The sequence below is a fragment of the Quercus lobata genome, chromosome 4 (genome assembly GCF_001633185.2).
Source record: "Quercus lobata isolate SW786 chromosome 4, ValleyOak3.0 Primary Assembly, whole genome shotgun sequence".
In the NCBI taxonomy this organism is placed as follows: domain Eukaryota; kingdom Viridiplantae; phylum Streptophyta; class Magnoliopsida; order Fagales; family Fagaceae; genus Quercus; species Quercus lobata.
In genome coordinates this window covers 90332249-90404337 of record NC_044907.1, presented here as the reverse complement: position 1 = coordinate 90404337, position 72089 = coordinate 90332249, and the positions used below count along the sequence as shown (strand labels likewise).

At 34.2% G+C, this 72089-nt stretch overlaps 1 protein-coding gene across 1 annotated transcript; it reads left to right on the top strand.

Moving 5' to 3' along the window:
- The first annotated feature begins 38404 nt into the window (after nucleotides 1-38404).
- On the top strand, nucleotides 38405-56285 carry LOC115984227 (disease resistance protein RPM1-like). The gene is made up of 2 exons (XM_031107198.1): nucleotides 38405-40433; nucleotides 56077-56285. Exon 1 carries the CDS (start codon nucleotides 39188-39190, stop codon nucleotides 40403-40405), a length of 1218 nt encoding a protein of 405 aa, XP_030963058.1. The 5' UTR covers nucleotides 38405-39187; the 3' UTR covers nucleotides 40406-40433; nucleotides 56077-56285.
- Nucleotides 56286-72089: the final 15804 nt, after the last annotated feature.

Genomic DNA, 72089 nt, shown 5'->3' with positions numbered 1-72089 from the left:
CAGGAGAACTTTGGAAGTTGTGGTTTGGAGGACCAAGAAGTATGTTCAGTAAATCTCAAACGATTTAAACTCTATCGGGTTAGTATACAATAGGTAATATCTGGTAAGCCTCTCATATCACATAACACTTAAAATGATAAAACTCCTCATTGCTCTTTACCTAAAACTTAATATTCATCATATAATCTAATTATATTATTTCATATAAATTATATTTTTATTTTTATCAATTCCAAACGCATGCCTAAACCTTATTGGCTCTCTCTAAACATAAGAAATCTATTTAATATCTCATCTAACATTAAATGCCCTCCTTGCTCTCTAAGATTTGGTCATAATATAAAGAGACCATAAACTAAACCTCTAAAGCTTCATCAACTATCAACCAATGAGTTTATTACTTACCAAAATTACATTGTAATAAAACCATGGACTAAACATATATTTTTCCAAAAGAGGAAACTTAGCCAAAAAGCACCAATAGCGGCTCTAGCAGAAGCTGCAATAGTTCCAGCAAATTACACATGTCCGAAATGATATCATTAGCCCATTAATGCTCAATCGCAGCAGCTTACTGCCATATCCAAAGTAGCAAACATCCCAAAAAAGAAATCTTACCATTTTAACCCAAATCCTTAGCCTCTAACTACATTACCAAAAATAGAAAGATCACATAAAAGATATCATACCATTTTCAGCCAAACCATGAATTTAATGCTAAATATTTCCTCCAGTAGAAGATACCATTTAGCTAACATCATCTAGTAGTGTCAACTGCTACAGCAGCTACTACTATGCAGTTGTTAGCTACAAGCCTACAACAACTACTATTGTACATCTATGTTAGTTGTGACAGACAACTGTACAACTTTTCCAGCAATCTTAGCATTCCAAACTTTCTTCTTTGGCTAAAAACCAAAAACCCTCTAAATAAATAAATTACTTCGCCAAAGACTTATCTTTATTTGCTAATTTTCCCTTCAACTAATTTAAACCTAGTTACATATTTGGCTCTATATAAAGAGGACCAAGCCACAACTCTTCCAAGACAGCACAACAGACCCATTACCCATTATATACTTACTCTCTCACTCTCTTATTCAGAAACTTCATCATTTTGCTGCTCATAAACACATCTCCATCTCTTTCTCCAATTCTCTTACAAAATCTCTCTTGTTAAAAAGCAACATAACCCATGACAGAACACCCAAAAAATAAAAAATAAAAAAACTCCATCAACATCTATAAGCTCATGTATTTACTACATTTAATCTCCATATCCCTCATACTTCCATATATTCTACAAACACATTCTTCAAAAAAAAAAAATATACATACTTCTCTTATATCTCACAAAACATATATATTTCTTACCACCTCCATACATCTTAAAAGATATCAAACACTCTTCCAAAAACATGTTACAAATGCCCTTCTCATGGAAGTCATATATTCATAACGCTAAAAGCCCTTCTTATGAAAGACACAAACTTATAATACTAAAAGCCCTTATAGTGGAAGACAATATCACTCATATTTGACTAAAAACTAAAAGGGCATTACATGGGGAAAATCATTTAAGTGCATGATAAAGGGAATAAACTTAACCAACCTATGCACATGGCTAGACATATTCTCTCTCCCTCCAGTTGCACCCATTTTTCTCCTTCAATCATGAAGTCATCATGAAAGGAATCATAATATCATACTGTGCCGCTGGAATGTTATTAGTCCACTGACGTTATACGCCTGGAGCCACAAACCACATAAAGATAAGTCAATGTGTCTTTATCTCCAAATTTACATTATTAAGCATTGTTATTAATACCGTTTCGGACCCCGTTTCAGTTTGTCCAATGGAATGGAATATTTCGATACCGGCCGATTTCGGCATACCGTTTCAGGGTGTTTCAGAGTTCTTAAAAAATAATTTATATATATTCTTGTAGAACATAAAATTGTCAATTCTAATAAATAAATAACTAAATATCAAATAATACAAACCATTTAGTCTTAACTCTTAAGTCTTAAACATCAATAACTTGAAATATAACATCAATTTAACATCACACAATAAGAAGATTACAAGACAATAACGAAATATCAAATAATACAAGATTTACTCCTCCTCATCATCATCATCCATGAGAGAAGGATCAAATTCATCATCAAAAGAACTCCCAAATAAAACCTTTTTTTTTTTTTTTAAAAAGAAAAAGTTAATAATAGAAATCCGGTACCGGCCGAAATTTGCATCTCGGCCGGAATTGGCCGGAATGACCAGAATAGACTGAAACGGCCCGAAATTTGACCCGAGGTGGAACGTGGGGTATTCCGGTACCAGTTTGCATACCGGTACGAAAAATTTCGACCGTTCCGGCCGGAACGAAATGAAATCAATAACAATGTTATTAAGTATGCTTTAATTCATTATCATTGCACCACTAAACTAATGTTACTATGCCACTGGAATGTTATTAGCTCATTGATGCTATACGGCTGGAGCCACAAACCATATAAAGTGATGTGATCATACGGTTGAAACCACAAACCATATCAAGACAAGCCATTATGTCTCAATCTTTTTTTTTTCTTTTTTTTTTTAGAGAGAGAGAGAGAGAGAGAGAGTTTCAACTTATGACGTTCGCTCCTGATATGCGGCCCAATGTCGAGTTTAGAATTGAACTCCTCAAAACAAATTCGGGTCTAGCAAAGTCAACCCTCCTGCGAAAGACACGTGGCTACGCGCAAAAAACAGCCTCCAACAAGTTTTATTTAAGAAGAGGGAAAAAAATAAATAAATAATTATATAATATATTTTTAAAAACTTTAAAAATATATTAAATATAGGTGGGTCAGGTCAAGTTAGGCAGATTTGTAAATCTCAGTACCTGAACCCAATCTAATCCACTGTGAAACAAATTTCATGACCCAACTCAACCCATCAACCATTAAAAATCAACCAAATTAAGTGGGTTGGGTTAAGTCAGGTCAGTTTTGATGGGTTTGCTGAACACCCCTAATTGCTAGAATAGAGATTGCTAAACCTCAAAACATCGGGAGAGGTGGAGACTATGAGGTACCAATCCCATATCGACAAAATGAACAATCACGTATACATTTATAAGCTATCAAACAGTGCATGAATACCGCTGAGCTTGGTCACGTGAGCTTGTAAACCAAGTGGGGGCTTTAAAGTGATGGAACATTGGCCCAACTTAGCTGGTCGAACCCAAATATGGCTCACATGCTGTCTCCCCATTCCAAGCATCGAGTTGAATCGATGGACTTGGGCAAAAGAATCTGAAACAAAATTAGTTTCAGTGAGAGAAAACATTGCAATTTAATAATTGACAATATTTTTTGTAGGTAATTCAAATAATGGCTTATAAGAAATGCTTGAAGTGATAATGGCTTGAATGAGAGAATTGTCAACAAATTAAAAATAAGCCCATAACATCATCACCAGTAATTTAAGCCCAGAACACATATGGCCCATGCAATTGACAAAATTTGCCAACTTGAACCCAATAAAACGGACAGTTGGGTCAAGATTTAGTTTACTTACATTGTTTTTCAATATGTGGGGTGGACCATACCCACTTGTGCAAGAGAAACGGACAAATTAAGAAATGTAGATTAGAGGGCAAAAGAGTCATTTCACATAGAGTTTTAGCACACTAGAAAGTAAAAAGTCTCTCAAATGAGGTTAGAAGTTAGAACACATATGAGAGTAATCACCAAAAGAAAACGTCATAAGTTAAAAACTATTTTAAGTCTCAACACATATGAGACTCATGAGCTCTTACTAATGCAATGTGTAAACCACTTAGGCTCAAAAAGAAATATCATGTCTGTTGAATAAACATTCTTCCACAACACATAGCTCTTTTTCATTAAATTGGAATCAATCATTATTTAATACTAATTATCTTGATCCCTTAAATTTAGCAATTTAGGACATGGCACTTGGATTGCCATTTCTAGAGAAAAATTAGAATCTGTTCATCCTTTTCGAGATGGACACTGCTCAAATCTAATGAGTGTTAATATCTAGAAAATATAATTGATCTTCCTCTCATTTAGAAGGATTTTGTGTGACTTTAGCTTCATTATAAGAGAGAGGGGGATTCCAACGTGAGGAAAATTTGTGAAATTTTTTGTGTTATCCATAAATGTGAAATTAACACCTAAAATGTGAAGCATTGTAGTACCCTTTGATTGGGTGGCATCTCTTGAGTCTTTACTGCTGACACTACAGAGTGATTGAATTCACACAATTGAGCAGAGCTAGCTTCCATTACCACTGCCAGAGCTAGAAAATTAGAACTCTGCCATTGCCACTGCATAATAATAATAACATCTATCTGTCAAGCACAACGTGTTCCCATCTTCTTGCATTTTATGAGATGAGATCAAGATCTCATCAAATTTGTCAGGTGAAAGAGATATGTCCATCACTTTAAGGTGTCGGCTCTTTCAAGCTTGGTGCTACATTATTTCAGGGTCGAAGAACACTCAACTCAAGTGTGATAGCAACTAGCAGGAGTCCTTTACTCCTGTAAATTAACGCATTTTTCTCAATCGAAAAAAGAAAAAAGTAACTTAACGCATTAACAACTAGTCAGTAGTCACCATATTTCCTCACGAGGATCAACCTTGCAAAAATGATACAACAGTTTTGATTTGTTAAGTATTTTTTTTTATGGAGGTAAGAAAAACAACTCTTTTGGAGGTGGGGGAGAAATAATTCTTATGGTTTCTAATGATAAAATAAAAAGCCATTAAGAGTGAAAATAAAAAAGATAAGCAACATAAATGGTGTTTTTCATTTTGAGAGAAAGAGAGTGGACCCTTTCCAAGCATTCCCCTCCAACTAAGTTATCTGCCATTTAACCTCTCACAAACCCATCAAGCAAATTAAAAAAATAAATAAATAAATAAATAATTAGCATGCTTTTCCTCTGCTATGTGCCCTTAAAAAAAAGGCTTACAGTAGTTTTCTAGCTGAGGCACCTATTACAAGCAGTGGTAGAACTCAGAATTTATTTAAAGGAGTCCAATTAAGTTTTTTTTTTTTTTTTTTTTTTTTTTTTTTTTTTTAAATTAGATAAAAAAAAATTCATACCCAAAACAATATTTATTTTACAGATTAGGTTTTAACTTAATAAAGTTACATCTTATGTTGTTTTATTATATTAAAATTATTTATAATTGATTCTAAACTAAATTATTTAACCACCTCACTTTCACATTTTTGAGCCTTTTTAGAGGGTTCAACATAGAAGATTGTGCAATAGTTAATATTGTTTTTATAAATTAGTTACATAGCAAATTTATTAGAGAGAAAAATATGTGAAAGTGGAAAATACACAGTTTAGGATTAAACAACTGTTTGTTAATATCTCAAAAGACTCTTACATTTATCGCTCCCTCTCTCTCTCTCTCTCTCTCTCTCTCTCACACACACACACACACACATATATATATATAATATGCAAGATAATAATTCTACAACTCAAACCATTACTACCCAGTATGCAATATCTATATTTACTAAATACCAGTTTGAATTGCCTCATTCCTCGTCACTAGAGAATCCTTTGAAGAATGTTGATTAGATAATAGATGAGGACTCATACCATACTATAACCATGAATTGAAAATCTGGATATACATTCTGGTAATTCACTGATTTGATTACATTAATATTTATTATTAGCTTAATAAGTATTTATTTCTTGTTCTTCTTTTCCTCCTCATCTTCCTCTACTAACTGTAATTGTGTTTCTCATCTAAAAAACCATTAAAGGCATAACCATACAGTTTAAAGGCTTGGTAGTTGAAGCCTCTTCAAGTGCACATGATGAAAAGAAACTTGAAGATGAGAATAGCGATTTCATGCTTAGTTTGTAATAGCATGCAAACACATATTGAGAAGCAAGCTGTAGGTAAAATCACATGTTCAACCTGAAGTTGAAGATTCCACTCACATGTTCCCCTTAAGCAGGAATCCACCAAGAGAGCATCCAATTTTACACCAATGATGGCCTGTTTAGAACACCGTGATTTTTTGTGGTGTGAAGAGTTCTAAGAAATCAAAACTAAGTTTTTCCAATGTGTACGAACTGCTTTTTTCTTACCCAAGATTTTCCTTACAGTGAATAAGAATTGAAAATACATGTTACAACAATACAACGAAATTTTGAACTTAGGAAGCAGAAATATATCCCCATCTTTGGACAGCACTGCTATCTTTGAGCACATTTTCTTCTGCGAACGACTTTATGATCTAGAAAATGGAGCTATCAAAAAGGTGGATAAGTTTCCTCTTGTTTATTCGAACCTGTTTATTAATTCCACAGGTTAATGTCTAGAAAGAGTTATAGCTACTAACAATTTTACAACATGTTTACAAACTATGAAAATGAATTGATTAGAGTCACATCAATAACAAGATAAATAAATTAAAAGAAGAAATTACATTTTATCAGTTTAAATTATGCACTAAGCTACACTTTGGACCTTAAATTATTCAAAAGAACACTTTTACCCTAAACTATCATTCTTTGCACCCGGGGTAACTTTTGTTGTTATGTTTAACAGAATGTTACTGCACATGCATCTTGCTTAGGTGGAAAAAATTTAGAATACTAAAACATCCCACTTCAAAATCAATTAAAACAAAATCCAATTTTTTTCAAATCTTTTTTTGATTTTCTAAATATTTGGGCGAAAAAGTGCTTGTTTCCACTCATTAGACAAACAACTCTAACAAGTAATTCATCCAGAGTAGAGTCAGGGTTACCTCTAGAAGATCTTGACAACCTTTTATAGACTTCTACACAAGCATGGGCCTTTTCAAAGAAACGATCATAAAATTTCTTGTAGCTACTGGTAGGTCTAAGGCAATGATAATCAGAAATATCTGTAGAAAGCCATATCACTGGAGAACCATCTTCATAGCCAGAGATGTCCCATGATTCTAACCGTCCAAAGCCCTCACATCTGATTACCTTTTCCTTTTCTTTGTCTGAACTTTCCTCAAGAGGCAATATAAGACCAGAGATAAACATGTCATCAAATTCCAACATCTCAAGGGGCTGCAGGACACCATTTTCATCATGCAAAACAAAATCAATTAGAAACTCTTCATCAACTAATTTATCCTTCTTTATTTCAACAAGACAAGACTTCTCAGATATACGAATAGATTGCCGCTTGAAATCTGTTGGAAGCAGAAGCAATTTTCGATTAGGGGATTTAGGGTTTATAAAAATCTAGATTTGGGGAAGAGGCTACATGCATAAGAGAGGGGGAGAGAGATGTGAAAAAAATTGGGTTTTGTTTTAATTGATTTTGAAGTAAGGTGTTTTAGTCTTTTAAGTTTGTTACACTTAAGCAAGATATATGCTTGTCATGTGCAGTAGCATTATGTTAAACATAACAACAAAAGTAACACCGGGATGCAAAGTGTTATAAGTGTGATAGTTTAGGGTGCAAAGTCTGCAGTCGAATAATTTACGATGCAAAGTGTAACCCGATGCATAGTTTAAGGGGTTGTCGGGGGTGTTTTTTTGCGCTTGGCCACATGCCTTTGGAGGTGTGGCTTTGCTAGGCCCGGATTTGTTTTGGGGAGGTCAACCTGAAACTCAACATTGGGCCGCATAGACCAATGGCTACTAGTGTATTTTTAAGCCTACAAAATAGATAAAACCCAAAGTCTTAGAATCATGATAATAGTTGAAATAAATAAATAATATGCTTAGCATGATAGCTTTGATTAAATGGTGAGTTAATACGTTATTATTATGTATATTGAGTGATATCCAATATTAGAAAATAATTAATTAAGTGTCAAATGTCCAACAATGGGATGAGTCCAATAGTCCATGTCTAGTTGCGGTTCATGGTTCATCATAATAAGGTATGTCTAGCAATGGTCCATGTCCAAATAATATAAGTCCATTGGTGGTATATGTCCAAATGATACAAGTCCAACAATGGTTTATGTCCAAGTAATATATGTCCATTGGTGGTATATTAATTTATTAATATTTATGTTTATTATTAGTGAGACCATGTTTATTAAATGGTGAGATAATGGTAAAATGATAATGAGTTAACATATACTCAATAATGTAATTTCAAAGATGGAGAAAACATTGACTTATCTTTTATGTTTCTAACTCCAGCCGTGTAGCATCACTTTGTTCTTCATGTGATTTGTGGCTCCAACCTTATAATGTTGGTGAGCTTCATAGTTTGTAGCTCTAGCCTTATAGTGTTAATGAGCTAATAAGATTCCAACAATATAATGACATTAGTTGAGTGGTATAATAATAATGAACAAAATATACTTGATAATATAAGTTTGAAGGTAAAATATAATGACTTATCTTTATAGTTTGGAGCTCCAGCCATAGGACAACAGTGGACTTAGACATTTCAGCAGCGTGATAGAATGAGTCCAGCGGTACAATATGATATTATAAGTCCTTCCATGGTGACTTCATGATTGAAGAGGAAAAATGGGTGCAACTGGAGGGAGAGAGAGTAGTCCAACCATGTGCATAAGTTGGTTAAGTTTATCCCCTTTCATCATACACTTAAATGACTTTCCCCATGTAATACCTTTTTAGTTTTTAGTCAAATATGAGTGATATTGCCTTCCATAAGAAGGGCTTTTGATTTTATAAGTTTTTGCCTTTCATAAGAAAGGGCTTTTAGTAATAAGTTCTTAGAAGAGTGTTTGATATATTTTAAGATGTGTGGAGATGGTAAGGAATATGTATATATTGTGAGATATGGTGTTTGTAATATGTATGGGAATTATATGTAGATACTTTGTTGGACATGGATCTTGTATATGTATAATTTGTGAGACATGGAGTTTAGAGATATATGAGAAGTATGTATGGGTATTTTGTGAGGAATGTGTTTTGTAAAATAAATGGAAGTATGAGATAGATAAATGAAGGTTAAATGTAGTAAAGGCTGCTGCTGGGATTGTTTTTTGTATTATGACATTGGTTATGTTGCTTTCTAAGAAGGAAAATTTTGTATAAGAAATAAAGAATGAGATGGAGATGTGTTTTGGGCAGCAAAATGAGTGAAGTTTCTGCATAAGAGCGTGAGATGGATCAGAGAGGGCAAAGATTAGAGAGGAAGATCAGACCGGACTCCCTTGGTGTGTGGCTTGATCCTCTTTTTATAGAGTCAAGCTATGTAACTAGATCAGAACTAGTTGAAGGGAAACTTAGCAAATCAGGAAAAAACTTTGACAAAGTAAGTGGTCTTTTGTTTTTTGGCCAAAAGAAGAAAGTTTGAGACTTAATGGCTGAAATTATAGCTGTAACAGCTGTCAATCATAGATATTACAATTGGATGATATCATTCGAATGACATCATTTGCTTGGAGGAAAGTATATGGCATTAAATTCATGATTTGACTAAAGATGGTGAGATAAGCTTTATGAGATTTTTCTGGTACGACAACTAGAGCTACTGTAGAATGTGCTGGAACTGTTTCAACTTCTGTAGAAGCTGTTTGCAGCTTCTGCAAAAGCTGTTGCAGATTCCACTGAGCCGTTTTTGGTGTTTTCGGCTAAGTTTTTTCTTTTGGAAAAATATATTTGATGAAGTTTTAGAGATGTAATCATGGTTTTTTTGTATCTTAACCAAATCTTGAAGATTAAGGAAAGCATTTTAATGCTAGATATGAGATATTAATATATATTTAGCCCTGTATTTGGAATTGATTTAGATGATAATAATATAACTGATATGAAATACTATAATTACATCTTTAAACTTATATTATATGATGAAGATTAATTTTTATATAAAGAGTATGAGGAGTTTTATCATTTTAAGTGTTATATGATATGAGAGGCTTACCCAAATGTCACCTATTGCACACTGACCTGTTAGAGTTCAGGGAATTAGGGAAGACACGCTAAGCAACATGCTTTCTTTTATCAACTTTGAACTACTGAAGCTTTACTAAACATACTTCTTGGCCCTCCAAACCACGACTCCCAAAATTTCCCCGATCCATGAGCCTAGACCATGGGCCAAAAATGAGATGATGTGCCATGAGCCTAGACCATGGGCTTTGATGCCTTTTTGTGTAAATATGGGCTCTTTTGGGCTTTAAAAGAGGTTTTCCCAAAATCCATGATAATGTTGACGTGGTGTGGGTCGCCAATGAAATGAAGCCATGTGGTGTGAAAAATTTGTCCTCAACAGGGGTGAAGTGTAATTTTTCCAAATTAAAATAAATTTTTACTTTTTTTTACTTTTTTTTTTTTTTTTTCAATTTTAACATGGAATGATGTTTTGCCAGTTTCTCCTCTTCTTCATCCTACACAACAAACTCAACAATCCGAACACTTGAATCTAGAGAGACTACTTAACTTTCAACTAACGATATTCATACTAATTAAAAAAGATAGGATTGACGTTTGTATCAATGATAGAAAGTTATAAATTTGTCCAACTAAAGCCAACTAATCAATTATGTTATGTATACTAATTTTGGAATAAAATTGAAGTTTGAAAAGATAATCCAAAAGGAGAAAAAAAGAAGTCCAAGAAAAAGTTTTAGAATAATAATTACATGGATGTGTAAATATACAAGCCTATGTACAAGTAAATACTAAATAGTGTTGCAAGGCTACTATATATGGTCCAATTGTATGGCATGAGATGCTTTCACGTTTCACCCACTCCATCTTTCTTTTTATTTTGCATCGTTCAAAAAGTTTGTTAAAGAAGATGGAAGAATGGAGATGAGGATTCACCCACTCCATCTTTCTTTTTATTTTGCATCGTTCAAAAAGTTTATTAAAGAAGATGGAAGAATGGAGATGAGGATAGATAAACAAGGAGAAAGACACAAACTTGAGAGAAGAAAAAAAAAAGTGGGTTAAGAACAGTAGTTTCTGTAAAGTGAATTAGAAGGTATGCTTGTTCAATTATACTTCAACCAAAACACAATCATTTAGAAATAATGAAAAGATAGCATAACCACATGTTAGATCATTAACCATTTTAGGGATTTAAGGTTCAACTTCCTCTTTTGCATATTTATATAAATTAATGACTTGAAAAGGCCAAGGAGCTTTGGCTCAAATGGCACTTCCTCTCACGAGTTTGGGTAGATGGTGAGGCCATCAGTTCAAAAACACCGGGGTGTGTGTGTTAGCAATAAAGAAAAAAAATAGATGACTTGAAATGTTTATTGTTTAAATATACCTCAACTTCAAAAGATTCTGGTAATTCATTGATCCGATCACATCAACACACATCAACTTCATAGGTATTTTCTTCTTCTTGTCTTCTTTGCCTCCTGAATATTTTGCTCCTTCTTCTAGCCCTCCTCTTACTCCTCCTCTGCCTCTACTGACTATAATTGTGTTTCTCATCTCAAAAATCACTAAGGCTATCATAATACAATTCCAAGGTTTGCTAGTTGTAGCCTCTTCCAATGCATATTATCAAATGAAACTTTTATAGGATATTTATTGGAAGATATATTTTCAAAAAAAAAAAAAATTCATAAAAGCACCAAAAATCTAAATCCCGGAAAATCCGGCACAAATCTGAAATTTTTTGGAAGTAAAGATAATGGTAGTGTTTACTAGCCTAGTCACGCGCACCATGCGCATGTATTGATAGCCTTTTCTTTTCTATTTTTAATAAAACATGATGTTTTAATGTCGTAACTACAAATAGTTATTGCTAAAAATTAAATGTTTGTCCTAAATTATAGATTTAAATTTTTTATTTTTTATTTTCAATTTTCAATTTACCTTAATGTCTTAATAGGTAACAACTTATTTTATGAACATTATTGAATAGTATAATATATCATTTTTATATCATATACAATTACATTATTATTTTATAGTGAGTCCACTTTTGAAATTCATACAAAGTTACTAGGATATGGTTTTCTCAAACTTGCTTCGTTGTACGTGCGAATAAACATAAGTACATAGCATTCAATGCTTCCCATAATATTTTTACATTTTCTCATTGTCTGAAGCTATACATTTAGCCATATACATTCATAGTGCTTTTATAAGTCTCAACTTCATTTTGTGTAGGACATCATATGAGTTCAATAAACTTCGAATTTATATATAAAAGATGTAAATAATACAGCCATACCATCTATATTTTGAATTCACTTAGACATTACCAATTGATGCATTTGTAGCTCTCTGTGATCTCAAAAAAAATTGATGTTGGTGGTTTGTAACATACCAAATAGTATTATGGAAATATTGGATCTCTAAGGCTTGTTTTTTCAAAAGCAAAAGGAATGCTTGTTTGATGTTTATGCCAGAGAAATTAGTTTTGAGCTTCAAATGAAGTGGACGTTTTTAATGCAATTTATATAGATAGTCTACAAATGTTCTTTTCAAATAAGAATCTGCATAAATACATAAATCCATATATCATACACTTCGTATTTATAATTAATTAGAGCATCCACAGAAGATGTGCCAAATGCCAAATATTTGGCACATTTGGCACACCAAACACAAAAAACCCCCTTTATGAGATGTTCCGAATCTCATAATTTTTGCCACATGTGAACAGTACCGTTCCATTTCGGAACAGTACGGACAAGAATGCTAAAAAAAAAAATAGTTTTTTATTCATTTCTCTCTCATCCTTTTTGACTTTCTCTCTTCTCTCTCTTTCTTTTTCTTTTTTCTTTCTCCGCCACTCCATCTCTGTCACTCTCTTTTCCTCTTTTCTTCTTCCTCTTTTCTTCTTCTTTCTCCAAAAGCTTCACTTCTATTTTTTTCTTTTTCTTTTTTTCTCTCTTTTTTTTTCTTTTTTCTTTTTTCTATCACTTTCTCTGTGCCTCTTTGTCTCTTTTTTTTTTTTTTCCTGGTCATTCTCTCTCTCTCTCTTTCTTCTTTTTTCTCCGCCTAAACCGTTGCCATTGAGATCGACCATTGCTGTGGGGTTTGGCCTCACTGATGAGGTCGACTAGTGGAGATCGTATGTAAGTTTGGGCTTATATATATATATATATATATATATATATTTTAAGATGGTGTTGGTGGATGTGGGTTTGTGTTGGTGGTGGCTATCAGTGTTGTTGCGGTTGTGGTGGTTGTAGGTTTGTTTGATTCAGGATGGGTTTTGAGGTTTGTGAATGTGGCAGGTTGTGGTGGATTTTTTTTTTTTTTTTTTTCAGTTGTGTTTTTTTTTAGTTGGCGTTGGTGGATGTGGGTTTGTGTTGGTGGTGGTTGTTGGTGTTGTTGCGGTAGTGGTTGTTGGTGGCCGTTGTTGCGGCAGTGGTGGTTGTGCATTGTTGTCGCTATTGTTGTTGTGTTTGATGATGATGATGGTGGGAGGAGATAATATATTATTTTAATGTGTTGTAAATATTATTTTAATGTATAGAATTGAAGAATAAAACATCTAATAAATGAGATGTTGTAAAATGATGTGGTAAAATAATAAAGTAGGCTTTTGGTGTGTCAAAATGGCATTTTTTTTGCAACATCTGCTGTGGATGCTCTTACTTGGCAAGACTATAGCTACATTCCTATAATGCAACCAAAAAAAAAAAAAAAAAAAAGGTGAAGAAGAAGCATTTTGCATTTGCATCACAAAAAAAATTAGTATTTTATTTACATTAAAACTTTAACAATCCACTTTATATCCCATTCTCTATTTTACACTACACCATATTAGAATAATCTAAAAAAAGAAGAGAGAGAATGATGAAGCGAGGAAGGGGGTAATTTTGGACATAGTAGTTGAAGTGGTTTAAAATTTTTAGTGGAAGAGAGGGTAATTTTGCCCTTTTCTATGTTATTTGGAAATGAATATGACAGAACTCTTGCTATTGTTCTAAAAGCAAATACGGCTGTTGTTCCAAACATAAGAGGATTGGGTTTGTTGAAGGCATACGACACTATGGTAATCTAAAATAAAAAAATAAAAAAAATTCAACCATTTGTGAAGTATACGAATAGATTGGTTTGTCTTCTAGTGAAAATAATGGGACTAATTGAGAAATCAATGAAGGGAAAAAATAAAATCTATGGACATGCAAATTATCAATTCTTGTACCTTCAAACTGCAAGTTTCCTATTGTATAGACTATAGATTAAACTCATTAAATTTTACCTGTATTGGTCAATTTTGGCGACAAAGAAAAAAAAAACAAAGAATAAAAAAGACATTTAGGAAATGTCCAATTAATCAAGATAAGCCATTCTTTTAAGAAAAAAACTGAGAAAAAAAAAAGAGGAAAAATGAATTGAGATGCAAGCTATTGAACCTCGTACCTTTAATAGCATGTTCACTACTCTACATTTGAGCTACATCCCCTTCAATGTTTTGTAAATATCCAATTTGGGCTACCAAAAAAATAAAATAAAAAGTACTTACTAAAAAATATTTAGCAAATATACAATTAACAAAGATTAGACAATTTTTTTATTATAAAAACTATAAAAAAAAAAATGTATATAAATAAAGGTGTTTGCTGCCCTACTATTTGAGCTACATCCCCTTCTATGTTGGAACTTTAAAAGTAAAAACTCTTAAGTAAGGTTTCAATTCAAAACATTTGGTAAATAACTTATGTGAAATTCTGAATTTATAACATTTCAAAATCTATATCTCAATATTTTTTTATTCATTATTGTAAAAATAAAATTTTAAGTGCATAGAGAAAACATTAAAATTTGTATACATAGATTATTCAATGTAGGCTACGAAAACAATGGAAAAGCAAATAACTAAAAAATATTAAGGAATAGTTCCAACTATTAAATATCATGAATTATAACTTCCATCCTTACTTCACAAAGGAGTTTGAACTCACCCCTGCTTTACCGAGTGGCTCAAGGAGGACAAAGAGAATTGTCCCTCCTGTGTCACACAGTCTCGTCCCGCAATTTTTCAAAAAACAAAAATGGAAGGGATTGGACATGTGTGCAAAAATTTCTCAGACATATCTCATGTCTAACATGGATCCAGCACCCCTTAGGAAGTGTTTGTACTTCTTAGATAGTGATCAAATAAAGGGATATAGGGATGATTTGTAGGCGACCAAAAGAATAGAACAATTCACTTGCATTAATTCTAGAAAAAAAGAGCAAGCATCATACAAAGAATTCTAACCAAGGAAGTCAATACCGTACTGTACCAGCCGGTATATACCGTACCGGCCAGTGCACCGGTATAGGTATACCCCTATTTCGTATCGGAAAAAATACCAACCGTACCGGCCGCATACTGGCCATACCGGCAAATTCCGACTATTTTGGCCGGTAAATGGATACTGGGCCGAAAAACGAAATGCAAATCTGAGTAAGCCAAGAAAACCCATCAAAAAGAATGAGAAAAATGAAAGAAAAATGCAAAAGGTAACCGGTGAACACTCCGGTTTTTTTAACTTACAAAACGGGAAATTCCACTTTTGGGAGAGAGAAAGAGGTAGAGTGAATGAAAGACCAAACCTGTAAAAGAGAGACTTTTTTGTTACAGAGTTTTTAAGGAACTGGGGAAGACATAGACAGAGAAATAGGGAGAGGAAGAGACGAAAATTGAGAAGTGGGTTGGGAAGACAAAGCAAAGGACTGGAAAGGAGTTTATTAGATTGATTGGAAAACTGTATCAAATTGCTTGGAAACCGTAATTTTAGTGGGAAATGAGTTGGCTTCTTTCATTATTTATTTAAATTACCTTTAATTTAAAAAAGCCAATGCTAAGACTTGAACTAGATGATGTGACAGTGAGTATACATTTGATTTTAATAAGTTGAGAATTTTATATTTTTATTTTTGTTGATTCAGATTTTAGAGTAGATACTTTTCTATATAATTTCTTGAAGAGTATTCTTTATTTACTTTTTTTTTTCTAAAAAAAAAAACCTCTCTTTATTTACTCTAAAGTATTATATAAAACATTAAACATACCAATAAAATAATCATTATAACTAAATGTTTATAAAAAAAAAAAAATCATTATAACTTTGTATATTGTATAAAATAGTAAAAAATAGCGGTAAACTCAAAATGGTACACCGGTATTGACCAGTACCTGAAATATATCGAACCACTAGCCAAACCGGTACAACCTCTGGTACGGTATTGACTTCCTTGATTCTAACCTCTTATACAACACAAAAAAAAAAATAATAATAATAAATAAATAAAAACTCATAGAAAGAAAATTTTCAAAAACTTAAATAAATTGGGACAAGATAATCCCTACAAAAAAATCACACTCAATTACTTTTTTCCATTTTTCATCCTCAATTAAATTGGAAACTGTTAGGTTCTAAAGTCTTAGGATTTTATGTATTTAGAACTCTAATTTGTATTGTTGGCAAATCATGATCAAAACAATGTTTTAGAAGTGTTTTAGCCTAGCTCAAAGTTGTGATTTTATGTAAAGTTGGAATCGAGTTAAAGCAGGAAAGCATTGTGCCTTTCGACCTGGCTCGATCGATCGAAGCTCGGGCAGAATGATTTTCTGCAGATTCATCCAACTCAGCCTTAAGTGTTTTAAAACATTTTTAGGGTTTCTTATTTGTCCTAAGTGTAAAAGGCAAATCCTAGCCACGTTTTAGTATTGCTCATAATTGCGGTTTGTGTAAATCTCTTGTGAGATCTAGAGGAGCTTTACTTTACACAAACTTAGGGTTTTCAAGGAGAAGATTTATCTACGCCTTAATGATCAATTCAGTTGTTGCCATTGAAGCTTAAAGAAAACACAAGCGGGTGTGCTTGTATCTGGTGGTGAATCCAAGAAAGAAGGAGTCCGTGGATTAGGAGCTTGCACGTGGTCGTGTCAGTAAGTTCTACTGGTTGGTAGCAATAAGAAGTCGAGCGTGGGGGCTTGTAAGTCTTATTGTATGAACTTCGATTCTTTCAAGATAGTGGATTCAAGTTTACCTTGAGAATAGTTAGGTCAAATCTTCCCCAGGTCTTTACCGGTTGGGTTTCCTGGGTGATCATATTTTGTGTTATTTATTTTCCGCTACTTTGCATGATTTGATATTTATTATTGTGATAACCTAAACTTGTTTAATTGGACTAAGTAACAACTTGGCTAATTACCTAGGTTAAATCAATTGTTTAAGGGGTCTAAAAACTATCAAGTGGTATCAGAGCGGGTAGCTTTTTTGTTGTTGATCCTTTGATCATTGAGCTAATCCTTAACCCCTGTTGTCATGGAACACGGACACTCTCTAGTTATTCCTCCTCACTTTGATGGGAATAATTATGCTTATTGGAAAGTAAGGATGAAAACATTCCTGAAATCTACCCAAAACTATCAAATCCAAATCAATGGCTCTTAAGTCAGTTGATGATGTTGAAGGTGGTGGATTTGATGATGAGCTCTCTGCTACAAAGATTGCCTACCTTGCCAAGAATTTTAGAAACTTTCTCAAGAATAGTAATAAAAAGGCAAGAGGCACAAACACTGCTGAACCTAGTAATTTTAGGAAGCATGATCCCACTAAGGTTAACAACAATGATAAACCTAGAGAAAAAGTAGGTCAATCTTCCAATAATTCCTTGGGCTTTCAGTGTTTTGGATGTCAAGGGTATGGACACATGAAATCTGAATGTCCTACCTATTTGAAGTCTAAGGGTAAGGCTATGGCTGTAACCCTTAGTGATGGTGAAGTTTCTAATAATGAGTCTGATTGTGATGAGGATGGAAACTTCATTGCTTTCACCGCTACTGCTGTAGTCGATGAGAGCATATCTGTTGAAGAGAACCATTCTGATGGGGAACTCTCTGAAGATGCAGATCTTCAAGAGGCCTATAATAAACTTTGCAAAGTTGCTGCAAAGGACGCTATGAATGTTGAACTTGGCCTGAAGAAAATTGAAACTCTTGAGCTTGAAAAGAAGAATTTGCTTGTTGAACTATTTGATGCTAATGAACTTTTGAACAATGTGAAAACTGAAAATATATTTTTGCTTGATAAAGTTAAATCTTTGGAACTTGATTTATCTGTTGCTAGATCTCAAGTTCTAAACTTGATCAAATGCTAAGTGTTCAAAAGTCATCTTCTGACAAAACTGGTTTAGGTTATGTTGAAAGCATCTCTGTGTTTGTTTCCCATTCCACAAAGTTTTTTCCTTCATCTTCTTCTTCTGAACCTTCCGTGAGTGAGATAGTGAGTGAAATTGTCAAACCCCCTGTGAGTGAGGTTATTAAACCCTTAGAAGGTTCATCATTTAGGAAGATTAGGGTTGATCTAAAAGAGTCTAAGTCTAAAAAGCCTACCCTATCTAAGGACAAGACACATGATAAGCCTGCATGGGTTTGTCACTTTTGTGGAAAGTCTGGACACATCCGTCCAAACTGTTACAAGCTGCAAGTTGCTAAGAGAGCAAACAAACCAAAAGTACCTGTGCCTCAAGCACTTGATCCTATGGTACTTATTGGTGATTTGGTAAAGGTTTTAAACTTTTATTCCAATCCTGGAGTTGGTAATCATTCTCATGTGAATAAGAACTCCAATGCTCATGGTGCATCTAAAAGGTTTTGGATGCAAAGGACTCGAACTAACTGAGTCTTTCTCATATGGTCCTTGTGCTTCATTGCTCTACCCTTTGTGACCATTGTTCTTTGATTGTATTTTTGTTTTTCTAGGATTTGCATTGCATAACATTCATGCATTTCATTCTAGGTGTTTTTTTAATATAAAAAAAAAAAAAGAAAAAGAAAAAAGAAAAAGGAAGCAAATTGTGTTTTGTACTATTCTTCTTGGTTTTTGAGAACAAGGTTGGTCAATTTATTTTCACATAACATGTCTTTTGTACCTTGTTTAGTTTTGATGAGCTTATTTATTGCACTTTACTAGTTGAAATTTTGTAGTGCATGTTGTGTGGGAAAGATGTTTATGGTTTTTGATTACACTATCTTAATCTTGAAGTCACATGTTTTTGAATGTTGGACTTGAACTTTTGGAGAAAGGCATAAATAACTATCTCACCACTGTTCACTAGCCAATCATAAACACCTTAGTGCATATCATAAGATTTTGTACTCGAGAAAGTGTAGCACATGCATAAAAAGAACATAAGGTGAAGCCTCGGTTTAAATTGCTTAATACTTAAAATCGGTGTATACTATTAAGCTTGATGTCAAACTCACATGACTTAAAATTGGTATGTATATTATGAGGCATAAATACAAGAAACTTACATGATTGCAAGCTTATGATTTAGGAGATGTGGGAGTTATATGATGTAACTCTTTAGGTGATAGTCTCTTTTAAATTCTTTGTGATGAATTTTGTAGACTTTGTGATTGATTGCTATTCACATATCATCTCACATGTATCTCAAGCTTTTGCTAGTTGCACACACTACACAAGTTACTCTTTGCTAAACTTTGTACATGTTATTGTGTGTGTTAAATGGTCTGACCAACCAAGTTTTGCAAATACTTTGAATTTTATGCAAAATTAATTTGTTGCTTGAAAATTTGTGGAGAACGCAAGAAATTTTGTTTTTGGGAATTTGGGCTTAAAATTCTTGTTTTGAAAATCATATCATCTTATTCTCATGCATTTTGTTCTTCAATTTCAATGCTTTGAGTTGATTCTAAATTTTTTCCAAAAATCTGTGTTTTTCCTCAAATTTGGTGAGCCTCTACCCATTTCGATCGATCCATTCTGTTTTTCGATCGATTGAAATTTTTTAAATTTGATAGAGAGAGTCTCTATCTATTTCGATCGATCGAAACTGATTTTCAATCGATCGAACTTGTTTCAAATTGTTTTTATAGTCTCTGTCTGTTTCGATCGATCGAGGCTATTTTTCGATCGATTGAAACTCGTGAAACATGTTTTTTTTTTTAAATGTCAGTCTATCTTTTTTCAAAAGGACTTTTTTCAAAAAGTTTTTCAACTTTTCTCTCTCTCTGACTTGGCTAAGGCTCCACCATCAATTTTTTGTCGATTTCCTCCAAGTTTTTTGGAAGGTTTTTGTCCTTGAAGGCCGGTAAGTCTCTTTTGCCCTTCCTTTTGCATTTTATTTCATGATTTCATGCATTTTTCATGCATTGTTATGGGTATTTTCGGCACTTTCTATATATTGGGGTTCTTGATGATTCAAACCTGTTTTTGTGAAATTGATCAATGGGTTTTTGTTCTAAGATGCTATAATGATGATTCTTGTAGTTTAATTTGATCAATTTTGTGGTTTTTGAAAAATTGGAAATTCTAGGGTTTGAAATTGATCCAATTTGGGGATTTTGTCAAATTGGGTTAAATTGATGAAATTGGCTTGTCATATTGATGTAATTGGTCATTAATTTTTGAATTCTATCATGTATGATGATCAATTCGTCAATATTTTCCAAATTGATCAAGTGGTTTTCCAAATTTTGGGGTTTTTTGTGTTAATACCTCTATGTTCAAGCCAATTTTGTGAATTTAAACTTTTTGGACTTAATTCACTGCATTAGAACATGCATCATACCATTTAAATTTGTCATGCATCATATAGATTTTAAATTCTATATTTTTTTTGTGCTAACTTGCAGTCTGTCCTTGGTTTTGGGTTTTGTTCTTTTGCTCTGTGTTTTGGTCCTTATCTTAGCACCATGCCTAGGAAGACTAGAGCCAATAGGACCCCTTCCACTTCCTCTGTGTCTCCCTCTAGGGTTGAGGAGTTTAGGAATGATAAGTGCAGAGAGGCCTTTGAGAATTTGAACCGTAAGCGTAAGATTTGGGCTGAGCGAGCTGTGGTCTTAGATGAGCTTGATCCGGCCATTAGGGCTAATTTTGAGTCTAGAGGTTGGTTGCCTCTCTTAGAGATAGATCATCCACCCCTGACCGCCCTGATTAGAGAGTTCTTCTCGAACCTCTCTTGCCACGTCTATGATTCCAACACCCTTGTTAGGAGTTGGATACGAGGTGTTGAGTTCACCATTACCCCTCGAGTAGTGGCTGAGGCTCTTGGGGTTCCGGTTGTTCGGGAGCCTGACTATCCCTATGATGAGTCACCCTCATTAGATGTAGTCATGTCATACATCACTGGGTCATCTATCCAGTGGGGTTCTGATCCTCGGATCACGTCCGCTAAGTTTACCAAGACTGCCTATCTCTTCTTTAGGATAATGTGTCATTCATTGTGGCCTATTTCTCACTTCCACACCATCCCTTTAGAGCAATGTGTGTTTTTGTATGCCTTTGTTTCTGGAGCGTCTATTAGTTTTCCTCACTTGTTCCTTCGTTCTTTGAACGAGGTTCATAGGAGTTCTGCCGTAGGGCATGCGCTGATTCATCCTATTTTCATTCATAGGATTTTGCTCTTTTTAGGTCTAGATGGTTTTCTGTCTGGTGAGCCTGTTCATGTTGTTGCTCCCATAGGTGCCACCTTTCTTCATCAGAGGGCTGCTCACTTGCGAGTTGCTCCTTCTCGTCCTAGAGGTGCGTCATCTAGTGGTGTTCCCCCTCCTCCCTCTTCTACAGGTGTTGATGCTGCTGAGACATCAGGTCCTGCTGCTGATGATGATGTTCCTCCACCGACTGCTTCAGATGATTCAGACATTCGTCGTACGTTGGATCATGTCTTAACCGTTCAGGCGGCTCATGGACAGATTTTGGTGGACATGCTCAATGAGATCCGTGCCTTGCATGCGGAGTTGGCGCAATTTAGACCACCTCCCTTTTGATGATGGATTTTTGTTTGCCCTTTGGCATTCCATCACAAAAAGGGGGAGTACTTTGTAGAGTTTTTGCTTTCAGGGGGAGTTTTATTTATTTTGGTTGGAGCTTGTGGAGTTTAGATTGTACCTAGGTGCTTCACTTTGTACTTTACATTTTTAGCTCTTGCCATGTTTTTGATGGGATATTCATGTTAGGGGGAGTTTTATGTTTTGTTGGTACTTTATATGTTTCTTGTTTCAAACTGCTTATTGATTTATATTTATGAGTTATTCATTGATATTTGTCTTTATTTGTGTGTTGTTTGAAATCAAGAAGTTAATTTGTTTACTTGTATTGTTTCCACACATGCGGTTATGCATTTTGTTTAGTATTTCAGGAAATATACAGGTTGATTCAATTGAGCTGCTGTCTACACTTGCAACTGATGGATAGTAGTTAGGATTGAATTTGTTTTATGAGCATTATTTTGTAAAGGGCTTTTTATTTTGTAAACTTTGAGTTTCTAGTTGTGTTTTGTCACGGATTGCCAAAGGGAGAGTTTGTTAGGTTCTAAAGTCTTAGGATTTTATGTATTTAAAACTCTAATTTGTATTGTTGGCAAACCATGATCAAAAAAATGTTTTAGAAGTGTTTTAGTCTAGCTCAAAGTTGGAATCGAGTTAAAGCAGAAAAGCATTGTGCCTTTTGGCCTGGCTCGATCGATCGAAGCTCGAGCAGAATGATTTTTTGCAGATTCGTCCAACTCAGCCCTAAGTGTTTTAAAACGTTTTTAGAGTTTCTTATTTGTCCGAAGTATAAAAGGCAAACCTTAGCCACGTTTTAGTGTTGCTCATAATTGCAGTTTGTGTAAATCTCTTGTGAGATCTAGAGGAGGTTTCCTTTACACAAACTTAGGGTTTTCAAGGAGAAGATTTATCTAGCCTTGATGATCAATTCAGTTGCTGCCATTGACGCTTAAAGAAAACACAAGTGGGTGTGCTTGTATCTGGTGGTGAATCCAAGAAAGAAGGAGTCCGTGGATTCGGAGCTTGCACGTGGTCGTGTCAGTAAGTTCTACTGGTTGGTAGCAATAAGAATTCGAGCATGGGGGCTTGTAAGTCTTATTGTATGAACTTCGATTCTTTCAAGATAGTGGATTCAAGTTTACCTTAAGGATAGGTAGGTCAAATCCTCCCCAGGTTTTTACCGGTTTGGTTTCCTGAGTGATCATATCTTGTGTTATTTATTTTCCGCTGCTTTGCATGATTTGATCTTTATTATTGTGATAACCTAAACTTGTTTAATTGGATTAAGTAACAACTTGGCTAATTACCTACGTTAAATCAATTGTTTAAGGGGTCTAAAAACTAACTAAAACTCTGTCTCTCTTTAGTCTTTTCTTCAGATCCAAATCATATGTATTCGACCTAAACAAGCATACTTAAACCCAATTGCACATAAGATTCAATAGCACATTCGGGTTTAGCGCCCCCCCCCCCCCCCCCCCTCCCAAAAAAAAAAAAAGCACAGTGAAAGAAATTTGGTTACAACAATAACAATTCTATCATTAGACGTGGCAGAATATCAAGACCTAAGAGACCTTGGTATTCTACTTGTTGTTTAATATATATATATATATAAAAAAATAAAAATAAAAAGTCACAGATATGGTAATTTTTGCCTTTTTTATATTTAATTTTACTAAAAAAAAGAAGTTCCAAGTGAGTCAATCTTCCTATTTTCCATTCTTTGTATTAATTAATCAATATTATATATATTAATATATGTATTATCTCTTTGTAGTCTATAAACATTTAAATGATTGAATGAATGTGTCACTAATAAAATGTACATTACTAAATATACTAGATGATATAATTTAAAAACAGAATAAAATACAATTTAGTAAAAAAATTTATTTAAAAAAAAAAAAAAAAAAAAACAACAACATGAACAAATAGTTAAATAAGTAGATACGTTACATAAAAGAAGAATATATATTGTGAATATTCTACTACCGGACACGTGACAAGCATGCATCATCTATGGTTGCTCCAGTAGATGTCTGCAATCCAACACAAAATAAGTAAAAATCTTGGAGAGAGATCCACATGTTATTAGTAAAGGGATAATAAAAATCGAATTAGATTCTAATATAATATTTTGGTATTCCAAATCTCAATCCATGTACCAATAATATCTATATTTTATTAAAATAAATTTATATAAATGCATCGAGATCATATGTGAAACATTCATATTATTTGTTTTGAACTTATTAGATTATTGTGAATTTTTAAATTATTTCTAAAAGAATCGCCAATATAAAGTGATGGGGAAGTTTTTATTTTTTATTTTTTTAAAGAAAGGTTGATTGTTGATAGAATGTAGGGGTGCCAACATATAAGGATGTTGATGGTAAAAATAAATGTAGGAATATAAGTTAATCTTTATTAGTTATTTCGAAGAATAATGCTAGAGATACAAACTATTTTACAAAAAAATTTACAAACTGCTAATGTGGTGAGTGATTATTATTATTATTATTATTTTTTTGAGAATGAGGTGAGTGATTATTGATAAATGAAAAAGTGATATTAATATGGGTCTAGATGAAAACCAATAAGAGATTGGTTACGTCAACATTTTGTAAAAATATTATAAAATAGTTTGTGGTTGTAGCATTATTCTTATTCCGAAATCCATCATTCATTAGCCACTATTACACATTTACTTGACTCAAACACAAATGGATTGTAATAAATTATTGATTATCTCAAAAGTCATACACAAATAGATTGTAATAAATTATTGATTGTCCAAAAAGTTTAAGCAATAAATTTAAACACTTGTAATTTTTAACATTTCAAATAGAAGGTCAAGTGGAGACAAAATCGAATTCAAGACTTCTTGCTCTAGTTTTATGATAAATTACTAATTATCCCAAAAGTTTATGTTGGCAGGAAATAGTGAATTTAATCATTTACTTAATTTTTTGTTTTTTAGAAAAATTATTCACTTAATCATTAATTCTAATATATTGAGTCCAATCACTCAGAGTCACAACCCTAGGTGTCTACATTATCAATTTTTTCCTTTTCTTCGAAAAACTTATCTTTAGCACTAATGTTCTTAATCAAATATTTTCTTAATAGATAATGAATAGGGTGATGGAAAATGGTATCCACAAATATTGTAAAATTTCAGCATCCTCCTTTTTTTTTTTTTTTTTTTTTTTTTTTTGTTAAGATCGAGACAATAAAGAAAATATTTTTGTTGTAAGCATCCAAACTTGTCACATTTATGAACTCCTATTAAATATATGACTTAGGAAAAAAAAAACTATTAAGAAAACGAAAGGCTGAGCCTACTAAGCTAATCTTAAAAATCTTACTTATTTAGTAAATGTTTTTGGCGAAACTACAATATTGGTCCCTTAAGTTTACCCTGTGTGCACAATTGGTCCCTCAAGTTTGAAGCGTGCACAATTGATCCCTTAAGTTTTCAAAATGAGCAATATAAGTCATTTTACTAACTGTCATTAACGGTGTTACTAATGTGACTAACGGAACAATGACTTGGCATTTTGTTTTAATGATGTGGCATATTTTTAATTAAAAAATTACAAATTAAAATTACACATGAGAAACATTATTTACCAAATTAAAAAACATTATTTACCAATTGTAAACTATTTTCTACTATTTTCTAATGGTAGGATTGAATTTTCTTTATATTCTTAATACACATGTAATGTTTTGTGCCAATCGCATTTATATATCATTCAATTTATAAACTTATTTTTTACACATAATTTTAAACTACAAAATCTTAAAATTTAAATATTTGATTGATGACATAGCTATTAAACTTTAATCTTCAAGAATTTTGCAAGGATGGAGAATATAAAAAGAAAATATAATTCAATGGTGGATTTGTTAAAATTCACGTACAACAAAACAATTTTGAGTGAAATTCTATTATTAGACTACAATCAAGTTTGTTTCTAAATTTTATCCACGCGTTTGAACTAGATTTTTTTTCCCTTCATGAATATAATTACTTCAGTATTACATTATTACCCCTCTTTGTGTGTGTGTGTGTGCGTGTGAGTGTGTACATACATACATACATACATACATACATATATATATATATATATATATAGAGAGAGAGAGAGAGAGAGAGAGAGAGAGAGAGAGAGAGAGAGAGAGAGAGAGAGAGAGAGAGAGAGAACCCACTAGTATCCACTTTTCCATACTTCCAAAAGTAATCATATCACTTGATTGAGAATTAAGAGTAATCTATCAATAAAACAAATAAAAAACATCATGTAAATTCAAATTTCATTTCCACAAAAGGATACATTTTATGTTTAACTATAATTATTTGCGATTATGAGTTAAAACATTGAATTTAAAAAATATATAAATTAAAAAATTTTAAAAAAATTAAAAAAAAAAAAACATTTAAACTCACATGCATAAGTACTAAGTTTGGCCTCCTAACATATTTATAGCCTTGGGCTCCAACTACCAATAATAATATGACATTTGTTCTTGTCATATGTAATGCATGCATAAGCCAATTATATTTACTTCCAAAAATTTTCAGATTCTACGCCGTATTTTCTGAGATTTAGTTTTTTTTTTTGTGCCTTTATAGAATTTGGTTTCCTTAAAAACTATATCTTCCTCCTATAATCAAATAAAAGTCTCTTTTGATCATGTGCATTTGAAGACTTCAACAACCAAAACTTGGAATTGTATGATTATAATCTCAATGATTTTTTAGATGAGAAACACTTATAGTTAGAAGTAGCAGAACAGGAGGACAAGGGGGGTCAAAAGAAGTAGCGAAATCTTCAAGAGACATGGACGAACAAGAAAGAGAAAGTACTTATGTAGCTAATACATGTTGATGTGATTAGATCAATGAATTACCAGAATCTTTTGTAGGTATTTTTAGACATTTAACGTCTTTTTTTTTTTTTTTTTTTCAATTTTAACAAAGACACGCACACACTAGTGGGTTTTGAATAGGGTAGTCCACAAACCCACTCCACCCACAACTAATCCAACAATTCTGGTGGTTGACAACGGGTGTTCACCCAAGTGGTGGTTCTCCTCCACCAAAATCCAACTTACCTGATTCGACAAAAAATAGTCAAATCTAGTGGAGATCGACCAAACTTGATCAGATCTAGCTAGATCTCCAATAGATCTAGCGAGATCTTACTAAATTTGGTGAGATCTTCGCCAGATCTAGTAAGATCTTATAAGATTTGGCGAGATCTCCACTGAATCTTTGCTGTTTTAAGAACTTCTCCGCCTCTCTCCATCATTAGTAGGCATCAACTAAACCGCCCACTACTCATGAAGTTCCCAATCCACCAATCCTTATTGGTCAATAGCGGGTTAAGTTTTCCTTCACCCAATCTAATCAAGTCAGGTGTGAGTTGAACACAAACCTGACTTGATCCAACTCATAGACACCTCTAATTTTGAACATATGGTCTCTCCATCAACCCACCGTTGTGAGAATAGGAAGTGCCATTTGGGGCAAGGCTCGACCTTTTCAATTCATCTATATAATTTTAAAAGATGAGAATTAAGTTGATAGAAAGTGACCTTTAAAACCCTAATAAGATTCATAATCTACCATGTATATATGCTATCTTTGCATTATTTTTAGTGATAGATTTTTATATGGTGGAACAAGAACATTTTACACTAGAAACAACATTTAACTCTTAAACCTTTTGATTTACACATATCTGTGTGATTTTCATAAATAAAAATATGCCACTTATATGAGATAAGTATTGATTTGTGTTGATTGGTAATATATTAGATATATGCATTTTCTCTCTTACAATACTTAAATCTCTTGTAAAACTGGGTAATAGATATTGAATCTTTTTTTAATAGGTATACCATGGTCAAACCAGGAGAATGAGGCAGGTTCTCGACCAAAATTCACTCATGGTGGTAGATTACTCTTTACTGAAGGAGACAAGGCCCTATGCTTGTTGAGGGACATTCGCTTGTCTTCAATAATTAACATAGTTACCATCAAAAGAAACTAAAGCAAAACCTCAAGTACAACAAAGCCATCACCATCAAGCTTTCCCTTTAGTATCTTTAATTACCACAATGGTTGAAGACAATTTGGTAATAGCTGCCAGTGATGTTCGTTGCTGGAGGGCTAATATCCAGTTTTGGCTGAGCCTTATGGGTTCAAATTGTGCATATGTTGAACCCAAAAATAAATAAATAAATAAATAAATAAATAAAATAAATTCATACTCCATTGAATCCTATCATGCACGATGGTACTATTGGATTTATACTTATAAGTGATGATTCACGTGAAGTAATAACGACAAGAGTTAGTGGTTAATATAACATAATTGGACCAAATCTCATTGGTCTAAAATTTTGGATTACATGGTGTCCTTAAGTATTATATTAATAACTCAAGAATTGACTTCTCACAAGGTATTACCTTCGCAACAGAGACACCAAAAATACAATCCTTTTTTACCCCAAGGATTTTCTTTTGCATTTCGATGCCATATAATTGTCAATTGTCCATGAAATTTCTCGTTAAACATGGGAGAGCAATCACATGAGCAAGAATGAATGATTCTCAACAATGGGTTCTAGTCACATGAACAACAATGAATACACATTGAAGCACCAATTTCTCCCAAATGTGAACAACTTAAAGCAAAAGCATTATATCAGTAACTAAATTCATAAACTAACAAAATGTGATGATCAAGTTGTCAAGGACGTTTTTGCGACAAGGGCCGAAAATGCGAAAACGGCCCAAATCTCCCCTTGGGTTCTTTAGAAGTGTTTATTGGTGGAGAATCAAGCCCAAAATTCACAGTGTATAGAAAACAAAGGCTAATGGTGCTTTGACAAGAGAGAATAACAATGCTAATAACAAAAGTGTATAAAAAGTGTAAAAACATAACAAGTCTAAAACTTTGACCCACAGTCACTAAGAAGAGGAAAATGAGAGAGGTTGTGAGGAAGAGAGGGAAGTTTCCCCTATACCCATATTTCCACCCCTAAGGTTCAAAATTGTGAGAATGTTTCCTGGCTCAGTGGGTTTTTGCTCTTAAGTTTCAGCTCTATGGGAAAAACGTGGTTCAATAGATCTGAAACTTCGACCCACAGTCACCAATAAGAGGAAATTGAGAGAGGTCGTGAGGAAGAGAGGGAAGGTTCCCCTGTACCTATAATTCCACCCCTAAGGTTCGGAATTGAGAGATTGTTGACTGCCTAAATGGGCTTTTGCTTTGAAGTTCCAGGTCTCTAGGTAGAACGTGGTTAGTTGATTTTGAATTTGATTAGGGCCTTTTGTATTGGACTTTGGGTGCTCTAAGTGACTATTTTTGGTCAATAGAAGAGGCTTTGAACCCCAAGGTATGAATCAAAAAAGTTATGGTCAGATTTGATTTAATTTGGTAAAAGGGATGCCTTTCTTTTTGCATAATTTGGGAAATAAAGTAGCCTAAATTCATGGGTTGATGTTTCCTAGACATGGCAGGTCCTTGGAGATTGCATTTGGGTGGCTGAGTGAGCTAGGCTATTCAGCCTTTTTCTTAGAGTTGTTGTGTTTTGGTGTAGAAAATGGAGCTAGGCTGAAAACTAGGGGCACAATCACTCAGAGCATAAAAGCTCTTTTGAGGTGGAAATTTTGGATACAAGACCTCCTTCATAAGCCTGAGGTGCTACCAGTGTCCCTTGCCCAATTGGTAGTACGCATGGGCTGGGCTCATGCAAAAGGTCCGAAAGGAACCAACCCATACCCTCCAAACCACGCTTCCTCAATTTCCCCCATAAGTCACATGGGCTTGGGCCATGCTTAAAAGAATAAAATATAATATTATACATGAATTAAGACCATAAGGAAGTTAGGCTTGGTCGAATCAAACTTGTAAAAAATGTGTTGCAAAAATGAGTATCAACACAAGTCAAGAGTTAGATAGTTCAAATCTCCTAGTGTTTTAAATTGAGACATTTAAGCTTCAAATCCTCCTCCCTTATTGTAACTATCAAATTATCAAAAAAGAATTATGATGATCAAAGCATGATCTATAATTTCAAACCTTTCTCTATTGCGTTGAGTTAAGATTAACTTTTAGGTAAATTGGATCACAAATCAAGGATCTCTAAACAAAAAAAATAAAAAAAAATTACTTAGCGAATGAATAAAATAAAACATTGAAATGATAACTTGCCATATGGTGGGGTAGGCCTACCTCAGCAATATAATAATCTTTTGATAAAAGCATTTCATGATTACGACTATATATTGCTGCAATGGATAAACACACAAAAAAGGCAAGTGTATCCATGAGTGACTAATATTAGGATGCTACCTTTGGTATTTACAAGTTGAGTGCTGACTATGTTCATTGGAAAATCCAAGGCTCAAGTGTTTGTGGAAATAAAAGATTGGGTGGCAAAAAAATTTGCTGGTTGGAAAGGGAAACTTCTCTCAATTGGTGGGAGGGAGATTCTCATCAAGGCGGTTGCCCAAGCAGTGCCCACATATACAATGAGCTGCTTCCAACTCCCTAAAACTTTGTGCAAAGATCTAGAAAATATGATAAGGAATTTTTGGTGGAGACAAAGAAATGATGAGAACAAAATTATGTGGGTCAGCTGGAAGAAGATGTGTAAGTCAAAGTTTCATGGAGGGATTGGTTTTAGAAACATCCAGGCTTTCAACCTAGCCATGTTGGCCAAGCAAGTTTGGAGAATTCTCACCAACCCAAACTCTTTGATGGCTTGGGTTTTTAAAGCTAAGTACTTTCCTTATGATGAAGTTCTCAATTCTAAAAAAGGAAGCAACCCCTCTTATACTTGGCAGAGCATTCACAATAGTCATGAGGTAATTAAAAGGGGAACAAGATGGAGGGTTGGTAATGGTCAAAGAATACATATTTGGGATGATAAATGGCTACCAACGCCATCTTCTTACAAAGTGATCTCACCCCAATCAGATTTTGGTGACTACCCAATGGTATCCTCCCTTATTGATAATGAAACTAGGTGGTGGAAAGTAAGAAATGGTCAGGTCCATCTTTTTTCCTTTTGAAGCCAACAAAATTTTAAAGATCCCCATCAATTATAATCTTCCCGAAGACAGCCTCATCTGGATTGGCAATAAACGGGGGGTCTTTACAGTCAAAAGTGCATATCACATTGCCTCAAGTCTGGTGGACTCAAATGAGGAGGGTGAATGCTCCTCTCTTGATTCTAGAACTTCTCTTTGGAAGCAGATTTGGTGCCAAAAAATCCCTCAAAAGATCAAAATCTTTGCATGGAGGTCTTGTGTAAATGGCCTTCCAAACCATGCTTAATTTAAGCCATAGAGGTATGCATTGCTCAAGCTTTTGCCCCATTTGTGATAAGGCCTTGGAATCCACTGCCAATGCTCTTCTCCTCAGTGATCATGCCAAGCTAACTTGGGTTCAATGGCACAATTGCCCAGTTGAAGTATCTTCCTCTCCTAGAAATTTTGTGGATGTTGCCTTGGACTTTATTGAGAAAGGATCCCCTCTTGATTTGGAGCTCTTCTTTGCTGTGGCTTGGTCCATTTGGTGGAATCGCAACCAAGCTATTCATGAGGACTCGGGTACTTCTCCAAGTCAGGTTTGGGAAATGGCTAACAGATTGCTTAGTGAGTATAAAGAAGCATGCACTCTCCCTGCATTTTCTCCAGCCCCTTCCCCAACAGCTTGGCACGCCCCTCCCTTAGGCTTCTTCAAAATTAATACTGATGGCGCTGCTTCAGATGGCAGCCCTTCATGCATCAGTATGGCTATTCGTGATTGTCGAGGCTCCCTTATTGCAGCATCAAGCAAAGTTCTGCCAGCTCCTTTCTCTACCGAGATCATAGAAGCTTTGGCGCTGCAAGATGGTGTGCTGCTTGCTTTGGAATTAGGAATCTCCCATGCCATTGTCGAGTCCGATGCTCTCTCAATTATCCAAGTTATTAATGAAGGTGTTTTGGGTGGTGATTTGGGGCATATTATGCAGAACATTAAGAACATATCTTCCTCTTTTTCTTGGTGCTCTTTTCAGCATTTGAAAAGGAGTGGCAACAGAGCAGCCCATGAACTTGCAAGAGCAGCTAGAATCTCTGGTGTTTCACAGGTTTGGAAAGGTGTGTGTCCAAGCTTTGTGGAACATGTAATCATTGAAGATGGTAGCGTGCAGCTGTTTGCTGTTTGTTCTCCTTGCTGTTGTTTTGTACTCTCTGTTGTATCTCAATTTCAATTGAATGAAAATTTCATGTGTTTCCCATCAAAAAAAAAAAATGAGACATAGAGCTTAAATCGTGTTTTGTACAAAAATAATTTATAAATACCATGCTTGCATATCTCAAGCTTATAAGTTTATTGGTGTGCCCGTTCCAGGCAAGGAAAGAACCCAATGGGCTTTTGCTAAAGCTTATAGCAGCCCAACATGGCACTATGTGTTGAACCCAACTGGACCATTATTTTCCTTTAAACCAACATTTTGTTAAAGTGTTGTTTAGACTTTAAATTGATGACGCTTGGATTTGATAATAGGAATATTTCTCTTTAGATAAGTAATTTAAATTGTTCATAAAAATGCCTCATAGTCATCTAATTGAGAATAGATTTTTGATGAGTATGTGTGCATAAGGCATGAATGAGGTGAATGTGGGCTATTTTGAGTAAGTGAGATGGGATTAATACTAAGATTAAGACTTTTTGTAAGTGGTGGGCTATTTTGAGTGGGTGAGATGGGATTAATACTAAGATTAAGACTTTTTGTGAGTGGTGGGCCGTTTTATGACTAGTTGAGAGGCATTTATGGGCTATGATTATGTGAAAGGGGAAAAGGAGTATCTGAGATTAGATGAGTGTGGGCTAAAGATGATGAGTGGTGAGCTTGAGGAAGGCTAAACTACCAGTAAAATAGTAAACAAACCAAGAGTTTCAGAGAGGATGGCTGTGTTTGTGTAAAGGGGAGAAAAGAATATCTGAGGTTAGATGAGTGTGGGCTGAAGGGGATGAGTAGTGAGCTTGAAGAGAGTTAAACCCCTAGTAAAATGGCAAATAGATTAGGAGTTTCAGAGGGAGTGGTTTCCCCTCCCTGTGGGCTGAGGTGTGTATGTTTTTATAATGGGGCTTTAGAGAAGCATTAATTGACAAGAATCCAAAAACGTATGACTAATCAGAGGTGATGAATCAAGGTTAAGCTTCCCGAGATTTTCGGTTAGAAGTAGAAGATTTACTTAAGGGGCTGCATTGCTTCTTTGGGTAATGATGAGATTTTAAAGTACTTTGCATTAAATGCCATGTTTTCTGGGGCTGAGCTTCATGAATGTGATTGAGGCGTGTATCAAAAGCGAATCCTAATGCTACAATTGAGATTTGGTCCCCAAGAGTAAGATTCAACACCCCAAGCCAGGTGTCAAATTCTTAGGCCACTTCGGGGGATTCTGCTGGAGATCCCTTTATGCCCCCCAAACCACATGTTCCCAATTTTTCCCCTTTAGGATTCATGGGCTTGGCACATGAATCACGTCTTGAACGTTCTTAACATTTTTAGCATCAATTTGTTGGAGTTTGAATAATTTGGTTTCAGCTCCACTTCCACTAGAGGTGCAGTCTTGGGGAAGATGATGGAGTTCTATCATTTTTTAGACTTCAGCTTATATGACAGCCCTTGGGCACTATTCATGTCAGGCAGAGGGTGGCAGAAAACTGATGGGACAGCCCCTAGTTCATCCTTAAAGGCTTGGTTCTCTTGTAGGGGTCTCTAGTTGCTTTTTGGTTAGGGATGAACAAGAGCTGGTTGCCCACTTTCAAGCCCCTTGCTGGGACCTTTTTGAGTTGGAACTTTGCTCCATTTCAGCACCTTTAGTTGGGCCACATGACCCTTTCTTTGCTTGGGCTTGTTCCCTACTCCATGAGATTCTTGGGCCTACAAAATGGGCAATAAAGACAGGCTTTGCTATGAATTTTTTACTCCTCATGGGCTTTAGTTGTTAGTAGAAATAAAATGAATCCATGAGCTTTAATAAATATTTATGATAGATTTTGGGTATTAATTCCCATGGGCTTTAAATAACAATTTGTATAGTTTCTCATAATTTTTGCAATGGATTACTTTGTAAATGATATTTTCTTTGAGACTTTTTAAATAATGACCTCCAATATTTTCCTTTAGAATAATATTTACCATGGGTTTTAAATATAGTAACAATCACTATAATGAAATAATGTGATGTTCTCATGAGTTTCTCTATAGATAATCATAATGGACATGTAGGATGAATAATTACCATGAGTTTTGGTAATAAATATTATGAATGTTGTGACATGAGTTTATAATATGAAATAAATAAATGTCATGGGTCTAATAATCATGTCTTTCCATGGGCTTTTATGAGATGATCGCCATGGGTTTTGAGATTAGATAATTCGTAAATTCCATGAGCTTGTAATATTATAGTAATAGGCTTAAGGATTTAAAGTATTATTCATTATTGGACTTTTAAGTATTTTACCAAGTATTGATAACCTTGAGCTTTCGATAAATAGTGCCAAGTAGTTAGCTTGGGCTTTTAATAGTGCCAAAGTAAGTTGGGCTTTTGATTGGGCTTTTGATATTGTCAATGCGAATTGGGTTTTGATGTTGCCAATGAGGATTGGGCTTTGGATAAATAAATCGCCATGGGTTCAAACCATGGGCTTTGATTATGGATTTGAATTCCATTGATAAAATTGTTTTGCCATGGATTTGAATCATGGACTTTTCAAATATTGCCAAGCATAAGTAGTCTTGGACTTTAAATAGAATAAGATGTGTGTATTAGGTTCATAAGTCCGGTTTTGGGCTTAGCTAAATAATGATAATAAAATTGGATAAAATAAGAGTTTTTTTGGGCTTTTTGTGATAGTTTATATCATGACCCATTTTAGATAATGAGATATGAAATATTTGTGATTAACATAATAATAGAGCAAAGAAATTTTTGGAAAAACCCAATAACTTATAGTGGTATAAATATGTGGTACTCAAATAAAGTTAGGTGTAAAAAAAGTACCCTAATAGTGCCAAATCTGCCAAATTTAGATTTGGCAACATTCTCAGTTATTTTTTGCAAAGAACAAAATATAGTTACAAAATTGGTTGTAACTTTATGCTACAACCTTACTCAATATCTTTTTATTGGAGGTGAATTTTGACAAAACCACTATTAGATTATATCTTTTTCTTATATACTTCATGCTTGCAAATTTTCTAAAAAATTGAAGATTAATAGCTATGTCATCAATAAATTATTTAAATTGCAAGTTTTTATAGTATAAAATTATGTATAAAATATAAGCTAATAGATCATATAGTAAATAATATTCGATTGACACAAAATTTGATATGTGTATTAAGAGCGTAAAGAATATGCAATACAACAGTTAAAATTTCAAAATATGTAGTAATGTTTATTTTATTGAGTAAAGTTGTAGTCTTAGGCTATAATCAATTTTGTAACTAAACTTTGTTCTTTTATAAATATCCCAAACTAAAATCAACATGAGACTTTGCAATATGTAGTCATTTGAAAGTTACAAACAACCTTAAAAAGTAATTCCAATAACATATATATTTCGTTGCCCCTTTAAAGTTTTCAAATATGAAATTCCTTAGCATGTGTAGAAAACTTTGTAAATTTACATAGCAAATTGCCAAATATAAGCATTTGCATAGCTTCGAACTATAAATTATTATTAAATAGAAAAAGAAAAGTTTCTTATAGTTGGAAAACAAGGACGGAATTTACATTCTTTAATGTGTTAATGTGTCATTGTCTAAATGGTCCACTTCTTACAGAAGATTGCTTTGGCCCCGCCTCCCAATTTTTAAACAAGGTTACAACTCTATTAATGATAATAACTTGTATAAAACAATGAATTAAATTAATTGGACATCCAAAAACTTATAATAAAAACATAATTATCTTAACAACCATCTCAAAAAATAAAACCCCTCCTTCAAAAAGTAAAAAATAAACTTGAAGACAAAAAAAAAAAGTTTTTAATTATGCTCCTTCCTCCTTTAAAACATCAAAATAAATAAAAATTTGCTCCTTCCTGTTAAATTTTTTTTTGGCTTACTTTGGAGTTAACGGTGGAAGAAGGCTATGTTTTGCAGGAATCTCGGTACCAAGTACCAATAGATCTGCATCTAGGATTTTGGGTAGATAGGCTCCTTCTTCCTTTCTTTATGATTTATCATAAGTCGAAAGCTTTGCAATTTACTCTAACCCCGAGAGCGTGAGTAGACGTGTACGAGTTAAAAACCACACACTTCAAACACAAGTATAGCGGTATCACATCATAACAATAGTAGCATCTTTTTTACTTCCCAAGTAGCGTGTATTGTGCACTCTTCAATTTTTTTATTTTCCCTTTATCACTCTTTTTCTATTTTCTATTTGTTATTAAATTGATAAAATATAATTCGATATAACATATAGATGTAATAAATTATTATTAAACTGATAAAATATATGATACATCATATGAAGAAAATAACGTAATGTTTGATGGGTTTATTTTATTACGTTAATTTTTTATGCATCTAATAATTGTTTGTCTAATTTTTAATAAATCTTCAACCTGTTTGTAATTCTTTATGTTGATCATTATACTTAATAGGTTGTAATTAATTTGAATATCTAGGTTTATAAGTGATTCATTCTTTAAAAAAAATGATGATAAGTAAGAAGATTCTATATTTTTTTTGTCCTAATGTTAAAACTTCAACTTCCCATTAATGTTCTTCAAATAATACACAGAAAGTTATTAAGTACTAAATTTATGTATTGAATTGTCTTTATAGTACTATTTTAGACTATTGTGCATAAAATGAATTTACTATATACAAAGGAAAAAATTTTAGTCATCTCATTTATTATTTGGTCCCCCTCTTCAAAGACAAATTTCTAGCTCCGTCATTGAGGGTGTGATTCTAGAATACCTCTAAATTAAGGCTTTTATACTCTTACATTGGTTTTTTTTCACATCTTTTATTTTACACCAACTTTCATATGTTAAAATATGGATATTTTTTGAAGGATAAAGTTTTTTTTGTTTTTTTTTTTTTTGAGAAACCAATTACTAAAAAGGATAAAGTTTGGTTCTAAATATGTTTAGAGTTATCTTTTTCAATTTATTAAGTGTCAAATTATAAAATTTCAAAAAAAATAAGTGTCAAAATATAAAGACTCCATTATATTGTTTAAACAAGTCACATTATTCATTAAAAAATTTATGTGACTAAAATTATATATAGATAGTTTCTTTAATTACCATATACATAGTAGGTATGTTGGAGTAAAATAAATTTAAACATGTTTATAGTTAAACATTTTTTTTAGGATAAACTATGTATTTGGTCCTTATCCTATATATCATATTTCAATTTGGTCCATAACATTTCAATTGTGCCAATTTGGTCCCTAATCTTTTAATTCAGTCTCTGTCGTTATATCTTAAATAAAAATTGATGACATGGTAAATAGTCAAAATAAAATTTTTGTATATTGTCACATTAACGAAAACTAATTTTTTATTTTGGCCATTAGTCACGTCATTAATTTTCATCCAAAAAATAATGGCAATGACTAAATTGACATGAAATTGAAAAAATAGAGACTAAATTAACATAATTGAAAGGTTATGGACCAAATTGAAATATAATACATGAAATAAAAACCAAATACATAATTTATCATTTTTTTTTTTAATATAAACATGCCTGCGTCAACTATAAATATAGATATTAATGTAAAAGGGTAGAATGTAACCTGGTCCGAAACAATATTTTTCCCAATAAATCAATACCTTGTCTTTGATAGACTTTTATTGAGGCCTATAGTACGAATCCTATCATATATACTAAAAAAAGAAAAAGAAAAAAAGAAGAAGATGTGTATAGTAGGAAAGGGAAAAAAAAAGAAAAAGAAAAAGAAAAAGAAAAAGAGGCGTTTTGATGCACTTAACTCTTTTTGTCTGAATCTTAATCGTCTCAATTCACACAACCTCATCTCATCTCATCTCATCTCATCCTCGTCAGCTTCTCTTCGATCTTTTATTTGTCTTCTTCAATCTTCAATCTTGGATCTTACTTATTGTTCTTCCACTCAACTCTGTCACGAAGCTGATTGCTTGGAACCGAAGAAAGAGAAGACGAACAATGGCAGAAATGGCAATCTCAGGAGCAATAACTGCAATTAACAAGGTACCGTTTCTCTAAAAATATGTTCCGCCGGCGACCGTCAAAACATTGAAGAAGTAAGAAACTGGTTGAATACTATGATAGCTTACCTGAAGGACACGGAAGCAAGAGAAGATACAGCAGATTGTAAGGATCGAGTTCAACGATTGCAAGATTTAGCATATGAGACTCAAGATGAAATTGAAGAGTTCATGTATGAAGTTCCTGAACACTTCCATCGTAATCGGATCACGAAATTTCTTCACGAGGTTGCTCACTCTGTTAAGGACGTTCCTCCACTGAGGCGATTTTCCTCCCGCATGGCAGATTTCAAGAAAAAAGTCGACGACATCACAGACTTTGATATACTACAGCTGGAGAGGTATCAGGGACTTATAATTCATTTTCCAGGAATGACCGTCATGTTCTTGTGGGCATTCAGAGGCGTGTAAATCCACTGTTATCCACGAAGTCTTTGAAATTGTCAAAAATAGTTTTGATTGCAATGCTTGGGTTTCTGTCCCTCCCTCTTGTGACGACTTGTTAGAGGAACTTTGTCAGGCACTGGAATTACCTTTCGACCCAGGAAGACCAAAAGAAAGGAGTTTGCAGTCTCATTTACAACCAAAAAGATTCATCCTTGTCTTTGATGGTATTTGGTCTGAAGATCAATGGCACCGCATTAAAAAGTTACTTCCTTGTAATATAAAACAGGCAGTAAAATAATCATCTCCACTCGTAATCGCAATTTAGCTTCTTATTGTACAAGTTCTCATGATTATATCTATGATCTCAACCTTAGTCCATTACCATCGGAAGAGGCTTTGCAGCTCTTTTGTAAGAAGGTCTTTCAAGGTGATAAATGCCCGGATCATTTGGTTGATTGGTGTAAGAAAATTATGAGAAGATGTGAAGATTCACTTCAGGCAATTTCTTATCAAAAAGAAGAGTGCCACTTAATGAGACAGAGTTTAAGAAAGTACTTGAGATCCTTGAATTTGATCCAGGACATCGTCTCTCTCTTTCCTGCTATAGAATTTTCTCGCATAGTTATTACCATCTATTGCCCAACCTCAACCTCAGGTCTTGTTTCTTGTACTTTCACAATTTTCCCGAGGATCACTCTGTTACACGTGGAAGACTAATCCACCAATGGATAGGTTGCGGGTTCATTGAGAAAAAAGAAGGTAAAACTCTGGAGCAGGTGGCAAATGAGTACTTAGATGAGCTAGTTCAAATGAGCATGGTTCAGGTGACCAGGCGAGATTTTGAAGGACGAATAAGGAGTTGTCGAGTTTCTAATCTTGCAAGAGGGTTCAACCTTTCCGTGTCTGAGAAGGAGAACTTCATTACTGTTCTTAGAAGTCCAAGTGCCAGTTTGGGAGGTGGGAAAACCCGTCGCTTATCTCTTCACAATTGCTTCCCCTCCATGCTACAAAGGACAAACCTCTCTTATGTTCGTACCTTTTCTATGTTTGGGGTAGACAATTTTTCAGAATCAATGGCCCATGAACTTTTCAAAAACTTCAAGTTGATGACAAGTCTAGACCTGGAAAATGCAGGCTTGCAACATTTTCCAGGAGAAGTTGTCAACCTCACCCTCCTAAGGTACCTAAGTTTGAGGAGTACAAGGATTGATTCAGTTCCAAATTCTATTAAGAAGCTTCAGAACCTAATGGTTTTGAACCTTAGAAATACTCTTATCACCAAGTTGCCCAAGAAGACTCTTGAACTTCCTAAGTTGCTCTATTTGTTTGTTGGTTGCCCATATGTTGATGTAGGAGCACAAGTGTATCCAGGAGTTAAGTGTTCCACTTCGTTGCAGAAGCTGTCACTTATCAAGGCAAACTATAAGGAAATAAGCATTGTTAAAGAGTTGGGGAACTTCATTGATCTGAGGAAACTAGGGATCACAGAACTCAAGGAAATAGAAGGAAAAGATTTGTGTGCATCCATTGAGAAGATGAAGCATCTTTATTCTTTGTCTGTGAGCTCAGCTGGCAAAGAGGTGTATCTTGATTTGAAAGACATGAAAAAGTCTCCTCAACTGCTTGAAAAACTATCTCTTGGAGGGAGATTGAAGGAAATTCCAGCATGGGTTGGTGAACTCTATAATTTGTATAAAATTGAGCTCAAATGGTCAAAACTGCAAAACAGCCCACTTGAGGCCCTTCATGCTTTGCCTTCTCTAAAGGAGCTACATCTCTATGCTGCTTACACTGGTGCATTTCTGGTATTTAATGCTCAATCATTTCTAGAATTGAGGATACTAGAAATTGAACAATGCGATCAGTTAATCGAGGTAGTGATTCTAGAACAAGCACTGCCTAAACTTCAGAAGCTGATTATAATAAATTGTCACTGCCTAGACATGGTGCGCATAACAAAAAATATGCGAAGCCAGCTGGAGGAAGTGCGTGTTCCACAAGACTGTGTTAGAATAATAGAAGAATGAGAAACATTGTGGCTGAAGCACCTTTGTGGTAAGCTTTCAATGAACAAAAATATTATTGTTATTTTTTCCTATACAGTACTGCCTTGATTGCACATTTTTTTAATTGTTTAATATATATATATATATACACACACATATATATATATATATATATATATATAGAGGAGTTAGCCGACACTCAAACAAGATGGCTGGATGAAATTTTTCAAATATTTTTGTGATGCTGTAGCCTACAATTATATATGTCATAATAAAAGCAAAGATCAAGATCCAGTCACACTAGCAAAAAATGACACTCTCTTGTAATAGAGTGAGGGATAATGGTGAATGGCCTTTCATATCACAATCTCCTCTACACACATCTCTATTTTACTTTAGCTGTCATCCAAGCCCATATCTTTAGTGTTAGTGTGAAAGTGTCAGCAGTCCTTGATTTTAGGACAATGATTACATTCTATTAGTGATAGATATGTAATGGTAGTTGCATAGAGCTAGTGGCACTACCAATAGTTACTAGTCCTGAAGGTTACGGTCCAATATTTCTTGTATTATGGATACTGTACAAGGCAAGTACTGCAAAAATATATTGAAGATTGGAAGCACATTGCATGCAATCTTCTGGATTAAAGTTTAAAAATGTTCATGAGAACTGCTCCATAATTACAGAGCAAGCATGATTTGTCATCTATCTTGAATCTTGAGTTTACATAGCTCAACTAGGGAGCACATTCCATTCAATCTTCTAGATCAGCCTTTTCAAATGTCCATGAATCTAACTACTCCATAATTTCTTCTATCCGAAATTGGATAAGAGTTCAGTATATCTAGGATGGTGTGGTTGGTTGAATCAGCAAGCCAATTTAGCTGTGAGACTCCGCCAATGTGTGTAGGGTCCAAATTACCGAATCTGGTTGCTGATCTTGTGACAAGTGGATTATGAGGATATTTGGTGCTTAATCTTCTTAAAAATCAGCCCTAATAAGTTCCTTATTACACTGGATTGGAATTGTAGTGATTAAGTCCAAGACCCTGTTGATCTGGACAGGATTGGGGAATCGGGAATGCTTTGCTTGTAGATAGAGATTGGGAAGGATTGGTATTGATGGGTTTTCCCATGCCTTACAGCCAAGGTGTAGGTCTTTACCTCTTGGAATTGATTTCCACTGCCATGAGCTCTTGGAGGCTACTTTAGTTGCTCTGAAGGATTTGCCTCTCAAGTATTTACATTAGAGCATTTTCACCCATGGTGTTTCTTCCCCATTTATCTTCCATACGGCAAAACCCCTAGTCTCCCACTTTAGATTTACACAAGGAAATCCCAAGGTTTGAGGTATAGAGGCCTACCCCACCAAAAATATCAAAGCAACCCATTCATTTTAGAGCAAACAGATGTTTGAAAAATTGAGAGAAGGCATAATATAAATTGGTGAGGCTACTACCTTTGGCCTTGTTAAACAATCCCTTGATATTTGGGATAGCACTTGTCCTTCGATCTCTAGATTTGACACTTAATCTTTTCCTCAACGTCATTGAGAGTGTGGCTGCTTGACTTGTTGTGACATAGGGGAAGGCCAAGGTATTTTGAGTGGAAAGGTGCTTTTCTGGTGTTAAAGATGGGAGCAAATCTCTGTGGCTTTTGAGGAATTTACGTTTTTGATAAAAATCACATTCGATTTCTTCGCATTAACAAAATGACTTGACCATAATTGAAATTTCTCTATGCAGTATTTGATAGCTATATCTTGGTTTCTTTCAGCCTTAGCAAAGATTAGAAGATTTTCAGGGAATTTTAATGATTTACACTATTGCAAGACCCATCCTAGGGGGAAGAGAAAGGGGGGGGGGGGGGGTGAGGACTAACATTAAAAGCTGGGTAATAGGGAACTAGGGTTTTATCATTTCAAGTGACTAGAAAGAGAGAGATAATGAGAGCTAGAGGCAGCCAACCAATGACCAGGCTTGGTTCTCAATTGGGTATTCACTTTGTCTATATCTCTGTGCTCCCTATCTTGGGAGCCAATAATTTTGGGGAGGATCGTAATGGGATTTAAATGTGGTAAAATTGGCAGATAGTATTTCTCAAATGCATGTATTGAACAGCAGAAGTTGACATTTTGATTACAGGAATAAATCTTTTTTAAAACCTAACTTCCAAATTCATTATGGATTAGAATAGTAACTAGGTAAGGCTGCCTACAATGACCTCTCCCAGACCCCACACAAGTGGGAGCTTTGTACATTGGGTATGGCATTTTAAAATTTGGGTCTTGGTGCGACGGCAAGAGCCTTCCACCAAACATCACATGTCACGGGTTCAAATTCGAGAATCAGCCTCTCCAAAAACAAATGTGGGTATGATTGCCTAGCATGACCTCTCCTAGACCTTGCAAAAGTGGAAGTTTTGTGCACTTAGGTATGACTTTTTAAGAAAATAATTGTGTACATTTGGATTTGTTAGAAACTAAAAGGGATATAAAGGGCTGCCAAAAGGTGGCATGTCTCTCTGTGTAACTCCCTCGAGTAAGTACTAGGCGTTACTCAAAGGAGTAATGCCTTGGGCTGTTACTCTATGCCTCTTTGCTCACTATTAATGAGATGGAGGCTATAAAAATCCCATGAGAGGTATCCCAGATCACAATTACAAAATTAGCATATCTCAGTGCGTTAGTGTTGGCGAGGCTCTTAGGCTGATGGTCTAGTTTGTTTCACTCTTGTAGTGTAAAACACCATAGGTAAACTGATTTGTCATGTATCACTCAAGCTGGAACGTGGCACAAGTTTGAGTTTTTGGTCTATGCGGAGGCTAGGACAGCGTCGAACAACCTCAAAGCTCCTATGAGACTACTAGTTTAAGTCAAGAGAGGTATGTTGAAAAATTGGAAATAAAAATTCTGCTGCTTAGTCTATGTTTCTTTCAGAATTATGTTTCTTTAGGAATTAGAGCTTGCATAACTCAGCATTTGTACCGAATGAACGAATGAAATTTATAGTGTAGAAAGTTAACCCCAAGAACTTAATTTCAGTGAAATCTCACTAGGTTTTCCTAACTTGGACTGACTTGCAGCAGAATACAGTGTGACAACACTGACTTGGATTCTCTATAACATGATTTAAGAGTCAAATATTGACACTGAATTTGTGGTATAGTTGGTCAATATATTGACGCTTAAATCTGGAAAATTATGGGATTTTTAGAATTCTTTTGGTATGGAAAATTTGGGTTGGAAATGGGCTGATATGCTGTGATAGTCACTTAGAATACAAGACCTTTGGACGCTTTCTCAGTTGGTGAGAATTGCCTTGTCAGTATAGTGCATATGAGGTTTAGAAAAGTAAATAAACTTGTAGAACAATGTGTTTGAACTTGGGGCAGTGGATTGGAACAAATAATTAGAGTTTAAGTTATTATGTTAGATTTGAGTTCAATATATGTTAATTGATAAATAGGAGCATATAAGAAATTCTTCAAGCTCTTTAGACAAGGAAGTAAGGTCATTCTAGTGATTACCATTAGTTAATGCTGTATCTTAAGCTTTTGAGGTAAGTAACATATATTAAATGCTCTGGAATTTTTTGTTGTTGCTGTAAATCTTCTACTTCTCAACTTTCCTTTGAAAAAACTACAATTTAGTATTTTTGAGCTAATGAGTTTGTCAATTTACTTTTAGCAAATGTACTTCAATAGAAATCATTATTTGTGCCCTACTATTCTAAAATGATATCTGGTCATACTTTCAGGGCCAAACACTTTGTTTTCTATATTTCATTTGCTAAAAAATTTCCTCAATGACATAAGTAATATAGTTTTTGGAAAGATTATTATGTTAAGAGATTCCCCTATAATTTTTTTTTTTGGTAAGTAATAAGATATATTGATATAAAAAAGGAAGCACCCTAGTACACAGGGAGTGAACAAGGGGACAACAAATCAAAAACAAAAATTGCAAGAATCTAGGAAAACAAAAAAAGAAGGGAAAGATTTGTTTTGCAAAGCAAACAACCAATCCAACAAAGTTCTAAAAAAGAAAAGCTTGAGGTCCGGAATAGATCTCTCAATATCTTCAAAACAACGATTATTTCTCTCCCTCCAAAGACACCACATTAAGCCATGAGGAACGATGGACCATATATAACCATTTTGATGACGACCAAAGCTACCTTGCCAACACCCTAACAGCCCCAAAACAGTAGGAGGCATAACCCAAGATACTCCAAATAAACTCAAAACCATAGACCATAGATCCATAGCAACGGGACAATGAAGGAAGAGATGGTCAACCGATTCACCATTACTCTTGCACATGTAGCACCAATCCAAAATCCACACCTTCCTTTTTCGCAGATTATCAATCGTCAAACATTTCCCTAAGGCAGCAGACCATACAAAGAAAGCTACTCTAGAGGGAATCTTCTGCTTCCAAATACTTCTCCAAGGAAAACCGAAGATAGTAGGACTAGCTAAAATTTTATAATAATCTTTCACCAAGAACCCCTTAGCTTTGCTAGGAATCCAACACATCTTATCCTTACCAAACCCCCTTATAGATGAACCATAAATGGTTTCCATGAAGCTTGACAAAGCCTCTAATTCCCGAACATGCACACCCCTAAAGAAACTCACATCCCAAAAAAGGACACCATTGGGGGATTTCATACTTGCAAAATCTGAATAGGTTAGGGTAGCTAACTGCAAGAGGTGTCTCTCCTCACCAACGGTCTTGCCAAAACTTCACCCTAGACCCATCACCAATATCATACAGAATATGGCGAGAGAAAGAAGGCCAACCCTGATTGATACTCTTCCATAAACCAACACCGTAATGACCCTTAACAGATCTGTTACGCCATCCCCCCAAAAACATCCATATTTCAACTCTATCACTTGCCTCTAAAGGGCATCCTTCTCAAATCCACATCTCCATAACCATTTCCCAAGAAGAGTGATATTGAAAAGTCTTATCTTCCTTATCTCTAATCCACAAATAGGAGCGCATACAGTAGCCCATTTAACCAAATGCATTTTAGGATCATCACCTAAACCGCCCCATAAGAAATTCTGCTGAAGCTTCTCAATTCGGTTAGCCACACTAACAGGAATAGGAAATAGAGAAAGGAAGTAAGTGGGTAAATTAGAAAGGGTGCTTTTGATTATAAGAAATTCACCTATAATTGTTTTTGTTTCCAATATTTTAACTTGAACTACAATGCTATGTGAATATTTTCGGAATCTTCACCTGTTTTGATTATGTATTCTAGCAATATGATTTAGGGTTTATGTAAGAAAAAGTTATCCATATTTGAATTTTGAAACTTGGTTGACTGTGTAATCTAGTCTTGCCCATAGGGTAATAACATATGGCGATCTATTAGTCATTGGTGTCACCTAACCTTACCCATAGGGTATAATATATACGTATCTGTTCATTATAAATACCATCTGGCCTTGCCAAGAGGGCTAAACATGTTGGAATTGTCCATCACAGGATAGTTTGTGTGATTTGTGTGCCACATGTCTAACCAAGTGATGCAGGATCTTTAGCAATTCAGCACTAAGTTAGATCTTGAAGGATTTTTGAATAAGGATTGATGTTTAAGGATTTAGGCAAGAAAAGATATAATCTTGAATATGTTGACAGCTATTTGGTGTTAAAACCGTGAATATAACTAAAATAAAGAAAGGTAAATGCTCGGCAATCACACCTAGGCTTTTCTTAACAATCACATTTAGGTAGGAGTAGGAAAAGGCAATCACACCCCAAAGTTTGAACTAAGCTGTTGGAATTTGATTAAGATCTATATCTCTATGAATATTATTTACTTCAATAAAGCCTTTATTAAGTTGTTACATCCTTTCCTAGAAGGACAAAAAAAATTAAATAACCTATTCCTAGAATGATTAGGATTACTAATAAACAACCAAAAAACTTCTAAAATCAGCCCAAATAAGTTCTTTATTCCACTGGACTCAACTTGTAGTGATGAAGTACAAGACCCAGTTTATCTAGACAATATTGGGGATTACTTTGGTTGTAGTTTGAGATTAGGATGGGCTGGCATGTGTGGGTATTCTCACACCTTAAAGCTAATCCCATCATAGATTTTCAACCAATCTCCTTTTGGTAATAGGTGAGGTCTTTACCTCCCAGAATTGCTTTCCTCTGCCATGACCTCTTAGAGGGTACTCTAGTTGTCCGGATGGATGTGCCTCTCAAGTATTTACATTTGAGCATTTTCACCCATGGTTTGTCTTCCCCTATTAGTCTATTATAGCTCACTTTTTCCAATAGTACTTTCTTTGTGTCTTCCATGTGGCAAAACCTTAGCTTCCCACTACTTTAGATTTACACAAGGAAATCCCAAGATTTGAGGTATACAGGCCTTTTGTCCCCTTCCTACCCCAACCAAAAATCCCAAAGCAACCCATTCATTTTAGAGGTAACAGATTTTTTGAAAATTAAGAGAAGACATAACTTAAATTTGTGAGGCTCCTGCTCTTTTGGATAGCACGTCCCTTCAATCCTTGGATTAGACTCTAAATCTTCTCTACAACTTCATTGAGAGTCCAGCTCTTGAGTTGTTGTGACCTATGGGAAGGCCGAGGTATTTTGAGTGGGAAGGTGCTTTTTGGAATTAAGATAGGAGCAAATAAAATATCCCCAACTACTGACACCAGCACAAGACCAACCCTTTATCTCCCGTTATAATTCACCGAAGAGATCAAGTTTTGCAGCTCTCTACGTCCCTTGTTTTTGGACTTAGCCACTTTTTTGCTACCCGTTGCTTTCCTGTGTAACTCATTGGCTGCCTCCATCTTAGTTTCTAGCCTCTGTAAGAGCGCAATGCATAACTTCTCATGTTGGGTCATTGACAACCCAACCAATTTACTAAAACTAGGAATTCTGTGTTTCACCCACCTAGAAATATCTAACTTAGTCTCAATACTCAATACCTCAATGACCTCCAACTCTGCCGAGTTTGTCAATGCACTCAGAGCAATGATTTGCAGAGATAAGCAATCAAACAGTTTTGTTTCACCAAAACCCACAGAAAAATCAGCTGCATCCTCCAGAAGCATGACCTCCCTAGGAAGGCTTAAAAGTTCCTTACTATAAGAGGAATTAACCTCCTCACCTGATACTCCAAAACCCAGTGACCCAGCTCGCAGAAACTCTAGAAAAAGATTGGGAAAAGGTCCAACCAATCGCGGCACAAAATCGAGTCACTGATCTCTTACCTTTAGAAATCAACCCACCCGACAACATATTGGAACTCAAAATACTGTTCCGGTCAGAGCTAGAGTTGAAAACCATTGTCGGAGGAGACTCGGTGCACCCTGACACTCCTACTGGCGGATCACAACTCTGATGATTAGACAAAACTCCAACATCATCGGTCTGCATCACCCTTACCGGTGAAACCACTTGCAGCTGATAGACTAAGAGGCTCCCTTCATCATCATCGCTCCTCAATATCTCTACTGGTGTCACTAAACCAATTGGACAGACCATGGGATTCTCTCCAAGCCCATCGGGATTAGGTGTAGAAGAGAGTGGGCCTAAAAGAGTGTTGGAACATTCTCCAGCCTCTAAATTACATGGGCTTGTACTCAACGGACTAAATTAGGCTCACAGTGGGCTACCGATTCTTTTGGGCCCAATCCGACACCCAACTTCTCATTCTGTTTAGTAGCAGCCCGTATCACCCATTTAAAAGAAATTTTTCCACCTTTGGACTTATCCTAGGAAACTCGACGCTTTCCATTCTCAGCCACCTCCACTATTAATCCCTTCCCAGTCCACCGTGAATCCCTTACATCATGCCCCTTTCCATTTTCAGTTTTATTTGAATTTAAACTGAAACTGAATGGAAATCTTGTTTTATTTTGTACCGGTAATTTCTCGGATAAATTAAACCCAAATTGATGCTCCTCTCTCTCCCCTCCCTTCCCCTCACGGATGTTGTACCAAGCTGTGACCCACCGGACCATCCACCACCTGATATTGAGATTGTTTCGAAGGCACTGCTGTTGTTTCCTTTGTCCTATTCTGTTATTTTTCCCCATCACCTCATCTATAATATTCTGTCCTACATCCTTGGTTTTATGGAAAGATTGAATACCACCTTTTGCCTGCATTAGGCTCTTTACTATCTTGACAAAAGACCGAGATGGGTGAAACACTGAATTGCGCTTCTGTGCTTGAGGGATAAACTTTGCATGGCCTAAGTCACCAAAAGCATATTGATTGGGTTCTAACATCTTCCTCAATTCCAAACCAAATACCTTCCAACCATGTTTTTCTTTCCCTTCAGGGATAATGACAAACCTCCGGAGCCTGCCAACTTTGAGTTCAGACACTAGTAAGAACTGACCAAAAGAGTTTGATCCCCGTTGCAAGGTGTAGGCAGTATCGCCTTCCCTAAGCGTGAAAAATTGTTTGGGATTTACCCCAATCACCGTGTGTTCTATATTTTTCTTCAACCATAATGCCGCGCTTTTGCCCATAAACACTGATTTCATGAAGTATTTGCCCTGTTCAAAGATTCGTAACGCAAAGATATTCCCTCCTTCCTCCACCACCAACTGAAAAAGCTTCGATTCAATGAAAAAACAATGTATCCCTCCCATACGTTTCATCCCTTCAAGCAATCTAGTTCCCAACGGATAGACCCATGAGTATAGTATGTTGACTAACAACTTTGATGACCCTGAAACTGTTACATTAGCCACTCCATAAGTCCATGATCCACAAACTGACTTTGCAAGTTACAATGCCTCAACTCTTATGTCACCTTTGCCTTGCTCTCCCTTATTCATTGTCAAAAAAAATTTCCCCCAATTAGACAGCCATTGGTTTCTGCTTAGAGAATTTTGTAGGGGGATTTTTGGAACTATGACAAATCAATCAGAAGGGCAAAAACTTAGTACCTGATCGGTGAACCTTTGGACTTGTTTTGGAACTTTGCTGGTCAAAATGATCCCCGAAAACGTCTTGTGGTGAAGAATCTATTGTTGGAGTGGAAGTGTGATGTTGTTTGTTTACAAGAAACGAAAATTGCTAGCATGAATAGATAGCTGGTTTGTAGTTTGTGGAGCTGTCCATATGTGGATTGGGCTGTTTTGGAGGCTGATCGAACTGCTGGTGGTATTTTGCTTATGTGGGATAAAAGGGTTTTGGATAAGGTGGAGGTTATGATTTGTACCTTCTCAATTTTGGTTAAGTGGCAAAGGGTGGGTGACGGTTTTATATGGGCATGCTTAGGGGTTTATGGCCCAAATGAGAATAACGAGAGGGGTCACATGTGGGATGAGTTGGTGGGTATTTAGCAATATTGGAGGAGACCGTGGTGCTGCCTTGGGGATTTTAATATTGTTCGCTTTCCTAGTGAGCGTAGGGGTGAGAAATGTTTGACCCTGGCTATGGAAAAATTCTTTGAATTTATTGAGGATCTTAACTTGGTTGATTTGCCTTTAGAAGGAGGTAGCTATACATGGTCAAGTGGTACTGATCAACCAGCGATGTCTAGGATTGATAGAGCTTTAGTCACTCCAGATTGGGAGGACTACTTTCCAGATGTTATTCAAAGGATTTTACTTTGTCCTATCTCCGATCACAGTCCAATTCTCTTGGAGGTAGGGGAAATGGCAAGGGGGAAAAGTCTGTTCAGATTTGAAAATATGTGGTTAAAGATGGAGGTATTTGTATATAGAGTTCAATCTTGGTGGAATCGGCATTCTTTTGTAGGTACACCTAGTTTTGTGCTTGCAAAAAAATTAAAGGCTATGAAAGAGGACATTGAGCAATTGAATCACTAAGAGTTTGGTAATGTAGAGCGTTAAAAGAAACAATTACTAGAGGAGTTGAAGAAATTAGACGCTAAGGAAGGGGATTTTGGTCTCACTAATGGGGAGAAATGTCATAAGGCAGATTTGAGGTCCCAAGTGGAGCATCTTCTTTCCTTGGAAGAAATTTCCTAGAGACAAAAATCTAGGATGTTATGTATAAAGGAAGGGGATAATAACACCAAGTCTATCCACAAAATGGCTAATTCCCATAGAAGGTTTAATCATCTGAGGACCTTGGAGGTGGATGGGGTGGTTTTTGAGGAGGAATCCGAGGTAACTAATCAGGTAGTACAATTTTATAAAAATTTGTACAAGGAGACTGAGGGGTGGAGGCCTTTTGTGGAGGGTTTGGAATTTGGTCGTATTGGGGAAATGGAGAGGGTTTGGCTTGAATGGAAGTTTGAGAGAGAGGAGATACTTCAAGTTGTAAGTGACTTGGAAGGAGACAAAGCTCCAGGTCCGGATGGGTTTACCACGGTGTTTTATCATCATTGTTGGAGAGTAGTGGAGAAAGACGTCTTAGCGGTTTTTGAAGAGTTTTTTCAACATTGTAAGTTTGAAAAATCCCTTAATGCTACCTTCATTGCATTAATTCCTAAAAAGAATGATGCCTTCAATGTTAGAGATTTGTGACCTATTAGCTTGGTGGGGAGTGTGTATAAAATCTTGGCTAAGGTTTTGGCAAATTGATTGAGAGTGGTTTTAGATCAGTTGATTTCTGAGACTCAGAATAGCTTTGTGGGTAGGAGACAAATCCTTGACTCGGTTCTTATTGCAAATGAGTGTGTGGATAGCCGAGGGAAGAGTAGGGTTCCTGGAGTCATTTGTAAACTTGACATTGAGAAAATCTATGATCATGTGAATTGGGAGGCTTTGCTGTATTTGTTGAATAGAATGGGTTTTGGAGTGAAGTGGTGTAAGTGGATTTGTACTTGTATATCCACAATTCAGTTCTCTGTTTTGATTAATGGGTCTCCAGCTGATTTTTTAGTAGTTCAAGGGGTTTAAGACAAGGGGATTTGCTATCTCCTACGTTGTTTTTGATTATGATGGAGGTGTTTAGTAGGATGTTGAGAAGAGTGGAGGGAGCTGGCTTGATCTGTGATTTTAAAATTGAGGGTAGGAGGGGTGGTGGGGAATGTGTTTCACATTTATTGTTTGTAGATGATACTATCCTATTTTGTGATGCAGATGTGGAGCAAATTCTTCATATTCAGTTGTTGTTACTTTGTTTTAAGGCGGTAACAGGTTTGAAGGTCAATGTGCATAAGAGTGAAATGGTTCCAATAGGGGAGGTTGATGATGTACATGCCCTGGCTGAAATTTTGGGTTGCAGAGTTGGAACTTTGCCTATGTCTTATCTTGGCATGCCATTGGGGGCTTCACATAATTCCCCTTCAATTTGGAATCCTATTTTGGAAAAAATTGAGTGAAAATTAGTTGGGTGGAAGAAGTTGTATTTGTCTAAGGGGGGTCGATTGATGTTACTCAAGAGTACGTTATCTAATCTTCCTACCTATTTTCTATCGTTATTCACCATTCCTACTTATGTGACTAATAAAATTGAAAAGTTGCAAATGGACTTTCTATGGGGGGATAGCAAGACTCATCTGGTAGGATGGGATAAAGTTTGTGCGCTTATAGCCAATGGTGCCTTAAGAATGAGGAAACTTACTACTTTCAATAAGGCCTTATTGAGGAAATGGTTGTGGCGGTTTGGGAATGAAGAGGATCGGTTATGGAGGAGGGTGGTAGCTTCAAAATATGGGGAAGAATTTGGGGGATGGACCTCAAAGCTGGGTAGGGGAGTTCATGGGTGTGGTTTATGGAGAGGTGTTCGCATGGGATGGGAGGATTTTAACAAAAATTGTCAGTTTGTAGTTGGGTTGGGGAATAGAGTGAGGTTTTGGTAGGATGGGTGGTATGGGGATCAACCTTTTCCATTGACTTTCCCAAGGCTGTATGGTATTGCCATTGATAAGGAGGTATCTGTAGAAGCTTCTTTGTCAAGATAGGGGGCGGAGGATAGAAGAATTTGGGACGTTCGTTTTATTAGAGAATTTAATGATTGGGAGATGGATGAAGGGCTGCATTTTCTTTGTATATTGGGAGCTAATACTCCTCCAATGGATGTTGGAGACCGGATGAGATGCAAGTTGAAGCCTAATGGGGATTTTGACATCCGGTCGTATTATAACAAATTAAGGGCTTCTCCCTCAATTGTCTTTCCTTGGAAAGCTATATGGGGAGCAAAGGCCCCTAGGCAGGTTTCTTTTTTTGTTTGGTGTGTAACTTGGAATAGGATCCTAACAGGTGATAACTTGAGATTGAGGGGATTGGATTTTGTGGACTAGTGCATTATGTGCCAACATTGTGGAGAGACGATAGATCACTTTCTTCTTCATTGTGAGATGGCTTATCAGTTATGGAGCTTTGTCTTTAAAACTTTTGGCTTGTCTTGGGTTATACCTATATCGATCCCAGATTTGCTTTTTGGCTGGTGCAATTGGTTGGGGAAGTATTCGTCTTAGATTTGGAACTTAGTTCTGTTGTGCATCCTATGTTGTATTTGGAAGGAACGGAATCCGCAGACTCTTGAGGATTTGGATGGTTCTGGTGATCGGATGCTTGCTTCTTTTAGTGGGGTTCTTTTTTATTGGTCTCGGGCATGGGGATTCACGACTAGTGATTATCTCCCTTCTATTCTTAGCTCTCTCTCTTCTGTAATTATTCTATTGATTGGTTTTCTTTTATGTTTTTTCCCTGTTTTCTTCTTCTTGTATTTTCTACGTTTGCTCTATGTTCTTCATGCATAGAGTAGCCATTCGTATATATAACATTCTTACTTATAAAAAAAAAAAAAAAGAATATCTGTGGCGTTTGAGGAATTGACATTTTTCTAAAAATCACATTTGTTTGGCATTAACAGAATGACTCAATGATAATTGAAATTTCTCAATGGATTACTTGATAGCTATAGCATGGTTTATTTCTGCCTTAGCAATGATTAGAAGATTGTCAGCGAATTTTAATGATTTGCACTGCTGGAAGGCCCATCCCAGGAAAAAAAAGAAAAGAAAAGGAACTAATTTCAAAAGCTATGGTGTAGAAATTGAATAGAAAGAGAGAGGCAATGGGGCTAGACACAGCCAACCGATGACCAAGCTTGATTCTCAGTAAAGTATTCACTTTATCTGAATAACCTTGCAGAGCCAATAATGGGTTATAACCTCAAAATCTATTGGAAGTATGATTAAAAAATTTAGTGATAGTGGCTTAGGATTTAGATCGGTAAAATACTGGGCATCGATAACATGTTAGTCTTTTCGTGAAGCCATGTCAAACTTGTGAGATAAGCTTGATGAAAACCAACATGATTACTTTGTATGTTTTGAACGTCATATAAACAGCTTTAGGTTGGGCAGTATAGAGTACTACACATGGTGGTGTTGAATTGTCATATGTATTCATAAAGCTAGCTTGAATGTGAATTTTATTTCGATTTGACCTGATGGTATAGAATATTAGTTTTATTCATTAGGATTTGCTATAGAACCTTAATGAGCTGCCCAGTGATTATATTCTCTTTTGATGACATCATTATGTGGTGCGAATAACTCTATTAGCATTATACCTATGATGTTTAGGAGGGGAGAAAAAGAAGTTGGGGAGGATTATAATTGGATTTAATTGTGGTAAAATTGGCATAGAGTAACTCTTAAATCCATGTATTTACACAGCTGAAGTTGACAATTTGAATCTAGGAAGAAACATTTTTCAAAACCTAACCTCCAAATTCACTATATTTTATAATGTGTACATTAGGATTAAATCTGGTATCAATCGAAATTTGTACTGAATTTAAGGAAAAAAAATTTTAGTGTAGAAAGCAAACCCATGGAGCTTAATTTCAGTGAAATCTCAAAAGTTTTTGTTGTCATTTAGGGTCTCAGAGGTTTGCCTAATTAGGACTGACCCATTGCAGAATACTGTCTAACAGCACTGACTTGGACTCTTTCTATTGGGTTAGGAGTCGAACATTGACACTGAATTTGGGCTATAGTTAGTCAACATATAGAAGATTAAATCTGGAAAATTTTGGGATTTTTATAGTTCTTTAGGTATGTTAAATTTGGGGTAGAAGAGGGCTGACATGCTGTGACAAAGAATACATGACCTTTGGACTCTTCCACAGTTGGTGAGAATTCCCTTTTCAGTATAGTGCATATGAGGCTTAGAAAATAGATGCACTTTTAGAACAATACATTTGGACTTGGCGAAAAAAAATAATTAAAGTTTGGGTTATTATGTTAGATTTTGAGTTCAATATATGTTAATTGATAAATAGGAGCATATAAGCTTTTATTCAAGCTCCTGAGACAAGGAAGAATGTCTTTCTAGTGGTTGCCATCAATCTGTATCTTTGAAGGGCGCTCTGATATATAGTCTGTATCTTTGTGGAAAATCTTATACTTCACAATTTTATTTCAAAAGCATCAATTTAGTATTTTTGAGCTTATGAGTTTGTCAATTTATGTTCAAATGCATTTAAACCAGAAATCGTTATTGTGAAATACTGTTTGGATATGATATTTGTTCAAGGCCAAAAAGTTTGTTGTCTATACTCTTTTTTTTTTTTTTTTTTTTTTTGAGAAACAATTTGTTGTCTATACTTCATTGCTAAAAAATTTCCTCTATGACATAAGTAATATATTTTTTGTACATATTTATGATGTTTGAAATACCCATATAATTTGTTTTTCATTCCAATATTATGTGAAAATGTAAGAACTAAGAAAACTTTAGACTTTGTTTTGATTATTTACTCTAGCAATGATTTATGGTTTTTCATATTTGGATCAGAACTTGGTTGATTGTGGAGTCCAGCCCTGTCTATAGGGTAATAATATATGTCAATCTGTTAGTTACTGGTGTCATCTGAAATTGCCCATAGGATATAATATAAACGTGTTTGTTCTATACCAGTACCATATGGCCCTGTCAAGAGGGATTAAACATGCAGGAATTATTCATGTATGTGTGATTTGTGTGGCAAATGTTTGACTGTGATTGTCTATATATATATGGGTTGAGTTCAAGTTATACTTAGTGAAACTCTAAGTTATGTTACGCCATTCAATATCTTTTTATTGAATGTAAATTTTAACAAATCTACCATTGGTTTAAATGCTTTTCTTATGCTCTACATGCTTGTAAAATGTCAAGATAATCTGAGATTAATAACCATGTCATCCATCTAAGTGTTTAAATTTTAAATTTTTATATTTAAAATTGTGCATAAAAGTTGGGTTTCTAGATTGAATAGTAAATAATATCTGATTAGTACAAAATTTGGTATGCATGTCTACAACATAGAGAAAATGTAATCCAATTATGAGATTTATGAATTATTAATCCAATAAATAGTTATTAGGTGGTGTAACATAGTTTAGAGTTACACTTGGTGCAACTTGAACTCAACCCTACATCTATTTTGTTAGCATTAACTTATCTTACTCAATGTGTTCTAATATCTATTATGAAAAAAAAAAAAAAAAAAAAAAAACTTTTAGCCTGGTCTGTCATGTTGGGTATACATACATACATATATATATATATATATATCACTTTAGTTTTTCAAAGATAACTATTCTGTTAGCATTAACTTATCTTACTCAATGTGTTCAAATATCTATCATTAAAAAAATAATAATAAAAAAAATAAAAAAAAAAAAAACTCTACTGTTAGCTTGGTCTGTCATGTTGGGTCTATATATATTTTGTTACTAAGTAGTCGAGCTTACCCCTTCCTATTTTTATATTTCAGATTGAGATTGAAAGCTCTGAGAGAAGAATTGATGTAACAGTATATTCATGGAGTTGTGGAGGCTGGATTATTAACTATTTATGTAATTCTTGGAATTTTTCATTGCATCTGCAGACCTTTTGTTATTAGAGATTTCTATTATGTTATTTTCTATGGATTTTCTAAGAGTGCTTGTATTTTCCCATAAAAAAAAGAGTGCTTTTTTTATTTTAGAGATTTTATTGTGGATATATTTTGACCTTGATTCTTAACAAGGTTTAACTTTGCTTGATATATTTATGTGTTGGAATAATTTTGTACGTATAGGTATTTATATGTTAGTTTTAGGTCAAATACTTTTCAAGTCTATAAAGATATGGATTTGGGTTGTGACACTACAGGTAGCATCAGAGCCTTGTCTTTATGTGTCACAAGTAGCTTCAGAGCCTTGTCTTTATAAGAGGCTTTCGGTTTACTAGATTTTCAATTTCCTTCAATTGTTCATCCATTCTATTATGGATTTTGAGTTTTCTGTGAGAATGAAAGAAAGGTGTGATGGGTGGTGGGGAGTGGCAATGTTGGTGTAATATGGATCGAATTTTTTGGTGGTGGAGAAAGATTGGGAAAGGTGAGGAAGAATGTGGACCCAAATCGTGGAGAAGGGATATGGGGTTTTCAAGGAGCAAAACCTCTATACTATAGCTTAGGGAACTTCTGCCACTATGTTAGTGACTTTAGAAAATTTGCTATAAATTCATTCATTAATTATTCCTATTCTATGTATTAGATAAACCTCAAACTTAATTCATTTCAACATCATTTTGAAACAACAAACACGCAGTAATCAATTGGGCTGAGAAACCCTTGCCCAACATTAAAATTATTTGAACAGACCTAGTAAAATCCCATATCATCTCAACCTTTTACCCTCTCTCGATTCTGGTTGCCGGACTTATTATTCTACATAGCATGGCACAGAACCATTATCCTTCTACTGCCGTGAGTGGGTGGTAGGTGCAGTTCTATGAAGCTGCCTAAGTCTTTCTTCTTCTTCTTCAAATTTATTTGTTTATTTTTTAAATGCTAAGTGCAGCCTAAGTCAATTTGTCCGGAATATATTTGCCCCTATACCCCAAGAAAAGAGAGGTACCAAGGTGGATACCCTACAATTAATGATTAGTCTCTACATAAGTTATGCGTGCACTCCTTTCGGCTGAGCCATCCAAGAGCATTAATATGCAATGGGCTTACAGCGCAAACAAAACCCTCACATATATTCCCCTCTCAAGGATGCATTTTTTCTTTACTCTTCCAAAGGGCCCAAAGCAGGACCTTCTCTGTAAGGAAAGAAGGATGGTACTTACCTCTTCTCAACTCCAAGACTTAGGCATCAAAAGGGTTTCTGACCTTATAGACAACTCCTCCAGAGTATGGAATCTACAATTATTGAATCAGGTCTAAAATTTTGAGGAAGCCAAGCAAATCAGCTCAATCCCCATCTCAAAAATGTGGGGGAAGACCAGCTCATCTGGCCCCCTTTATTTCTCTGGCACATATACTGCCAAGAAGGGATACCAACTGATAATGGAACCTCTAATCAAGATACAAACTACAATACAGACAAAAGGAAAATTTGGAAACACCTCTGGAATGTTGGCAGCAATGGAAGCAATACAACAAGCAATTGGGAGGGGATTCACAAGCATGATGATTCTAACCAAGGCTGACAAGGAATCACCATATAATATGGAGAGATTCAATCCTAGAAGAAGACATCAATCATTGGAAAGATGCAGGAAAAGCATTAGGGTGCATTGTAGTTATTGATTTGCTAATGGGCTAACCAAACTGCTTGTTTTTGTATAAATCATGTGGAACCTTAGTATGTGTTTTCTTCTGTGGTGTAAAAAAATAAAAATAAAAATGAAAAAAAAGCTTTACATGCTGGAAACAGGTGTACATGTGTATGTGTTCGATTATACAGACTAGGTTCTAGATCAAGGACATTGGTCCTTAAACAAATTTGCTGGTCTAGCAAGGTAAACATTTTTGTACAGAAAAGCTTCCAGCTTAAAATTTTTAATTTGTGTAGCAATGGAATTAATACTAATCAAAGTTGCAAAAATATTGCCAAAGGAATGGTAGTTGAGTAGTAGATTGTTGAAAGACCTTCCAATCTGTAGAGTACTGGTTTAGTCTCTATTTTGTTTTATGTTTCTCCACATCCTTCAGGAGTGAGGCTTTCTTGTCTTCGGGTCTTTATCCATTCTTCATCAATCCAAACAAAAGAATTGAAGGAAGAACTTAAAAATTACTACTCCATCATAGCAGTTAACAACATTTTTTTGCAATGTGATGGATACTTCCTGATTAAAACCTTCAAATTGTGTATGGCAATGTCCATTCCTTAGTATGACAGGTTTGCTTCTTATACAATAAGAAGAAACAACCTGTCCTTTGCTTGAAGTCAAATAAGGCAATAATATCTATGTTTAGGTTGTTATAGTTAGCTTCTACACAAATTGATTTCAGCCATCAACACTGACAGTCATATCTGTCTATGCACAGCACAAGCTAGTCTTCAATAGACCGAAATCATCAGTTGACTAGTGGCCAATATTAGCCTATTAATTTCAGGTATTAGAAGTTTTCATGCAATCTCTAATTCCTTTGCCAAACACTAATGGGTGAATTCTGCCTCATTCCTCAAATTGTTTATGAGCTGAAATTGATGGAGGATCCTCATCTTGGCTAAGAAACGGTGTAATGTTGATGGATGGCTAGTTCTAAATTTATAGTTTTGAAACAAACTAGTAGCATAATTTTGTGTTGGTGATATATAGATAATAGAAAGCTATTCTTCTACATATCAAATAAAGATCCCTGTACAAAAAAAGCTTGCAATGAACAAAATAGGAATAAAACAAGTGACATTATGCCCCTCGTTTTTCCCTGAATGATGTCAAAAATCAATTGCTAGAATAGAGATTGCTAAACCTCAAAGTACCAGGTGAAGTGGAGACAGGTAGCAATCCCACATCGACATAATGAACAACAACGTATATATTTACAAGCATCACTACTGCCGAGCTTGGTCACGTGAGCTTTTTACCCAGGTGGGGGCTCCAAGGTGATGGAACATTGGCCCAACTCAACTGGTCGGACCCATATTCGGCTCACCTGCTGGCTCGCCCGTTCCAAGCAAAGAGTTGAATTGATGGGTCCAGCGTTTCCTAAAGCGAAGGGGAATGCGTGTGGCCTTCACAGAGCAGCGGCCAATTTCCGCTCTCTGCAGTGGGGAAGGATAACGAGCCGGTGCCATTTGTGTTCAATTAGGCCTGCTTGGTTGGACCCAACTGGACCATTAGTCAATAACAGTGATAATTTAATGGTTTATAAGAAATGGCCGAAGTGAGAATTATAGTACCATACTTGTGTCATCTAGTTCCAATTTCCTAGGAAAACCATACTTGACTGACTTGTAGAATTCTTTTGTTTTATGATTTTGTTTGTTTTTTTGTTATTGTTATTGTTATTGTTTTTGTGTTTCCACAATGGAGAAACACATTATTCTAGCCTCCTAGGCATAAGGATAAACTGCTTAGTCCGTCAAGGGTGAAAAGCCCGTGGATTACCTGATAACTGGTTTTGACAGGTGGGGTCAATTGCCCGTAGGAGTTTGATTAACAGTGAGGATTGTTGTATAGTATGCTCTGTGACGTGTAACTAATCTGAGTGAAGTTCTCCTATGTCATCCAAAAAAAAGAATGAAAGAATTATCAACAAATAACATATAAGCCCAAAACACATATGGCCCACGCAGTCGACAAAATTCGCCAACTTGAGCCTAATAAAAAGGAAAATTAGTGCCCGCAGCTGGGTCAAAATTTAGTTTATTTATGTTCTTTTTCAATATGTGGGTTGTACCATACCCACCTGTGAAAGAGAAACCAAAACGAACAGAAAAATTAAGATATGTGGATCAGAGGACAAGAGTCATTTCACACAAAGTTTAGGCGCACTAGAAAGTAAAAAGCCTCTCAGACAAGGTTAGAAAATACATGAGAGTAATCATTAAGAGAGGACGCTTTAGGTTAAAAACTCTCTCAACACATATGAGACTAAAAAAGGAATATTATTATTTGTTGAATAAACATTCTTCCATATAGGGGTGTGCGCAGGTTAGATTGGGCAGATACAGGTCAATATTTTTATCCAAGCCGCCACTAGTGGGTTGGGAAAACATAGGATCAATGAAAAAGAGATATATCATCTCTAACAAAAGTAGATTCTGTCTTACAAATTAGGAAATTAAAAAACAGTAGGCTCTGCCTTACAACTTAGGAAAATTAAATCAACAAACTCAAAGTCTTAACATTCCCAAAGTCACACCAAGGATTAAAAATAATAACATACCAACATAACAAACAAACTTCAAAATGGTATACATGGTCTCAAAAGTCACAATGTAATCAAAATTAAAACCACTAAAAATAAACACAAATCTAACAAAAGTTCTTCACAAAATAGACCACATCAATCAACTTCAAGCCTAGTACCACTCCAAAAATTAAGTTGAACTCCTCCAAAGCAATCAGCAACTAGCAACCTAATCAATCATCCACAACATAAGATAAAATGAATGTTACTGTTATTATATTGTTCATGTTATCATTTATAATATATAACATATTTAACTTGAATATACAATGATCTTGCCAGAATGACTTTACTTGTAATACTATAACACATTTTATAATATATAAACGAATCAAATGACAAAAACGAAGTAAAAAGGACAAACAAAAATTATGTAATACAAGACAATAAACCAATTACGTGCCCTTGTATTTGTTAGTGAAGAATTAACATGATAAGAAATGGACTTCAAAAAGGTTAAAGAAGAAATATAAAGGGAAAGGCTGAAGGTGAAAGCCAAAAGTGAAAGGTGAGAAGAAAAAGTGAGACCTAGAGACATATAAATACAAAGTGTATACTCTATACTGTATTTATGGCCGAAGTAAATGGGGTTGGTGGTATGTAGGGGTGTTTAGGGTTTCATTGTTGACTTTTTAGATTTTGTTTAAGGAATTTTTTGAAGGTCGGTTTTGTTTAGGGAATTGATTATTGATTAGTTATAAAAATTTATTAGGTGAATTGATTAATTTTAAATACTTAACAATTTGAACTAAAATATATATATATATATATATATATTTTTTTTTTATGTATGTATAATTAAGTGGGTGGGTCGGGTTGTAGCGGGTTGGAAATTTTGCAATATGTAACCCAACCCAATCCGCAATTTTGGGGGTTTAACTTGCCCATCCCAAACTACATAACTTAATGACTTGCATGGGGCGGGCGGGTGCAGGTCGGGCAGGTTGGTGGGTTAAGCGGAAGTTCCATGACATGTAGCCCTTTTTCATTAAATTGGAATCAATCATTATTTAATGCTAATTATCTTGTTCCCTTAAATTTAGGAAATTAGGACATGGCACTTATATTGCCATTTCTAGAGAGAAATTAGAATTTGTTCATCCTTTTCAAGATGGATATTGCTCAATGCTAATGAGTGTTAATACCTAGAAAATATAATTGATCTTCCTCAAATTTAGAAGGTCTTTGTGTGGGGTAATTATTGAGTACTTTCGAAGTACTATAAATGCATACTCCTCCCTTTCACATAATTGTGAGTCTCATTAATTAAATTTAGGGTCAGACCCACAATTCATGTGAGAGGGGGGAGTACCCATTTATAATACTCTCGGAGTATTCAATAATTTTCCCTTTGTGTGACTTTAGCTTTATTATAACAGTGAGCAGGATTCCAATGTGAGGAAAAATGACTAATTAGGAGAGAGAAAAAACGTAAAACCTTCATATACTTATACACTCACACACCTTTGCATTTTCAAATACATTCAACAGATATGAAACTTCTTTATGAGTTTCACACATACATGAGCATCTCTTTGTCTTTCATCAAACTACTCTTACTAATCATTTCTTTCGAAGCTAAGGTCTTTCTCCTCTTTTGCAAGTTTGATAAGTATCACATAACCTCAAGATGCACTACTAGCCTTCATCATTTTTTGTAGATGTGAGTTGAGTAATTGGCTCCTTGAACTAAACCTAGGTCAACCAAGAAGTTCAATCAAATTTAAACATGTGGAAAATCGACAAAAGACCACAAAAAAGATTATCATAATTGAGTTTGTTAGTTTAATTTGCAAATAGTCTTCACTTTTAAGATTTTATTGAGTACAACTGACAAAATGTGTTGCACACACATTATAATTATTCTTTAATTTTCAAATAGAGACACAAATTGTTCTTTCTCCCCGGGCGCACCAAAATGCTATCTCCCCAATTTGGAAAGAAAACTCAAGAGAAAAGAGGGAGCAAAAAGGTCTCGCTTGGGAGAAACCAAAATAGCCCTTGTGCCTGTGCAACACTCCCTTTGATTTTGTTGTTTTTTCTCCTTTTTTTCCTCATTTTAATTTGGATTTTTGTATTTTTTTTTTCTCTGTTGATGTAGTGTACATCTATTTTTTTTAATAAAAATATAAGGGTATATTTGATAACTATTTTTTTTTCTCAATTCTCTATTTTTAGAACAGTTTACTATTTTCTTACATACAAAAACTTGTTTGGTAACCTAAAACAAGTAGGAAAAAAAATTAGTTTTCATTTCTCAAAATAAAGAGGAAAATAAAAATAGGCCTTTACATGTTTTCTATTCCTAGTTCTTAGAAAATGCAGATAAAATAATTTGAAAACCACAATTAATGAGCCAACACCCGAGTTCAAACACCACTAGTAGCAAAACATAAAATTTCAACAATTGTTTTTCCTATCTTTCTCTCTTAAAGATGGTTTTTTTTTTCTTTTCTTCTTTTTCTCTCTCCACTCCATATTGTGGAACTTGATAACCTCAAAGAAAATGACCACCTTTATCCATGGTAGCATCATTAGGTTTCAGAGGACTTCAATTTATTTTTTCAAGTAACCAAATGTGTTTTTTATTTTGAAAACATATAAAAAAATGTTTTTAGATTTTATTCTTAAAAATAAGTTTTTGAAAAAAAAGTTTAAAAACATTAATCAAACCTAACCTAATTTGTTACTTTATTTTTATCTAATAGGGGTGTGAGAGTAAATTTATTCCAACTACATTTTCCATCATCTCAAATTTCTTCTCAACCAAGCAAAAGAGTCATCCTTCCACTTTTCCATTCCCTCAACCAATTAACCAAGCACCATGTGAGAAAATTAAAATCTCTTCTATCCTTCTACTTTTCCATCTCTTTTCCAATTTCTATCCTCCTACTTTTCCATCCCCCAACCAAACAAACCCTAAGTCTCCCTAGTCCCTAAACTTTTATGATGTAGCAATAAAATCCCGTTTAGTGGATTTCTATCCTCCTACTTTTTCATCCTCCAACCAAACAACCCTAAGTCTCCATAGTCCCTACACTTTTATGATGTAGCAATAAAATCCCGTTAACTATTTTTCTCTCTCTAATTTAGTACAAAAATTTTGCTATTGTAACAAGTAGATCCTTAACAAAAATAATCATGTTGAATTTATGTCTTGCTTAGAGTTGAATTTAATATCATCACCATTATAAATTAGCAAAATAAACTTGATAATTTGTAATTACATTGTATTCCCACAAGGTTTGGCTTACTTCTAATACTTTTCAACTAAATATCTAGTTAGTTTCTCCTTGAGATGGAATGACATGGTAGTGGATTTTAGTCTCCATATTTTATTTAATTAGTAGGTAATGTAGGTAATTTTAATCTCAATTTAATAAGGCACCTAATTATCCAAACTCAAATGCTAGATTAAGTAAATTAACACATTTTTCTCAGCCCCAAAAAAGAAAGTAAATTATCACATTAAAAAAAATCTAGTCAGTACGTAGTCACTATATTTCCTCACGAGGATCAACCTGGCAAAAAGGACACAACAATTTTGATTTATTAAGGGTATGTTTGGTAACTGTTTTTTCCCCTTATTTTTTGTTTTCAAAAATAGTTTTCTATTTTTGAAGTTAAAAAACTTGTTTGGCAACCTAAAATGGACAGAAAACAAAAATTGTTCTCAAAACTCAATTTGTGAAGGAAACTGAAAATATGCAAAATGCTATTTTCATTTTCTAATTTTTAAAAGTTAATGAAAAAATGCATTTAATTTAATGAATTTGTTTCATTTAATGAGTTAGCATTAGAATTCAAATCTTAGTAACAACATATTTTAGTATTTTATATTTTTTTCCTTCAAAAAAATATCTTTTTAATATCAACTAACCAAACATGTTTTTGATTTCAAAAATACAAGAAAATTGCTTTTTCTTTATATTCCCAAAAACAAGTTTTTGAAAATAGAAAACTAAAAAAGTTACCAAACATAACCTAGATATTTTTTTATGGAAGTAAGAAAAAAACCTTTTTTGGGGGGGTGGGGGAGAAATAGTACTGGTGGTTTCTAATGATAAAGTACAAAGCCATTAAGAGTGGAAAAAAAGAAAAAGAAAAAAAAGAAAAGCAATATAAATGGCTTTTTCATTTTGATAAAAGAGAGTGGACTCTTTTCAAGCATTCTCCTCCAACTAAGTTATCTGTATTTTAACCTCTCACATACCCATCAAGAAAATTGAATTGAAAAAAAAAATTAAAAATTAAAAATTAGCATGCTTTTCCTCTGCTATGTGCCCTTCACAAAAAAAAAAAAAAAAAAAAAAAAAAAAAAAAAAAAAAAAAAAAAAAAAAAAAAAAAAAAAAAAAGCTTACATTTTTCTAGCTGAGGCATCTATTACGGTCAGTGGTGGATCCCAAAAATTTATCTAGGGGGGCCAAACAAAAATTCATACTCAAAACAAATACTTTATTTTACAAATTAGCTTTTAACTTAATAAAGTTATATCTTATGGTGTTTTATTGTATTAAAATTATTTATAATTGATTCTAAACTAAAGCATCTAACCGCCTCTCTTTCACATCTCAAAGCCTTTTTAGAGGGTTCAACATAGCCGAAAATTGTACAATAGTTAAGATTGTTTTTATAAATTAGTTAAATATCAAATTTATTAGAGAGAAAAATATGTGAAATTGTAAATTACAGTTTAGGAACAATTAAACAATTGTTTGTCAATATCTCAAAAACTCTTACATTTATCATATATATATGCAAGATAATAGTTCTACAACTCAAACCATTACTGCCCAGTATACAATATTTATATATTTACTAAATACCAGTTTGAATTGCCTCATTCCTCATCACTAGAGAATTCTTTGAAGAATGTTGATTAGATAATAGATGAGGAATCATGCCATACTATAAGTCATTTAGCTAATAAAGTTTTGATATTTTCATTTCTAATTTTCAATAACCATGAATCGAAAATCTAGATATACACTAGACACACACAACCAATGTGGGATAAATATCAATTTTTTTTTAGTTAACAGTAATACCTATTAGAATACACACACAAGTTAGGTTATTTTGTAGTTGTACTCTGGTTATGTAATATGTTATAAACTCGGTTTAAAACACTATTATTATTTTCATGTGTGTTCTAATAAGTATTACTGTTTACTCAAAAAAAAAGGGATGTTTATCCCACATTGGTTTTGTGGGTCTAGTGTCCACTATTTATAACCTTAGTTTACAACTACAAAGGTTAGGCCCTTTTATAGGTAGTTGTACTCTGGTTATGTAATGTATTATAAACCCGATTTAAAACACTATTATTATTTTCATGTATGTTCTAATAAGTATTACTGTCTACTAAAAAAAAAAAAAGGAATGTTTATCCCACATTGGTTGTGTGTGTCTAGTGTTTGTTGTTTATAACCTCAGTTTACAACTACAAAGGTTAGACCCTTTTGTAGTTGTACTCTGGTTATATAACGTATTATAAATTCGGTTTAAAACATTATTATTATTTTCGTGTATGTTCTAATAAGTATTACTGTTTACTAAAAAAAAAAAAATTCTAGATATACATTCTAGTAATTCACTGATTTGATTACATTAATATTTATTACTAGCTTAATAAGTATTTACTTCATGTTGTTCTTCTTTTCCTTCTCATCTTCCTCTACTAACTATAATTGTGTTTCTCATCAAAAAACCATTTAAGGCATAACCATACAATTTAGAGGCTTGGTAGTTGAAGCCTCTTCAAGTGCACATGATGAAAGAAACTTGAAGATGAGAATATGTGATTTCATGCTTAGTTTGCAATAGCATGCAATCACATACTGAGGAGCTGTAGGTAAAATCACATGTTCAACCTGAAGTTGAAGATTGGACTCACATGTTCCTTCAACAAGAATCCACCAACAGAGCATCCAATTTTACACAAATAATGGTCTGTTTGGAAAGAGCCTCACTAGCACAAGTTTGTTCCACAATCTCCCCACGCCACTTAATATCCTTATTAGAACACCATGATTTTTTGTGGTGTGAAGAGTTTTGAGAAATCAAAACTAAGATTTTTCCAATGTGTATGCTTGCTTTTGAAAATGGATGTTACAACAATACAGGGAAATTTTGAACTTAGGAAGCAGAAATATATCCCCATCTTTGGACAGCCCTGCTATCTTTGAGCACATTTCCTTCTGCGAACAGCGAATGACAAACTCCTCTATGATCCAAAAAATGGAGCTATAAAAAAGGTGGATAAGTTTCCTCTCCTTTATTTGATTCTGTTTGTTAATTCCATAGGTTAATGTCTAGAAAGTGGTATAGCTACTAACAATTTTACAACAATAGGTTTACAAACTAACATGACAATGAATTGATTGGTGTCACATTAATAAAATGATAAATAAATAAAAATAAATATTTACTCTTTTTTTTTTCCCAATTTTAACATTGAATGAGGTTTCTCCATTTTCTCCTCTTTATATTACAAACTCAGCAATCCAAACACTTTAATCTATGGAGACAACTTAACTTTCAACTAACGATATTTATACTAATTAAGAAAAAGATAGGATTGAAGTTTGTATCAGTGATAGAAAGTTATAAATTTGTCCAACTAAAGCCAACTAATCAATTATGTTATGTATTCTAATTTTGGAATAAAATTAAATTTTGAAAAGATAATCAAAAGGAGAAAAAAAGAAGTGCAATTAAGAAAAAGTTTTAGAATAATATTTACATGGATGTGTGTAAATATACAAGCCTATTGTACAGGTAAATAGTGTCGCAAGGCTACTATATATGGTCCAATTGTATGGCATGAGATGCTTTCACGTTTCACCCACTCCATCTTTCTTTTTGTTTTGCATCGTTCAAAAGTTTGTTAAAGAAAATGGAACAGTGGAGATGAGGATAGATAAATAAGGAGAAAGAGGGTTAAATTATAAGACAAGAAGAGAAATGAAGAATAGAAAGAAACAAACTTGAGGGGAAAAGTGCAAGAAAGTGGAAGATAAAGAGTAGTTTTTGTATAAGGTTTATGTGCTTAAATGTTGTTTCCAGTGCAAAACATGCTCATTCAGTAATACTTCAACCAATACACAATCATTTAAAAATAATGCAATGATAGCATAACCACATGTCACAGCAAAAAAAACTTTCTATAAGTTTCCTCTTTTGCATAATCATATAAATCAATGACTTGAAAGGGCCAAGGAGCCTTGACTAAAATGGCACTTCCTCTCACAAGTTTAGGTAGACGGTGAGGCCATCAGTTCAAAACCCACTGGGGTATGTGTGTTAACAATAGAGAAAAAAAAAAAAATAGATGACTTGAAATGTTTAAATATGCCTCAACTTCAAAAGATTTTGGTAATTCATTGATTCAAGCACATCAATATGCATCTCCTTCATAGGTATGTGTGTTAACAATAGAGAAAAAAAAAAAAAAAAATAGATGACTTGAAATGTTTAGATATACCTCAATTTCAAAAGATTTTGGTAATTCATTGATTCGATCACATCAATACGCATCACCTTCATAGGTATTTTCTTCTTCTTGCTTCTTCGCTTCTTGAATATTTTGCTCCTTCTTCTAGCCCTCCTCTTAGTCCTCCCCTGCCTCTACTAACTACAACTGTGTTTCTCATCTCAAAAATCATTAAGGCTCTTCCAATGCACATTATCAAAATGAGACTTTTATAGGATATTTATAGGAAGATGATATATTTAAAAAATATTAGAATTCAATAAAAGCACCAAAAATCTAAATCCCAAAAAATCCGGCATAAATCTGAAATTTTTTGGAAGCAAAGATAATATTGGGTGTGTTTACTAGCCCATCCACACGCACCATGCGCGTGTGCTTATAGCCTTTTTTTTTTAATAAATAAAACATATGACATTTTAAAGTCAAAACCACAAATAGTTATAGCTAAAAATTAAATGTGTGTCCTAATTTATGGAATTAGAAATTTATTTTTAATTTTCAATTTACCTTTATGTCTTAATGGGTAACAACTTATTTTATGAACATTAACGAATAATATAGTGTATCATTTTTATATCATATACAATTATATTATTATTATATAGTAAGTCCACTTTTGAAACTGATACAAATTTACTGGGATATGGTGTTCTCAAACTTGCTACATTGTATGTGCAAATAAACATAATTAAGTACATAGCGTTTAACGCTTCCCGTAATACTTTTGCACTTTTGCATTTTCTCATTGTCTAAAACTATGCTTCTTCCCATATACTTACATATAATTTTATAAATCTCAACTTCATTTTGTATACACCATCATATGAGTTCAATAAACTTCCAATTTATATATAAAAGATATAAATAATACAGCCATACCATCTATATTTTGAATTCACTTGGTGAATTTGTAGCTCTCTAGGATGTCCAAAAAAAATTGATGTTGGTGCTTTGTAACATATGAAACAGTGTTTTGAAAATGTTAGATGTTCTAAGGCTTAGTTTTTTAAAAACAAAACAAGTGCTTGTTTGATGTTTATGTTAGTGAAATTAGTCTTGAGCTTCAAATGAAGTGGATGTTTTTAACGCAACGTATATAGATAGTCTACAAATATTCTTTTCAAATAAAAATGTGCATAAATACCTACATCCATCTATCATACAATTCTATAATTACTTACTTTGCAAGACTGTAGCTACATTCCTATCCGAAAATGTAAAAAAAAAGGGTGAAGAAGAGGCATTTTGCATTTGCATCACCAAAATGTTAGTATTTTAATTACATTAATACTTTAACAATCCACTTTACATCTCATTCTCTATTTTATACGACACCATATTGGAATAATCTAAAACAGGAAGAGAGAGAATGATGAAGTGAGGAGATTACCGATGTGGTTGTAGGACATAGAGGATTGGGATTGGGTTGAAGTGGTTTTAAATTTTTAATGTAAGAGGGGGTAATTTTGCCCTTTTTTGTGTTATATGCAAATGAATATGATAGAACTCCTGTTATTGTTCTTTAAAAAAAATGGCTATTTTTCCAAACATAAAAGGATTGGGTTTGTTGAAGGCATACGGCACTATGGTAGTCTAAAATAAAAAATAAAAAATTCAACTATCTGTCTGGCTTATGAATAGATGCGGTTTATCTTCTAATGAAAATACTGGGACTAATTGAGGAAACTAGTGGATATTCCTCGCAATGTGCCTATTCGTTATTAGTTATTTTATAATACTTATATGTGTTATAATTTTGGAAAATTAATTACAATTATGTATTATGTGTCACTAAAATAATGAAGAAAAAAATTGTAGTCTAGTATATCCATAAGTAATCATAATTAATTAGACCCTAAAAATGTCACTACATGCCTATTGATTTTTATTTTATTTTATAAGGTATACATGTATATTTTCTTCTTTCATTTGTCATTCTAATTATTTCTTTGTCTTTTTCTTAGGAATATTTCCTTTTTTTTTTTTTTTTTTTTTTTTAAAAGGGTGAACTTTTAAAGGCTGAGAATCAAATATTCAAGGTTTATAATTTTTAATTTGTAGAACTAAATATACATGTAAAAAGACTTAGGAGAGAAAAGTTTTAGTGTATGTTTGGTTGTAAGGGGGAGTGGAAAATTTTGTGGTGGGGCCTAGATGTTTTCTCTCAGGTCCGCCAAAAAGTTTTCTCCTCAAAATGGGGAGAAAACTAGAAGGAGGAAGCTCATGAAAATGAGCTGCCAAAAATACCACTCATGTCACCTCCAACCTTTTCTTTCTTTCTTTGGTTTGTTCATTCTCTGTTACTAACATGTTGACTTCTTTTTTTCCTTTGGTTTTGTCTAGACATGTTAGCTTTCTTCTTGTTTTTTTCTTTTTTGGAAAACCATTTTGGGTTCATTTCTCATGCTATTTTATTTTATTTTATTTTTTATAACTTTAATGAAGTTTCCATCCATACACAATAAAGTATAATGTGTTACTTTTTGTATTATTTAAAAGAGACATGATGATAGATTTATACAAATTTTTTTTCATCCCTCCACTTTTTCACCATTCCAACCAAACACAAATGAGGCAAAATAAAAACATTTTCTATCTTCTCACTTTTCCATCCTCCCAACCAAACAAATTCCTCACTTAAGATTCTATCATGTGAATTTTTTTTAAAATTTTTTTTATGGGATGAAAGTGTATTTTTTAGTTAAGTAGTCACATGGCTAAATCTTAAGAAAGAAACTCAAGGAATAGCACCTAAGGTACTGTACTTAAGTTTTTCATTTAGTAATTATTATGAGTAATAGCTAAAGACAATTAATGTGACAATAACTAAATTCTTGGTTAATCATGACTCCTCAAATCCAACATGACAAGAAATTATTAGGTCCACCACGAGGACTACTGACGTGGTCCTCCCTGACCTCCCATCCAAAAAAATGCTATTATTTATGCAAATGTAACATCATCTAGTAATTTTTATTTTGTATTCCTTGTACTGATTAAGAAGCTCACATGTACATTTACATAGATGACATCATCTCATTGGTTAGGGAGGACCACATCAACAGTCCTCCTAGTATAAATAATAATTTCTCCAATGTGACAACATAGGAGAACAACAAAACTTAAAGCTAATCGTTTGTTTTTAAATCTATCATAGATATAGATAATTAGATTTAGTAATGTATACATAATAAGATATAATTAAATTTTCAACAAAGAAAACTTGAATAGCCACTGGAAGGGTAATGATTAGGAAAATTAATAGTCAAATAACAAATTAAGAAGTTTCACCAAAAAAAAAAAAAAAAAAAAAAGAATTTGTGCTCATAAATAAAAATTAAACTGTGAACATAAATAACATATTAAAGAAATGCGTTTATTTCATTTAAATTTGTAAATTATTATTGAAAAAATGTCAAACATATTAACCTGTACAAATAATTGTTTGACACATGGCGTTTTTTGTCCATATAATAATACTAACAAAATGTAGGAAGTCACCACAAGTCATCGTTGTATACTTTGAGAAAGAAACACATGTCATCATTGTATGCATCCACCAGTTATAGATCCAATTTTTATAATATACTAGCCGATATCCCGCGTGATGCGTGGTGCATTTCAAAATATTTTGTAAATTAAAAACTTTTAAACCCTTGGGTTCATTAATACAATTATTGTTAGTCATGATTAATTTACAGAGTTTTAATAGTAAAAATAAATTCAAACCAAACCCTAACCCTTAACCATAGTATTAATTCCAAGCCTAGGTATCCTTTTTCATGTATAGTAGAAGGGTAAAAAGAAAAATATATTTGAAATGTTTAAGAAATTGTAGAAAAGTACCCTTATTTCGACATCAATTTTTAACCAAATCCTATTGAAGGGGTAAAAAATAGCATGACGAACCTTCGCTACGTTGGGCCTGACGAATCCTAGCCCATGTGTCGGCAATAGGAGAGAGCCCAGGGCTTGGCATGACTTAAAATACTTGTTGCACACATTTGAAATCTGAGAGAATCATAAAGGAAATCAGAATCCTAGTGCAAGGATAATTCTAGAAGATACGTGCTTAATGAAAAACCCACTCTACAAGGA

Bases quoted from the DNA above. Each gene is read 5' to 3' on its own strand.
- LOC115984227 (XM_031107198.1), top strand. From the start codon at position 39,188: ATGAGCATGGTTCAGGTGACCAGGCGAGATTTTGAAGGACGAATAAGG.